At 32.2% G+C, this 72,089-nt stretch overlaps 2 protein-coding genes across 2 annotated transcripts; both read right to left on the reverse strand.

The window, feature by feature from the left end:
• Positions 1 to 2,912: 2,912 nt before the first annotated feature.
• Positions 2,913 to 21,315, reverse strand: LOC111629231 (acyl-CoA synthetase family member 2, mitochondrial-like). Its single transcript, XM_023373108.1, has 8 exons — positions 21,140 to 21,315; positions 11,665 to 11,851; positions 4,852 to 4,980; positions 4,461 to 4,514; positions 4,260 to 4,378; positions 3,272 to 3,319; positions 2,964 to 3,081; positions 2,913 to 2,918 (listed from the first exon to the last, which is right to left on the reverse strand). The coding sequence occupies exons 1-8, from the start codon at positions 21,202 to 21,204 to the stop codon at positions 2,913 to 2,915; spliced, it is 726 nt and encodes a 241-aa protein (XP_023228876.1). The 5' UTR covers positions 21,205 to 21,315.
• A 5,388-nt stretch (positions 21,316 to 26,703) lies between these two features.
• On the reverse strand, positions 26,704 to 56,711 carry LOC111629232 (acyl-CoA synthetase family member 2, mitochondrial-like). The gene is made up of 18 exons (XM_023373109.1): positions 56,638 to 56,711; positions 54,680 to 54,797; positions 53,273 to 53,368; positions 47,629 to 47,777; positions 47,471 to 47,562; positions 42,286 to 42,359; positions 42,117 to 42,209; positions 41,889 to 42,037; positions 39,508 to 39,595; positions 39,339 to 39,431; positions 39,111 to 39,259; positions 37,636 to 37,777; positions 37,235 to 37,345; positions 37,057 to 37,113; positions 36,928 to 36,998; positions 35,663 to 35,804; positions 35,264 to 35,374; positions 26,704 to 26,823 (listed from the first exon to the last, which is right to left on the reverse strand). Exons 1-18 carry the CDS (start codon positions 56,709 to 56,711, stop codon positions 26,704 to 26,706), a joined length of 1,929 nt encoding a protein of 642 aa, XP_023228877.1.
• Positions 56,712 to 72,089: the final 15,378 nt, after the last annotated feature.

Here is a 72,089-nt window from a genome sequence, read left to right on the forward strand (position 1 = left end):
ACGTACGTTATAGGGGGGTCGACTGTATTATAATATAACTGACTGTTTTCCTTTAAAATTATTTACTGTACATTCTGTTTCTACAACTCAGTTAGATCGTGAAAACGTTCCTGGAAAATTGATGTAATGCGATTTGTTCCATTTTCACATAACCTCAGGTGATGAGGAATGATAGCCGATCAGAGAAGGAGTCATATAATCACTCCAGGGAACACTGGAACGAAATCGGACGGGTAGGAAAACCCCAGGAATTTTTCAACCCAAATGGTTGGATGTGCCAGATACGACAAGCCCAGTCTTTGAACCCTGCCACCCTGTGTGGGCCTAACCGAACCCATATTAGATTAGATAGAAATGACCCTTTAGTATTTGTAGTACAGAGAGTCAAACATTTTATAGTACAGTAGACCCCCCTATATCACGGGTTCCTATAATTACGATTCCTATAAGACGGCGAAAAAATTGCGACGGTATCCGTACAAACCTGGTAAAAAAACTCCTATAATTCGGTAAAACGTTATTGGGCAGCTGAACTACTTTCCGCCGTCCAGCGCCACGCTACGGAGAATTTAGGCNAAACGACGTTATAGGAGGTACGTTATACGAAAGTTTCTACAATTTTTTCGCTACGTTATAGGAATTGTCGTTATAGGAACGTACGTTATAGGGGGGTCGACTGTATTAGTTTGGCTTAAAATCGATGAAAATTCAACGCGAAGTAGGCTAATAGCGATATACTGATATACTAATTACATAGAATATACAGTAATACCTCGACTTACGCGAACCCGGAGTTACGCGATTTTCAAATCTCGTCGATTCGTCTTATGTTTGAGCGCCACGCAACTCTTGATTACTCACTCCCCCCACACTATTGTTCAGCTTATATGTTCGGATGTATCGCGCGGAATCGACACAGTTACAATTTATTTTGTGTTATAACATTTCTGTGTTTGTTATATCTACGAAGACTTGAGAGACTCTATGTGGTGATTTCTTGTAACCGTGAACGAATCAAAAGAAGAGATGAGATTAATGAGAACATTTATTAGCTGACATACATCCGACTTGGATTTTACACAAATTGCGAAATTATACCCTGACTTACGCGGTTATCGCTAGGTCCCACCTATCACGTAAGTTCGGGGTATTACTGTACTAGTATGCTATATTAATAATGTATTTTTTCATACTTTTCGGTTATCCGTTTTTTCAGTTATCCGACCAACCCCAGTCCCCAATGGAGTTGATAATCGATGTTCTACTGTATTTTCCGTTGGTATCTACTTAGTTAATGAAACTGTGCCATTTCGTACCATCCGAGTATCGCGATATTTTAATGTTTGTTATATTATAGTATTTGATTTATATACCTTTGTAATTATAAATCAAATAATATAATATAATATAATTGAAGGGTTAGAAATACGAAAAAATCTAATAATCTTTAATTTTTGCTGTTATTTTTTGCCCGAGCAACGCCAGACTCAGGCAACAACAAGCATCAAAATGGAAGACAGTTCTAAACAGTTGGAGAACTGAAATGTGCTAGCATGATGAAAATTAAACAAAGTCAATTCGAAAGTTTAGTATTTCCTTCGATTGTTTTTGGATTTCCCCCGTGAACTAAAGTGTCAATTTTCGCACACTTTACAATTGATTGTTTTAATATATTTTTAATTTCGCGGGCCGATGCGAGGGGGGAAGGACTTTGTCGCTTCGAAGACCTTATAAACATGAATTCCTTGTTGACAGTTATGTTAACATTCGATACTCTCCGGTTTTTTAACTCCGTGGAAAATGGACGGTAAAAAGGGAAGTTTCTAAACGTATCTTTTCGTTAAAAATTTATAGAGAAAACAGTTCCTGGATTCTCATACCTGTTTTTAGACACGAATGACACAATATATATTCTAGCCATTGTACTTGTATATTTGACCCTATGCGATATTGAGAGTCATGGAAGTGACTGAGTGACAAGTAAAAAAGTCACTGACTGACTATTTAAACAGGAATCACAAATTGTCGATTTTCGGGAATCGATTTCTCCACTCCAAATGTCTAAAGTAATTACAAATATCTCATTCGAATGGTAATTTTTTTTTAAATTAAGTGTGTAAAATGTCAAGATTTCTATAAAGGAGTTGCCGAAATATAAGCAATCGACAAGTGCAGAAATCGCCGTAATAATTGTATTTTCTTCTTTATATTCATCCGGCATTGTAAACTCTCCTAGAGGAAAAACTACTGAGTGTGCAAAGCTCAAATTTCACTCTTCTCGTTATCAGTGAGTGCTGGCGAAACTTCCCGGTCGATAGATCAAAGTTTTCCCATAGAGCTAATTCAGTTTTATGGTTTAATTTTATGCTTATAAGAATAAAATTGCTTCGAAACGAATGATTTTCATTCAAATGTTACGCAGAATAACAAATGCTAACATTTATGCAAATTAAAACTTTTCATAACGAATTTTGTAAACGGTGCATCGGAAGCGCTCGGTTAGTGGCGGCAGAACTTTCAATATTCATTTCGACACTGACCGAAATGAATAATGAGTGTTCGGTTGCGCGTTCGATCTTCATATAATAATACAATTATTAACCAAAACACAATCCGAGATGTGAAAAATTACTCCGTGTAAAAACTTACGACAATTTAGACCAGAGGTCGCCAAATTTTTTTCATCGTCGACCCCCTGCAACTTTTCGAAACCTCACATCGACCCCACCAAAAAGTTTGTGTTACAAACAAAAACAAAAACTATTTTAATATATATCTTTTAATTTTATATTTTTTACATTTATTGTACAGTACTGTACTGTACAGTACATATGTTAATAATAATTTTNTTTAAAAGGACGAATTGTTTACATTACAAGGGCTTACAGATTGAAGCAATGGACATCCTAATGCTAACCCTGAAAATCATAATAATATAAAACAATACGATAAAATATACAAACCGATGTGAACATAATAGTGCAGGGATCATCAAACTGGATTATTTTCTGTCTTTGGTGAAAAATTTTTCTATTTTCACTTCCATCATTTTTTTGTATATCTTTTAACTTATACGTTCCTCTGTTAATGAGTTAAAATTAAAGAGAAAAAATTCATTAAGTTAAATTTCTTATAAAAAATATTTACTGCATAAATTATTATATAATACATTATAAGTCAGGTATTTAATAAAATAATTTTTGTGTTATCAATAAACAAATACAAAAGCGTATTTGTATGCAAATTAACAAAATAAATGAATGTTACTTACGGTAAAGGTTCACTTGTAAGTGTAATTATATTTTGAAGACTTCTCACTCTGAAATTATAGAAAGAAACAAAATGAGACATTTTTATTTAAAAAATAAACGAAATGTTGTCTATAATGCCGAATTCTCTGTAATTAATCACGAATGTACTTCATACATCAAATTTTTTTCTTTAATTGAAGAATAAATTACGTTATCAATAAACAGGAAAATAATGTTATAAACTGTAAGCAGTTATGTACAGAAACTAACAGCGCATTCAGTTTCATATGATACTGTTTCCCGCGATCGAGTGGCGAATTAAACATTTTAAACTTTAAAGAGATTTTTTGATCGTTTAAGGATGATTATTGCGTAAAAGAACAAAAAGTATTAACTTCATCCATAGTAAAAGAACAAAAATAAAAACTTCATTCATAGTTTAAAACATTGGTGATTAATTCTTCAACGGGAGCAATTTAAAGAAAAGTCGAGTTAAAATTGCAGTCTCCAGAAGGTAACAGTGAAGATTATATTATCGGCCCTAAAGCAAATTAAATTATTTTATTCATTAAACGAAGTAGATGAAAATACCCAATATACTTTTTCCCCCTCTGGACGTCCCTAAAATTGCAATCGCTTCTTAATGATTTGAAAGAGAGTTAATTCAGAAAGAAAAACGGTCCACCAGTGGCCAAGCTGTCCCATTCTATGAACACTGGGATCTCGTCAAGTTTTTGTTTGCACCTCGCCAGGACGGGCTGGCCAGGTGGAATTTACTAGGTGTTCTCCACGTCTGTAACGCCCGAATATCCTTAAAAAGACCTCCCGGAAGGCATTCTCCTAGGCAGATCGCTCAAGTGTTGCGTTGCCATAACTTAACTGAACATACAAACACAAAGAAAAACAATTGGCACAATGATTTCACGAATTCGTGAGTTTAAACGGAAGACAAATTTATGGACATCATTTCATTTTATTTAAAAAACAAGAGTAAAGTACTTTTCTTACTTTTGTGAATGTATTTGAGACGGATTGGAGTTAGGGATCTCGGGCACCGCTTCACAAATTACGTCATATAAATTTACTGATTTAAAAGTTTTAGCCATGATAATAGCCTTACATTGCACCTGAAAATATTTTATTTCTTGTTTTATAATTGATTATAATTAATTTAATATTTTGTTTGTATATTTAAAATAATATATTTACTTTGTTAAGAGTATGCTGCAATTCAGCAACTTTATATGCAGGATTTAGACACACCTATAAAGATCATTGTAAATATTCAAATTAATAATATGAAATTATATGATCATAATTATTTTGCTATAATTTCAATCATATTATTATTTGAGGTGTTAGCCTGCGGCCCTACCGCTCTGGGGACCCGTATTCAAATTCGAGCGGGTCGACCAGAGTTTTTCGGAATGAAATAGTTTGACCAGAATATGTCAACTTCTGTCCTTCACCAACCCACCTCACTGTTGTGAGCTTGGCCGTGCCACGATTGATAGGGTAGAAAGGCCTTCTTATTACCCACAGGGAGAAAACAGTTTAGAAAATCAAAATACAAAGATTAATTATGTAAATATCCAATTACTAAAATCAATCCTGCTTTAAGAACTGCAAACTTCGAGAGGATCCATTCGTAATTATTTGGAGACCAAATTGCAATTCGATCGTTTTTCTGCAAACCTAATCCAATCAAACCAGCAGCAAGTTGATCGACCTGAAAATATAAAATTAGTGTCATAAAATTCGTACGAAATTTTGTTTAAAGTACTGCTCAATATGAAATATTTACATTTGAACCTTTCCTACGCTTAAGCAAGACTTCAATTATATGCGTAGTTCGTGTAAATCATCTATAGGCTATATCAATATTATTTTTATCTTTCAATTTTAAACTATGAATTAATTGTGACATTTTGAAATGCGATCAATTAGCCTGTCCGCGTGAGGAAAACATCTGATGACAGCTATCGATAGACATATTAGTCTGTTATTGTTTAAGGAGTACACCCGCGACCAGTGGAAAAAAGCGTAGCGTGGTGCTAGGTAGCGGCTTTGCGTCTGACCAACGGTCTGGACACATGAAGCTTTCTACGTTTTTCACGCGTCTAACCCCTAAATAGGAGCCAATTATTTTTTTATAAAAGTCCTTTTTAATTTCACTTGGCATTGCTCTAACCCGTAAAGCAAACTATTGTAGTAAGTAGGCCTACAGCTTATTCCGGATCAATTAAGTCTCACTACCGAGTCGCCCACAAAGAGCCTTACCCGCCTCGGTCATCCGGCGTCATACTTATTTATCTAAATATCAGGGCTGTGGAGTCGTGTAAAAATCTACCAACTCCAACTCCGACTCCTACCAGTTGCGGACTTGTTGCCGAAAGAGACCCGGAAATTCTGATGTCATCACGTGACTTCAGAATAAAAAATTCAATAAATAGAGTTCTAATAAAGATAGAACGTAGAAACTTTTCATTCCAAAGCTAAAAGACTCCTCTAAGTAATATATAAATATGTATTCAATAATTTTTACTTTTCCGGCTGTTATATATAACAGAGGAAAAGTGTAGCGCTGAGTCAAAAAATGACTCCTCCCAAATTTTTTTGGACGCAGGATACCTTGAAATTTCGAGATATGCAAAAGATTCGAGGCTTTTCTATATGTGTGGATGTTAGACTGTGTGGGAGGCATGATTTTGTTCACCCTGTTTGAAGCCTAATAATTTTTGTAGACAGAGTGGTCAGAATCGGAGTCATATGGTTTAACACAGAAGTTAGTTATTAAGCGTCAAAGTGGTTGAACTAAATCGTGTCCCCATTTACATTGTAACATCTTAGGCGAGGACATCTTAACGGATTTTACTGTACAGTACTATTATAAAATGACAAAAAGCTTACTTTGAGGGTAGAGACGAGTTTTATTTTATTTTTTAAATTTTGAACGCTAATAACGAGTAAAATATTCATTAAGAGATATGACACATGACCACTTTTATATCTTCACCCTGTCGACCTTTAATTAAGGACCAAAATTTAATAGTATTAATGCCACTTTATACGCAAGCTACAGTGCCACATTTTGTTTTTTAAACTTTGCCCGTTCTGAGATATTGTTTAATATCTCAGAACGGCAAATAAAGAAATTAAACAAATTAGACGTTAACACGCGCGTGCGAATTTTTCCCCTTTTATTGACTTTTTTGAGGGGTTCGGCTAAATTTGCAAAAAGAAACTTGGAGGGTCAAATTCGATACGATTCCAATACTTTTCCGTTTTATATACATAACAAGTTGGTAAGTAAAGAAAAGTCGGAGTCGGCGGACTTTTTGACGAATCCGACTCCGGCTAAAACACCAAAACTCTACGACTCCGACTCCGACTCCACAGCCCTGCTAAATATATAAAATTGCTTGTCCTGACTGACTGACTAAATGACTCACTCATTCACTCACTCATTCATCATCGCCCAGAGCAAACCGCTTAACCTAAAGAGGTGAAATTTGGTAGACAGTTAGGGTACGTCATGGAAACGCACACTAAGAAGGGATTTTTCGAAATTCCTCCGCGGGGGGAGAGAGAGAGGATTAAGGCTTAACCGGAAAAACGGTTTCTACTGTACTATTTTAGATGCGATTTTTTGTTTTTATCTGCGTTTTAGTAGGGTATGCCATGAGAATGCATTTTTCGAAATTCCCCACGGGCGGGAGAGAGAGAGGATTTAGTCTTCATCGAGTACTTAGGTGTATTAAATTAATAACATTTCAGACATTGTTATAAATATTTTTATCTACTTCGATTTTAAAAATGTTCGAACCGTTTTAAATTCGAATTTGTTATTTCGTATTGGTTCGATTATAGAACGATTGTAAACGTTTCAGAAAATTGATCAAATTGAAAATAGTTCGTTTGATTTCCCGCGGGGGGAGAGGGAGAGGATTAAGCTTAACCGGAAGAATGGCTTCTACTGTACTATTTTAGATGCGATTTTTGGTTGCANGTTATAGGAAACGGTCTTTCCCGAAATGTTTGTGGCCGTTTACGTTATCGTTTTTTTTATTAATATATTTGATTATGTATATGTTAATTTAAATAGGAGGGATGGAAATGGCGGAAAATTTGTTTTGCTTAGCAGAATACGCGTATGAAAACGAAATAATACAAAATTACTTTTCGATTTCCACGACGATTTACGCTACGTTGGCGTAGCCAGCGGAGGCTACTTTAGGCAGCGTTGCGGTCGCGATCCGCACACGAATAATTGTACGTTTTCGTTAATCGGATGTCGTTAAATCGAACGTATGTAAATATACGTAAAGATCTTAATCGTAATCCGGTGCAAAATTGTCCGACGAAACTAATGGCATACGAAATTTTTAAATCCGACTGTAACCGGTCGAGTTATCGACTGTAAGTGGTACGCGCCCCCTTCCGGGAGATCTCGGAATTTTGTTTTTTACTCAGAATTTTTTTTCAAATAAATATTATACATATCGGCATCCCCGATGGAAAATAAACGCATACGCTACCATAATAATAATCATGATTATTATTAATCAGATTTCATTTGGTGTGTCGAATAACAGAAAATAATATTTATCGAATATATGATAATTAATATTATATTTTTTTCCTATATATTGTTATTTTTTATGTTAAAAAATTACGAATTGTCCGGTTTGAATGCGCGCGTCCGAATCCGCGTCCTTCGCGACGGCCCGAAGGCGTGCCGCGCGAAATTTCGGATCGACCACTCGCACTTCTCGACGATAGACGCCGCGCGCGTGCGTCTGTCGGGCGACGACTGTTTAGGAACGCGCAGCGGACGTCTGCGGGTATCGCGGGAGGCGGACGTCGCCCGCTTCCGGCCGCGACTTTCGGCGGCGCTAAACCGAAACGCCGTCGCGAGGCGGAGCGGCTGTCGGCGGTCGCCCTTCCTACGCAGCCTCGGTGAGCGTTATCGCGAGGGCCGGGTTCGCCGCCGTAGGTAAGGATCGCTGTGGCCTCGGCCGACCGGCATTTCTTTCCGAGTTTCGGGCAGAGCGAAGCACCGCTCGAAACGTTCGATTTTCGGTCGCGTCGCGGCCGGGCGTGCGTCCGTAGGTTCGGGACTATGTAGGAAGGCGCGGCGGACGTCTTCGGGAGTGGAAACGCGCGAACGTCGTCGACGTCGGGCAGTGACTTTAGACGGGCCGAAGCGGAAAGCGTTCGCGACGATCCGGCGGCTTTCGGCGCTCGCCGTACGTGCGCCGCGTCGCCGGCCTCGGTACCCGTCTCGCTTACTACCTTAAAATATATTATAGATAATTATCCGTTCGGGTACGCAGCGATGACTGCACTGTAGTTGGAATAAGTCGCTCGAATCTATCCGCCCCCTTGCGGGAGATGTCGGAATTTTGTTTTTTTTACATAAAAAATTATAAATATCGACAGGGCCGATGGAAAATAATAAACGCATGCGCTACTGTACTATGAGTTGATTGTTTCTTATTAGGATAGCAGTCTTGAGGTTAGCCATGGAACCTCTGGGTGGGTGGGTTTTCCAGTTGGAAAAGCCGGAGAGTTCATTTTTGTAGAGATAAGGCTCTTGGGCAACGATGATGTCCGATTTCCACTCCTCAGCGGTCTTAATTAGCAAGGAGGATGGGGCCTTTCCTCGCTGCAGGTTGATCTGTAGAATAGATATGGTGTTATTGGAGAGGCTATTGTTATTGCTGACATGGGTAGACATTATGTTTTGACTGTTAGTGATTGAATTGGTTGAAGAGGATGACTTCGTGTGCTGTGTTAACTGGTTATAATCCATAATTTGTTTGTTTGATGGTTTGAGTCTTCATTCTGATAGTAATCGGACAGTGAGGGTTGAAGGCATTGTGGTCAGTTGCATATCTTTCGTTGGGAGGGACGTCCTTATTTGCCTCCTTGCAGTTGATGCAGCAGGGTGCATACTCGAGTTTCTTACATTCGCCGAATCTGTGTCCTTTGGCACAGTGGCTACACCTCTGTCTACCTGGGCAGTNCCGCGGCTGTTGATTCCGCGTGGTTAGATGCCCGCTTACTGGGTGTGGACATTGTTGGCGTGATGTCCATATTCTGCTCGCATTCTAGGGTTTGGGTTACCTGTTCTGGGACTGTCTGGCGGGACTGTAGTTTTTTGTTGAGATTGCGGATCTCCACCCGTAACGCCTCTACTGTAGATTCTAAAAGAGCGATTCTGCTTGTCAATGACGGGACGTCGTTTGTCGAGTCTGGGGGACCCCGGACAGGCTTCTCCCCTCCCCGATTTGGCCGTCGGGAGGCTTCTTCGGGTTTCGTCGGCTTATGTGTAGCTGTCACTGTGGCATAGGTCACTTTCTGACATTCGGGCAATCTCTTTGCTTCTTGGTATGAACACCTGCGTGTTACGCAAAGTTTGAGTACGCGAGCCTCGCGCTGGTATGCTTCGCATTGGGGGGAATTCGCCTTGTGTGCTCCTCCGCAGCGGACACAGTCCTTCCGCTCAGCATTGCATTCATTGGGTTCATGATCCGCTCCGCATCTGATGCATAATAGTTCGTTTAATTCTCGGCAATTCTCATCGGTAGGTGTTATATAACAATTACTATGATTGTTGAAATACTGAATGGGGTTTGCTTGCAAAATCGCGAGTAACAGCTATATAACAGGAATATTGATGTTCCTGAATCGATGTTGTTCGATGATAAATAGCAGTATTTGCTACATGTGACTTTGCTGTTTGAAACCAATCATACGACGGTTAGAGGAGAAGGTGGTATTACCCCAATTACATTATAGCGAATTGTAAACAAGGTATCATAACTACACCCACATGTATTGTGCGAAAAGTACTCTTTCTAGTAACTCTTTCCGCCCTGTAGGCACTAAGAGGGCCTGTTTTTGCAAGCCCATTATGGGTACGGCCAGACCCACAATGGAGCTGCCGGATGGTGAGGAATGGGGCCTGACATATCCGAACGGTCCACCCCTTGAAATATTCCTGGGGATTTTTCTATCCGTTCGGATTCGAGCCCGTGTCTCCCAGAGCGGTAGGCTGCCACCTTGACCGCTCGGCCATCCGGCTGCCTGCGAAAAGTACTGGTAACTATTAAACTAAATGTTCCTAATTGGATTTTTCGCTAGTGTAACTATAAGTATGGTTTTTGAAGGCTTTTGTACAAAAAGTCAGAAAGTAGGCTTAGGGAAAACCGGGTGGTAATATAAACCTTACTGTATGTTTTCAAAAAATGCTTTAATGTATCCAAAAACAAATAGGAAAGTACAAAGAATGTTAAATAATTACAAAATTATTTACTTCAATGTATTTTATCGAAAAAATGCTTTTATAATAGAAAAATATGACCTCCATCAACAATATATATTCCAGCAACTCTTTTTTGATATTCTCAGGAAGAATTGGCTTTCTACCTAGTGTTTTTTTTCACAAATTGCTCCGGACGAATGTCTGCTTGCAAAGAAAGTGTTCGGAGGAGTTGGGTTCCATATTAAAAGCACCAATGGGGTCCGTATTTCACGCATCGCCATCTTGAATTAACTTACGTCTGTCAAGACCAAACTTTAAAATATGTGAACATCACACAGAACAATATGTACCCCTAAGTCTCTGGAACAGAATACATGCACCAGTGAACCTACAACTACACGATTTATATTTTAGAAATAAATTCACTTACCATTCAAAACTTTCGAATTTCGAAAAACACAAATATGCTAATTCACTACGGACAACCGTTTAACTGAAGTGAAACGGGGTTTTCCTTTGCTATGGATGTCTGCCTAGTGCAGTTCAGCCACAATCCGCTACAGTTCACCTTTATTATCAGTTTGAAATGGAGGGGTTCCACAATATCTGCAGGGTTCCATAATACCACCTTTTCCTCTACTGTTTTAGAAGTATTTTGTTGCCGATTCAAAGTTAAAAGTTGAATAAATAAGAATATTAGTAATTATTCTGTACAAAAATTATTTAGTATTAGACTGTATTCTGTTTTTGTATCTTTCTGTATTTTTGACTCTTTCCACTTTCGGGCCACTGAAAAGGGCCGTTTTTTCTAGTAAGCCTCTTGTGGATTCGGCCAGGCACACAATGGGAAGTGTCAGATATATCTGGACGAACCACCATACGAAAAATTGTTGGAGTTTTTAGATTGGTCCGTATTCGATCCACGGGACCTCCACGGCGGGAGAGTCCAGCCGTCTGTGTTATATCTTAAACATCGCTATTTGTAAAAATGAATTTTTCTCACTTCATATCATCGTATTTCTCTAAAGAGCCTTCCTCGCGCGAACAGAATGTAAATAGCTTCGTTATTAATTCTAAATCAAACAAATTTTTAACTTTTTAAAATTAAAGTAAACAAAAAGTGTATTTTAGAAATATACTTACCTCCTGTTTTAACTGTGTAAATGTCTTATTTATATTTTGAAATGGTATAGAAATGGCCACGCTGTCTCCATATTTATCAGCCGCTGTGTCTACTACATCGCCGAGAGTGGTATTAGAAAAAGTAAAATCTCCGCGAGTGTGCCAATAACTTGCCCTCGTTTGGTCAGATATTTGTCTAGAATAATTTCTGAAACATAAATTTTTATATTATTTAAATTGAAAAGTACAAACGTCTTATAAACAATTAATATCTTCATTGATTTGTTACTTAAATGTTTAAAGATTTTAATGAATCAATACTAATATTGATTAATATTTATTTCCAGTTTCAATTAATTAGAAAATAGATTTTAAAAGTTAAGTATATTAGTTATACAAGTTATATAATCATATATAAATTTTGCAAATTTTCGTTACTGGTTAATTCTTTATCAAAATTAANAGACATAATGGAATGTGTACAGTGGTTAGGCCAACCGGAGAGTGTAGTGTGATAAGTGGTAAGATGGAAAGGTGCCAGAAGGCCAAAAAACTCTGTCCTAGGAGACGTAGTGTGCCTCGGACAGAGGGGGAAATTGGTTGGCCGGTGAACTTAGAGAGACTTACCGGTTAAAGGCGGCAGAAAAAATTCCTCCAATAAAAAGGTCTTTTTTTGTGACGTCAAAGTAGACACGTGGTTTTTATTCTAACAATGGCGGCAATGAGGGTTAACCCTGCAATTGTGACGGTCTCGAAAAAGAGAAAAATAAATGAAATAGAGGAGTTTATCGAATCTGACCACATCAGTATCATGTATAAAGACACTGTATTTAAACAACGTTTATGGATAGCTTTAGGTGCTAAATTTCAAAAAAACAGGTAGGTCTAGTAGAATCGATATATAAGCCTAATACTTAGATCACATGTTCTTTATTTGAATTCGGAATACAAGTCTATTAATTTAAATTTTCTATATTATAGCAGAGAAAGTGAAGAAAAAATGAAAGGTACAAAGGAATAGATATATGAGAGAAAAAAATTAATAAAATGTAGCACTGTTAGTGGCAGTGCCGTTTCCTATTCGGTCAGAATTTTTACGTATGTATGTTTTGGCATAAAAGCCTAAAACAGAAACTAAACTGAAAGCTGATTTCTGATTCAGTTTTCTGTCACACAATTTTACGCATGTGTGTTCCTGGCGTAAGGGATACCCGGAAATTGCGGACATCTGTATTTAACGGACATTTTTAAAATCCTCAGACCCTTCAAATAAGATATGCATTATATTTATCTCTGAATAGCGGACAAACGTCTCGGTCCCGACGGTGTACTCTATTCAAAGGTTATACTATAGTTAAACATTTAAAATTTTCATTAAGATTTTTATAATGGAATTTTCTATTACATTAAAGACACATAACAGAAATGCATTTCTATTTATTGGTAATCATTAATGAATAGACCTACATAAAGAGGAACTTCGGGTGTTATGGAATAGTTGGTTTAACGAAATACTTATTTATCTCGTTTGCATAGAACCATAAAACATTTGTAATAATTTATAGAAATATAATAAAATACTGGTTCGTTCATTAATACAAAATTTAGTAGTTAAAGTCATACTTTTGATAGCTGTTTTAATTTTGTAATCCTTAAAAGTAATGTTGCTATGTTTTCATTTCCAAGATAGCATATCGGGCAATATGGAATTGCTGTATTTCGTGAAGCCAAGAAATCAAAATATTCCCTATTAGCGAAATGATTTTCCCAATTTAAAAAGCTCAACTAATGATTTTTGGTTTGAAATTTTAAAATAATTTATTTTCTAGGTATATAATAAATATTAAGCGTAAAGAACATTGAGAAGGTAAAAAATGCTGCCAAATATCCTAAACAATTTTTCCAACAAGAGTCACGCAGTGAGAATGACTCTTTTCATTCATACCAATTATCAGAACTTCACTTCTTGCCTAATATGATATTTAACGACAATGACGTTGATTGCATCTTATATTACGCGACTATTTCATATTACTGTCCATTGTGAACTTTTCAATACCTGAATAATTATGTTATAAAATATGATTATGTTTATAATTAAAGTTATGGATAAATAATGCCAACTAATTACTGTAGGTACAATACAGTACTTGTTTATATTTTAGTTTAATTTAAAAAGAATTAGCGAAACTCTGATACCAAAGAATAATAGTATTCCATAATACCCGAACATCCTCTAATTAGTTTATATTTTATAATTACACTGTTTTAAGTGACTCTTGTATCTTATAAGTGCTAAGAATGTATACACTTCAAAATTTATGCTTTTATAGAATAGTTATACAAGTTATATAATCATATATAAATTTTGCAAATTTTCGTTACTGGTTAATTCTTTATCAAAATTAATATACTTAAAACATCTGATGATTCCTATGAGTCTAATAAGCGTGCAAGTGAATAAATACACTGAAGTCTGGAAATAGATATCCGGTTTGCGCTACAGTAATAAAATATGCAATGAGTAATCAACAGTAAATGATGATCTAAACTAGATGAGTCATGAATATCTTTACAGTCACGTAAGGTTCGAATTCAGATTAAGCGATAATCTGAACCTATCAACCCGGAAGTTTCGCTATCACCTCATTGATAAAGAGGAAGGATTAAGTTTAAAATTTGAGCTTTGTAGACCAATTAGTTTTTTCTCTGGGAGCGTTTGCAATGCCGGATGAAGAAAAGAAGAAAATACAGCTATTACGGCGATTTCTGCACTCGTCGATTGTTTATATTTCTGCAATCTCTTTATAGAAAAATCTGAAATTTTGCACTGTACCTAAAAAAATGAACAATCTTTTGAACAAGATATTCTGACTGACTATAGGCATTTAAAAAGCGAAGAAATTGACCCCCGAATATCGGAACATCTGATTCCTGTATATACAGTCAGTCAGTGACTTTTTCACTTGATTCAGAATCACTGTCTGAAAAGAGAATCATTTCCTTTTTTCTAACAAGAGCTTTCAAAATAGAAAAATTTGTTTCTTTTGAAAAGGATTAGACAAGGTTATGCCTAATTGTCAACAGGGATAAATTTCTTTCTGAAGATAATGTCTCTAATTATTTTTGTAATGTCAGTGAGTTTTATGAAGAAAACACCAGTATATTCAGTAACACGCCGTCGAGCACTAACACTTCTTCCAAAGTTTCTTCAATTTTTTTTTTTTGTCATTCAAATAACAAAGAAATTTATATTGACTTCTATATAGAATTCTTTTTTGTTATTTTATGGTAGTCTGTTTATTTTTGTCAACAACTTTTGCTAGTTTATTTTTTCTGTTAACATGATTATCTTTCACCCTGATTTGGGTGAAAGATAACCATGGAACAAAATATAAAGTGTATGGCTATCATAAAATCAAATGACAGCCATACACTTTTTATTTTGTTTCTAATTATTTAAGTGTGGCCAAGTAGTTAAAATCACTGAACACTAGTCGTGGCAAAAAGTGCACGTGATCAGCCCGCAATGAAGCGCGCTGACCACATAGAGTTTTCGAGGTTTTTTTTGTGTGTCTAATGACTAAATAAAGGTCGGTTTCCCATTGAAAATTTTTCCAGGAGACATTTTCCTTTGACAGTTGCTCGTGTGCTGCATTTCCTTATATATTAATCCAATACATTTAATTTAGTCTGCCAACTAGCGGCTTTTAGTCGCAGATTATAAAAACGGGGATTTCCACAAGATTTAAAAAAGGGCATTGTACAATACGCAAGGAACTTTAAACTGTATGATTCAACGTCGAATCAGCGCTTCCACAAGGTGATGCTTGTTGCACTAGAGCAGTGATTCCCAAACTTTTTCGATTCACCGCCCCCTTTGTTCCATAAAGTTATACTCAACGCCCCCTAACCCATTTTCTCTTGTGTGAGAAGCATTGGAAATATTCTTAGGAAAACTTTTTTATGAATCTCACTTTGTGCCCTTATCGTACATTGTTCTCAACATCTGGAAACCATTAAACGCAATGTTTCCGCTTATCAATTTAACAGAGGAAAGGGAACGACTTTCAGTGACACCAATTTTACCTTTGGTCACCTTGCCTCCAGCGCCCCCTAGATTTACTCATCGCCCACAAGGGGGCGTTATTGCCCACTTTGGGAAACGCTGCACTAGGGGCTAACTTGGCCTAGAAAAGAAGGAATGAGGTTTTGGTCAGCATAGGACGAAGTTGCATTGGTCAATGGACAAATATCGTTCATTAGTTTCATTTATATTTGCAGAATAGGCTAGAAGTCACAAATTTTCTGTTGCTTGGGACCCCAATGGTATGAATATTTAGGTCTTCCTTTTTTATTTTCTATTACATTTATTCTAAAACTTTTTGTATAATATTCTCTTCACGAAAAGGAGGAAAATACCATAATAAAGTTTTGTATTATTGTATTTTCTTCTTTCGTATTCTTTTGACATATCCGAACTACGTTAGATCTTCAATTTTAGTTTAGTTGTATATTCTATCTGCATTATTTTCCTATAGTTTTGATTTGGATATTTTTGCTGATGTTTAATAATTCACTTCTATTGCTAGTAACTTTCTTATTTAACCATAGTTATGAATTGTAAAAGAAATATTTTACGAAATGACGAAGGTTTGGAAACAACATAAAATACAATATTTAATTATAATTTTAATTTAAAAATTATACAATTCTGAAAGCGTGGAGTTGTAAAGCAAACATCTACTGCAATCTTGCACAGAGATGTTTTCTTTGTAAACAATACGTGAAATGTTTAAAATTTAATTTTAAAAGTGAAATTTGTAAGTTACAAAGTGAAATTTTGTAAAATTAAAATTTTCATAAATATTGTTTTTATTTAAGCATCTAACTAAACACTGCTCTATAAACTGTGCTCATTGCACCTTTTATGCTCTTAAGTTTTGTGAGTAGTAATACGAATGCGTTTTGAGTGTCATGTGTCAAGAACTTGAATGTTCTCATTAAGCGAGTTGGTACCATGTAATATTTTCAACATCTTCGTATTTGTTATCGAAATAACTCAGCAGTCAGATCGAGGTATTTAACACTTAACCAAATCTTCTAGTTCTAGGTAGAATTCTTGGTCAGTACGTTATCAGTTATCATGTGATAGAAACTTAATATTATAGATGCATTAGTTGTGTCTAATTAGGACATTATTATCAGTGTTGAAGACGTTTTAAACACAAATAAAAGATATGATATGATAATTATCATTAATATCACAAATTAATCTATTGTTCATATTACACCGGATGACCTTTGATTAAACTTACTTATCTTTGTTTATCTTTTAATTTGTATAATGAAAAATTAAAATACCTTATTTATCATTACTTTTTAATTAATGTTTTCTTTTATTATTACAGTTTAACTTTTTTTCTTTAAACATTAATAAATTTTGTTTGCAGAAGAGAAATTTTGAAAAACATCCTTAAAATTCGCAATTCGCATGCAAGATTTTCAGATTGTATTTATGTCATGCATTATTTTTATCTGATAATCTGTTATATATAACAGAGGGAATGTAAAAAAAATACACATCTCAAGATTTTTATATTTTATACTCATACCGAGAAACGCAAAAAGTTTTTTTTCTGTGTGTATGGATGTATGGATGTTAGCGTGTGTGTATATATGTGATACGGTTTTGTTCACCCGATTTGAAGCTTAATAACTTCTGTGCCTTTGTCAAAAATTTCAGAAATTTTACTGGAAGGTTTGAATGTTAGGGTTTTTTATGTTAAATTTTGGTAATTAAAGGTCTAGGGAGTGAGGAGATAGAGGGAGTTAATTGTTCAAATCTCGAGTAGGATCAAACATAATAAAGATTTTACTCTTTATTAGCATTTACTTATTTATTTATAAAATTCATTACTCTCCTCAAAAATAAACATTTTGCCATTTTATAATACTGTAATTAATAATATGAAAAGTTTTAAAAATAAAATCCCATAACAGATAGTGCTACATACAATTTTAACTTTATTGCCGGGCAAAGTTAAAATTGTTGCTGGGTTTTTAAAAATTGTTTTCAGTCACATTAACAAATAACTACTTTATAGTTTAAATTTGATATACAAAGGAAGCTAATTATCTCAGAGATTCATAAATAGATTCTTATCATTGTATAATAATTTATCAAGGATATCTCTGTTCGATAGTATTGTGTTCAGTTTGTTTACGTGAAGAAACACTAGAAAAAATATGTGTTAGGGTCAAATGAAAGCGATTCACTTTAAAAAAGCTGAAACTGATAACAGTATCGCTTCATTTGTCTATTTAGAATTTAATATAATAATAATAATAATACATGCAGAAAATGTCACATCATGCCAGAAACTATACAACACATTACTTCTGGGTGCAAGTTCTTGGCACAGATAGATTATTTACATAGACATAATCAAGTAGCATATACATCAACAGCTTGCAAACAAACACAAATTATTAGATATCCACGAACCATACTACAAATACATTCCACAGACAGTATTGGAAAACAACACACACAAAATGTACTATGACAGAGCCATAATTACAGATAAAACAATTTACCAAAACAGACCAGACATCACACTCATTGACAAACACAATAAAATTACATACATTATAGACATAGCCATTCCAAACACTCACAATATACAAAACACATTCATTGAAAAAATTAGCAAGTACACAGAACTCGCCCAAGAAATAAGGCATTTGTGAAGGATGGAAAGTGTGCTTATTGTACCTGTCGTTCTCTCCTGTACAGATGTGATACCACACACACTACACAGAAGCTTGGAAACTACAATTGAATAGAAATACATATACAGTCGACTCCCCTATAATTACGATTCCTATAAAACTACGAAAAAATTGCTACCGGTATCCGTAAAAAATAGTAAAAGTTCCCTATAAACACCTCAAACGTCATCGGGCAGCCGAACTACTTTCCCGCCGTCCGTAGCGCCACGCTACGGAGAGATTTCTATCGTCTGGACAGTATTATATAAATTATATATAAATTAGGTACTGTACATATAATTATATATTAATTATATATAAATTAGGTACTGTATATATAATTATATATTAACTTATTGTAACTTTGTTATAATTAAATATATAATTTCCGCCGTCTAGCGTGGCGCCACGCTACGGAGATTTTTACGCTAACTATCGTCTGTCAGTATGTAAATTAGGTACCGTAAGTCTAATACAGTACTGTAATTTTATACATTTCTTGTGAAAGAAACATTTCTTATTCAACGGCGATTAAAATTATTTATATTAATGATGTCTCCGAAGTTCTACGAAGTTTTCACAGAAAAATAAGTTGTTAGAAATCGGCCGCTCTTTGCTGAGCTGTTCCGCGACGAAAACAATGTTGAGCAATGGCGATGTCGAATGGTGACACTCGGTAAGTAATTCTACAATTTTTTATTTATAGCGTAGTTTATACGGATTATTTCCAAAAAATATATACGTGTTTTGGAAATGTTGAGTCGGATTAGTCTAGAATAGATTAATTTTATGGAAGAAAACCTTTCAAACAGCCGTAGTCCGTAAACTTGATACGTGTCGGGTTGTGATTGGAAGGATTCGTAAGAAATCGGATTCCTAGAGAATGGAACGTATCTCTATCTTATAGGGGGGTTGACTGTATCACACTACAGAAGGCCATTATACTGAATACATGCCAATTGTTAGGAAATTCCTGAATACAGACACATACATTGACACACTTATTTAATTTTAGTTTTTGGTTGCTATGCCTTGACTCTGGTCCGGCATAGTACACAGCCACCGGTATCAACCGAGTATAACCCACTAAACCCAACATAATAATGACAGCTACACTCTATTTAAAAACGCCTACTTATTATATGCTGTATACGCTATAGTATTGAATAAAATTTGAAAAAGAAATTTTTTACGTCTTTTGTTATACGGATAATAGGTGGGCTTTATCCAGGCCTCAAAGTGGGGTATCTAGATAATCCGCGAAATTATAGCTTGGTTTGATGAGCTATTGCAACGCAATACATAGACGATCTCCCAAGAAGAGAGCCTCCCGATAGAACTTTCTATGGGTCCCTATGAAGATATTAGACAAGTGAATGCTCCATATAACCTGTTGGACCCACGACTAGTTTTCATTCTGCCAATGGTGGGCATACGAAAAGTATACCAAAAACAGTTAGGCAAAATTGAGCATTTAATGGGCTGATTAATTTAATTTGACAGCTTTTATTGTTACCAAATAATTAAATTCTATGTAATTTTGCTGATTTTCCTTCGACGTAGCACTTCAGTTTAGTCATTTTTGTGACGTTATTCGTAAGTTTACAGTTAAAATTTATTTTTATGAAAATAATATTTAATTGATAAATTTAGATATGAAGTCCACTATAACATTAGGTATTTATCGAATTCTATTGATTTTTTTATTTATTATTTACAAGTAAATTTATCTAATCTAGTTTTAAAATTTTGCTAAGACAAAATTTATCTTGTTAAAATATACAGTCAAACTTCGGGTTTCGAACTTAATTCGTTACTAAAAGTTGTTCGAAAATGGATTTGTTCTAAAACCGAAACAAATTTTCCCATAAGAAACAATATAAAAATGTAAAACAATGTAAATTAACGCGGTTTTATTCATTAATTCGACTTAAATTTCATTATGGGTATACCGAAAAACGAAAATAGTATCTTTCCCGCATGCACGATGAAATACAATTTAAATGGCAACATCATCGATGAAATGTATCGTGACGCGAGACGATCTCTGGCCCCTAACTTCTGGGTAGTGTTGTCGTTGATTGGTCGAGCCGTCGACTTTCTTTAACATAGGAAGTTTCTTTAACATAGAATGGCAGGCTCTGCCGAGTAGCTTGTTCGGCAATCGAGTTATCCTACGGCAACTGGGGCAAAACTGAGTTCAAAAAATTGTTCGTAAATCGAATCATTCGAAAAGCGAGGCGTTCGAAACCCAAGATTTGACTGTATTCTATAAAATTCTATAAATTGTTTCAAATGCTTCCGGGAAAAAGTTCTGTGCCTATTTAAGTTTTAGAAAAGTGAAAAATCCTGAAAAACACCACGTGGTCAGCCCGTTGTAAGACGCGAACACACGGACTTCAGTGGTATTATCCGCTTTATCACTGATGGGTTAAACAGGGCTCAGTTTCCCCTAAAAGACCTCACGGAAGACATTTCCTCTCGGCAGATTGTCCATGTGTCGCATTACCGTATAAGAATAAACCAAACCAAACCCGTCACATGTTTATGCTTTATCTTGTAATAAATATGAGAAACTATTAAATTTAAAAACTTAAAAAAATATTTTCTTTCTTAATTTATATATATACTCATTTTATAGCAATGTAATTGAATTGCCTTATTATTGATATTTCCTATTAGTAGTATTATCTTGAAAATTATTTCTTATTTACTAGCTTACCTGAAATAATTATGATTTCTTACATTATATTTTAATTTTAGAATTTGTCTGGAGCAATGCCACATTATCTATTTTACAAGTTGACTAATTTTTTAATATAGAAATTTGAATACGAAACGTATCAAAGAAGAAGATAATAATGAAAAAGTTAGTTCACACAGTGATTTTTTGATCCATTTAATCAATAACAACGGAGAAAACTTAGTTGTTAGAAATCTTATCGGTGAAACCACATGATTTTTTTTCACATTAATCAGCACAATTATTTCCAGATTATAGTTTAAATATCAAAGTTTAAACTATAATCTGATGTTAGAATATGTTAAAACAATTCTTTGCTTTATCAATTATAAGTCTAGTGTACAAATACAACAACGTTCTGAATTTACAGAGCATTTTTCTTCTCTGTCATAAAATGGTGGTCGGTCAAATTTTGACTCCCTTTGGACGGTTTGACTCTTCATGAATCCAAAAATGTAAAATATAAGTTCAAATGTGTGTTGTCAATTTTCTGAATAACAAATTCAGAACAAACTGTGGAAAACACACAAACTTGAAAAAGTGATGAGCAAAAATAAGCCTACAACTTTCGGAAAATCCCTGTTTTCCTTGATTATTATTATAACTATTATTATTAGGTGGGTTTAGGGAGTTATACACGGTTGACACCGGTGGCTGCGTACTATGCCAGCCACCGGTACTATTAAGGCATAGTAACCAAAACAAGACAAAAATTAAATAAATGTGTCAATGTCTGTATTCAGGAATTTCCTAAATATATGACAGGTATTCAATATAGTGGCCTTCTGTAGTGTGATGTATGTGTTTCTATTCAACTGTAATGTTCCCAGGCTTTTGTGTAGTGTGTGTGGTATCACACCTGTACAGGAGAGAACGACAGGTACATTAAGCACCCTTTCAATCCTCCACAGATGCCTTATTTCCTGAGCGAGTTTTGTGTACTTGCTGATTTTTTCAGTGAATGTTTTTTGTATATTGTGAGTGTTTGGAATGATATGACTATAATGTATGTGATTTTATTATATTTGTCAATGAGTGTGATGTCTGGTCTGTTGTGGTGAATTGTTTTATCTGTGATTATGGCTCTGTTGTAGTATATTTTGTGCGTGCTGTTTTCCAATACTGTCTGTGGGATGTATTTGTAGTATGGTTCGTGGATGTCTAGTAATTTGTGTTTGTTTGCAAGCTGTTGATGTATTTGCTACTTGATTATGTCTATGTGGATAATCTATCCGTGCCAAGAGCTTGCAACCATATCTTATATAATTTCTGGCATGATGTCACATTTTCTGCATGTGTCATTTGTGAGTGTTGTATCTTTGAGTATGTGTTTTCTGTGGTTTTTAATATTTATGAACTGATCCTGTATGGCTATCATGAACCGTTCCCTCTTCCCAAAGAGGCATCCCCGAGCTAACCAGCTATTAGACAAAGTTTTCTTAACAAAGTCCTGGACCAAGTCGTCGGGATGCCTACGACTTGATGCCATGGAGTGAGTGCCTTTTGAACCCACGATTGCTTAATGGTGTCTAGCAGTGGCGTGCCGTCGTTGGAAGCGTTAGATGCGTCGCTTCCCTTGTATTTTCTAAAAAAGTAAATACATATTAATTTTAATTATATGAAAATAATCGCACAATATTTTATTATAACCGCATTATATATATTATTACAAATTTCTATACGACACGTGAAAAAAAAATAAGATTCCTATTGTATATTCGAATATTAGTGGCGGAGTGGAAGCGCTGTATCGTCAGCATCCAAAAAGCCAGATTCGCGCACGCGCTTTACAGAGCACCAACCTCACCCGGTTTAGCCGGTGGAAGCCTAGGACCTCGGGTGGATCTACACGTATACCGCATCCAATTCTATCCAGGACCGGTTCTGGGCTGTTAGCCGCCTGCCTGCTAGATATTTGGCTACCCTCGTCTGATTACGTGAATCAGGAGTAGATTTATAACGTACCAGTAAATTCTTATCGTTTGGGTTATGTTTTTATGATAGTTCTGTATAGTTGACAGAAGTTTAAAAAATCCATTAAAATATTTCATATTTTTATTCCGCTCTCCCATCTTATATTACTTACGGATTTCAATGTTAAACCAGTGATATTGCGATTTCGTATGTCCCATCTTTAAGGAGATTAAGGGGATGTAGAAAAAAACGTGTACAATTCTTGTACAATGTTAAAAAATTAACTGTTAGCGTCATTTACAACTAAATTTAATGAATGAGAGATATGCACGAAGTACACAAAAATCTCTAGAATTTATTTTCCTTAAATTTACGATTTATGTATCTGTTGTCATAAAAATTTGTCTTTTCACTTTTTTCCCGAGACTACAAATATTCGAGTACAAAGTAACCATTTTCGACTTATTTCTACTTAAGAAGTAGTTAAATAATTAAGCGATTAGTGAATTAGGGCCATAAATAAAACCCTACCGAAAGAGCCGGAATATTACTTAAAAGCTTAACCGAACCAATCTCTAGCCGAGTACAGTGGGGAATGATTTCTTCGTAATATTACATGTAATAAAGACAGAAAATTTTCCAGTTCAAAAAGAGTGACCGAAAAGTTGTAAATTTTGGAAATTTCCATGGACACCTGGTCCTAAAATGAATCAGTTAGAAAACAAATGACAATTAAGTTTAACATATTTAGATTTTTACAGCTATAGTGAGAAACGTTTAAAATTTACAACCCTGTTGCGTCCTTTCAGATATACTAATGATGCGACAAAAGAGGCATTTGACATTAACCGGTATCGGCAACCTCGTGATTTGGCAGCCCGCGTGTATGCACGCTCTGCAACCGTCTTCGATTCTATCCGTTAGCCACTATTTGACTAAGTGCATTGTTTTAAGATTTAAAAAGTAAAGAATATTTTATATTTTTATGTACGTTTCTTTACAAAGCTATATTTAATTATAATTTTCCTTAAAAGTATATTCATACAATTGAAGAATATTTTGTACCAGGTATGCATATCCACCACACATTTTATTTCACCAGTAAGTTTTTATAATTTTATTTTTAATTTTAACCTTTATATCGTGGCTAGCGATTCGGAATGTAATTGCGATATTGAAAATTTATTTTAAAAAAGTTTTGGCTCGGGATCATATAATGAAAAAGAAAACATTATTAAAAGAGAAAGGCCTAAGTTAAATATAAACGCTTCAATAAAATCTTTGTTCGACATTTTCACGATAAAATGGCTCTGTAAATGCATAAAAATGCAAAAATTGTTTTGTTGGCTTGCCTACTATTTTCAAATGAAATTAGTGTGTGGAATAAGAATGGCTTTGACAATTTAGCTGGCAAAAGACACGAAAAATCGTCTATTTTTTCGTATTTGAAGCAATTTGAAAATCGAAGCGGAATAGAATTTAACATTAGTAAATAATATAAAATAAATATTGAAAATTATAACGAGATAGTTACGGCGTACATATATTTAAATTAATAAATATTATATGTTTTTATCAAAGCAAAAATAGGCATTTAGCAGGCATAGGGAATCTATTGAATCTAATAACAGAGGTAATTATATTGAACTTGTTTATTTATTAATTACGTCAGATAAATAATCTATTAAAAATACATTTAAAGAATTAACTGATTGCCCCTGGAAGTCGGCTTCTTACAGAAACACAGCTTCCCATTCATCAAATGTCACGGCACGCCACTGGTGTCTAGGCTTTTTATATGTCGTGTCGTGTTCATATGTTGTCAGTGTAAATTTAATGGCGTGTTATTTGAGTCTGCTAGAGTTACTGCTCTATGTAACTGTGATGTTTCTTGTTTTTTGTAGAAAAACTCTCGCAGTGTCTTTATTTGTTTGTAGTGAAGGTTTACTATGTCAATCAGGCCACGTCCACCATCTTTATCAGCCACGTCCACCATCTTTACATGGACGTGGCTACTGACGTGGACGTGAAAGGATTCATCTTTCTATGAAAGATTTAGGTTGCTGATGTTTATGCTGAGTAAGTGTTGTTCTTGTTTTCATTTGGAGTTGCTCGAGATCTTTGTGAGTCCAATGTACAGGGTGTCCACCATGAACTTGACACGTTTGAAACTGTTGTAAAAAATCTATCGCTCAGGAAGGATGTAAAGTAATGCGCATTTTATGAAGAAAACTCAAAAAGTTTTATTTAAAAAAATCAGTGAACCTCTACATGAGCTCCTTTTGTTGCACGTGGAACATCGAGTCTATACTCCATTTCCTGCCAGATTCTTTGAAGCATCTCAGGCGTGACAGCAGCAACAGCATCGTGAATGAGCACACGAAGATGTTGAAGGTCACAAATTTTGACACCGGTGTAAACCTTGTCATTGACAAATCTCCAAAAGAAAAAGTCTAAGTCCAATCCAACAATCGGAAAACTGTGCCTGGAATGCTACCGCCGTGTAATTTTAACACAGTTCTCTTCGTCAAGAAGTGTTGTTTCCATAACTTGAGTGTGTTCCTCGAGGGTGGCACCTTGCCAAACACGCGACGAAAGTTCTGTTGCACTTGAATTTTTTTTAGAGTACCACCACACAGCTTGCGCCCGTTCCTGTGGAAAATCCATTTTGCGTTTGACTACTGCCACGCCACCTACAGTTACTTTGGCAGGTTTTCAAAATTACCTATACAGCTTCCACAGTTTTTCCGCCTAATGGAATGCACAACATCTGATTCCTGTCTTGCACTTCGATATGGCAGTCGAAACAAATGTGTCAGGTTCATGGTGGACACCCTGTATAACTCCAAAAGAATAAGTGAGTACTGGGACGACATATGTTTTGCATTTAACTGTATTCTGAGAATAGCGTTTAACCTACTTTGGTATTTTTTAATTAATCTTTGTTTTATTTGTTCTGTGTTGGAATCCTAAATACTTATAGAACTCGCCCTATTCCATGGATTCAATAACGTCTCCATTTCCAAGTCCAAAATCTTTCTTCAGGATTCCTTTTTCTATGTGAAGTGTTGTTTTGCATTTGTCTAAACCAAACTCCATTTGTATGTCCTTGGTGTGTTTGAATGTGTGATTTGTAGGAGTTGATAAAGTTGTTTTTGTGATGCATAAATTTTTATGTCATCCATGAACATGAGATGTGACAGCGTAAACTGTGTTGTTTTTTCATATCTGTTAGTATTTTGAGAAGCTAGATCTATAAGATGGATGCTGGGATTGTAGGTGTATGCGATCCTGAACGTCATAGTAGAATTTTTGAAGGACTGTAAGTTGTGCAGTCCATGAGCGGGTGAAATGTATGAAGGGTGAATTTTCCTTTGCTACTCATCACGAATTGCACCAACTATCGGCTTGTCATGCGTCTTCCAAAAATCAGTAGCAAGTCTTAATTTTACGATGGCCTCTGTTGCAATCCATTTATAATAAAGTAGTGAAGTAATTATTTTCATGAATATTGACATTGAAATTTGCAATTAAAAATAAAATTATAAAATATACTGTTTATTCAATTTATATTTTCTTGATTATAATAAGTTTTATAATACAATTGATATATACAGTATACTGTATATTTATAATTTCAATATCTTAATACACTCTTTTTGTAAAATATATTTTTGAATTTTTCCACTTTCTGTTTTTGGATATTCTTCAAAGAATAATACATATCTTGGTATTTTAAAATAACTAATCTGAAAAATAGAAAAATATATTTAATACATTTTAGTCTTTTAATAAAATAATTCAAATATTTAATTAATTTAATGAATAAATGAGTTTCTCTCTTAGCGAAAACTAGAAGGAGGATTTAGAAGATGATAGTAGGGAGATTTAATCGAGTCCCTTCATGTACAGTACAAGGTGAATCAATCCTATTCATCACTTGCAGACAGAAACAGTGAACGAAACTTAATTAAATTTGATTTCCACACGTTTTAGACTATGAAAGAATAGTTCCAAAAATCACCGCTAGGAATGTTATGTGGCGCTACAGATAACTAGAGAGGCAGTAGTGAAAACATTTCCTTTGACAGCTTGAAGCCAATCAAGATCATCCTCAGAGCGTTCAGCCATATTGTACGGGAAAAGAAGTTTTACCAACTAAAGGAAAAATGTCCCAAATATAGTTCTCCTTATCTTTTTCATATTTAAATATAATTTGGTGTTTTAGCCAAATAAAAATATGTTTTATACTAGTACTTATGAAACCGTGTCGGTAATTGTTGTGGAACTCGAACACCAACTACAAAGTATATTCACTCGAACACGAGGCAAATCTCATCATTAATTTTTATTTAATTGATACGTCGAATGTATAGAAGTGTTTTTAAAAACGGTTTTAAATTTACAAAGATCTCTGATTTGAAGGTATGTTTTATACAGCATAACCTTTTATTTATATATTGTAATTTGTAACCAGTATACATTTGTGTTTTAGTTGACTGAGGAGGGGCAAGAATAGCTCGAAACGTGTACAAACATTAAGTACACGTATCAAGTAAATAAAAATTAATGATAAGATTTGCCTTGCTTTTGAGTGAATATACTTTGTAGTTGGTGTTCGAGTTCCACAACAATTACCGACACAGTTTCATAAGTACTAGTATAAAACATATTTTTATTTGGCTAAAACACCAAATTATATTTAAATATGAAAAAGATAAGGAGAACTATATTTGGGACATTTTTCCTTTAGTTGGTAAAACTTCTTTTCCCGTACAATATGGCTGAACGCTCTGAGGATGATCTTGATTGGCTTCAAGCTGTCAAAGGAAATGTTTTCACTACTGCCTCTCTAGTTATCTGTAGCGCCACATAACATTCCTAGCGGTGATTTTTGGAACTATTCTTTCATAGTCTAAAACGTGTGGAAATCAAATTTAATTAAGTTTCGTTCACTGTTTCTGTCTGCAAGTGATGAATAGGATTGATTCACCTTGTACTGTACATGAAGGGACTCGATTAAATCTCCCTACTATCATCTTCTAAATCCTCCTTCTAGTTTTCGCTAAGAGAGAAACTCATTTATTCATTAAATTAATTAAATATTTGAATTATTTTATTAAAAGACTAAAATGTATTAAATATATTTTTCTATTTTTCAGATTAGTTATTTTAAAATACCAAGATATGTATTATTCTTTGAAGAATATCCAAAAACAGAAAGTGGAAAAATTCAAAAATATATTTTACAAAAAGAGTGTATTAAGATATTGAAATTATAAATATACAGTATACTGTATATATCAATTTTATTATAAAACTTATTATAATCAAGAAAATATAAATTGAATAAACAGTATATTTTATAATTTTATTTTTAATTGCAAATTTCAATGTCAATATTCATGAAAATAATTACTTCACTACTTTATTATAAATGGATTGCAACAGAGGCCATCGTAAAATTAAGACTTGCTACTGATTTTTGGAAGACGCATGACAAGCCGATAGTTGGTGCAATTCGTGATGAGTAGCAAAGGAAAATTCACCCTTCATACATTTCACCCGCTCATGGACTGCACAACTTACAGTCCTTCAAAAATTCTACTATGACGTTCAGGATCGCATACACCTACAATCCCAGCATCCATCTTATAGATCTAGCTTCTCAAAATACTAACAGACNATGCATGCAAAGTCTCAGCCCGATCGGTTTAAAATTGACAAAGTTTCATACAAACTTTCATCCCCTATTTTATCCCCTTGGGGGTAGAATTGATCAAAATCCTTTCTTAGCGGATGCCTACGTCATAACATCTACCTGCATGCCAAATTTCAGCCCGATCCGTCCAGTGGTTTGGGCTGTGCGTTGGTAGATCACTAAGTCAGTCACCTTTGAGTTATATATATTTAGATTGCAAGAAAAATCATTAAAAAATATGTTTTTCGAAGTTTTGTGTTCTAAATTTCATTTTCCTGTGCTTTATTGCGATGTAGATAGGAAATTAAAGAGAAAAAAAGTATTTACTAAAGGATCATTTTACATGTTGCCTTTGTTTTAATTGCTTACTACAGAGCATTATTATGTTGGGATTAGTGGGCTATACTTGGTTGACACCGGTTGCTGTGTATTATGCCGAACCAGAGTCAAGACATAGCAACCAAAACAAGACAAAAATAAATGTGTATGTCTGTATTCAGGAATTTCCTAACAATATGACAGGTATTATATATAGTGACCTTCTGTAGTGTGATGTATGTGTGATTTTTAGTATTTATGACCTGATCCTGTATGGCAATAATGAATCCTTCCGTCTCCCCAAAGAGGCATCTCCGATCTAACCAGCTGTTTGATGCACTTTTGTCAACAAAATCCCAGGCCAGGTTATAGGAATGCCTGCCATGGCGTGCCTTTAGAGCCCACGATTGCTTAATGTTATTGTTATTAAAAACATTTTGTAGTACTCTCTTTTCTCTCTTAAAGTTTTCATTACATCGACCATAGCTTGTTTACCCCACTTTTTGTTTTTAACTATCTGAAACAAATATTAATAATAAAATATTAATTGATAGGCTTAAAATCCGAATTTAAGATAAAATCTTCCAATCTTCCACTGCTGTAAAAGTGTGTTAGTTTCAATATAGAGGAAAGAAAGTATGGCAGGACTTATATACTTTTTATTTGTTTTCATGAATTTATTGCAGAGTCAATCTAGAGGTTAGGTTACATTAGATATAGATGTTAACACCACAAGTAGTAAACACAAAACTCGAATTTGTCAACGAATAGAGATTTTTATATATTTCAAACAGCTGAATGGGACTAATCGTAATGTCACCTGTTTACCTGATAAACTATCTTAGTTACTTGGTTAATATTGAAGGTATTATAAAAGGTTCATAAATATTACTCAAATCAGACTTTTTGTTGGAAAATGTTATAACTTGTTTAATCTGTCTTATTGAGCATTAAATTCTATCTATACGGGTCATATACAGTAGATCGACAATAGTAAATGTAGACCTAACACACAAAAATAACAACAACAAAAATTAAAGGCTATTCAAAATAAAACTTGTATAACATGTTATTAAAAAAGTCAAAGCTCATAAAAATTTAAAAATTGAGGCCTTTTTTGCAAAAACAGCATATGTCAGAATACTGTTGAGAAAATTCATAAAAACCGTTTCTATTAATTAAATTGCATCGCATTGCATCTTTTGTTCTCATCGCCAAAACAGTGGGTTATTTTGAAGTTTTTGTTGTATTGTCGAAATATAGCCTTTGACAGGACCCAAGAAAAATTAAAATTTTGGTAACTGACATAGGCCTATGCTGTTCTTTCCCAGAAACTTTATTTCTGCAGTTCTTTTTGCACTTTTTGAACGTGTCATCTCTGTCTTCGCAGCCACTGCCTTTCTCTTCAAAGTCCACATATTGTTTATCACCTATAACACTTGACAGACTTTCGTAGAACTTCTTTTCTCCGCCTTCTGTAAGAAAACTGACAACTTCAAGCAGTTCACAAGTCCGGTATATGTATTGGATCTTTTTATGCTTCTGGCAGTGTCAACTCGCTAATTCTTTTGGGGAAAGAATGGGAGTAGTGAGAAAATTTAAATAATGGAGAAATAGTGGATGTAAAGTGTAGCTGTAAATGCTGCCAAGAAAAAATGTAAAACGAGAAAAAATTCGTGTGATATATAGTGTTACCACCCGTCAGGTTTTCACCCAGACAGTCCGGGAATCGACTCACTGTCCGGGTGAACTATTAATTTTGTCCGGGAATGTCGTGCGCAACCTGTCGACCTTTTTTTTATTTTTGCTTGTACGATTCGTATTCATACACATCTCCAATATCCGATAGAGCTAAGTCATTTAGGTTACTTACGTTACTCCTACCCAAGTCTCCCTAGTCCCTAACTGTAACTGATTTAGAACTGGCATGCACTGCACGTTATTCTTCGCATTGCAAAATGACATTACTCATGCCTCAGGAATTTCTGTTCGAACAAACCTCACCTGCCGTCCGGGTCAGCGATTCTAAAAAGGTGGCAACACTAGTGATATAACAGGCAAAGTTCTGTAATTTTAAAGTGATTCAGCTTTCATATGGAATAATTTCAAATCCGAATATTTTCAAATCTGCATGGAATATTTTCAAATCTTAAATTCACTTTTGCTAATGAGTTTTAATTGAGGCTTTTTTTTTGCAAAAACAACATATGCCAAAATTGGGCAAAAATGGGTTTTTCATTGCATCTGGTAACCCTAATGATGGATGTCTTGCCCATGAAATGTTATGAAACAACAGGAAATGCCAACAGAGATATTTTATGTGAAAGATTTAGAATGTTTTACAAAAAAACACGTCAGCAGACATCAAGATTTATTCACAAAAACAACAGATGTCCCCAACAGTTACTGTTTTGGTGAGAAAGATTGGCTTACAAGATGACCAACCACATTGAAATGTATTCTGGATTGAAGTAACCTCAACATCATATTGGTGGGTGTTCGTGGCCAAGAAAGAAGAGGAAAGAAAATGTTATTTCATAGGACAAAGTTCATGGAATTAGCCACACAAACCACAAAAAGAAAGAAATGGGAATTCTAATTGCGGGTACGTAAGCAACACCCATTTATCGAGTAAAAGTTCAATCTCAAACAGTAAGGATTATAAAAGTCACTGATGATGTGATTAAGAAGCTGTCAATTTCGCAACACACATTCTAGACCATACAATAACATTCTGATTGGATGCACCAGGAAATTGATCAATGAGAATACTATTAAGTTATTTCATTTTCATCAGGGATCTCTAAGGCAGCTTGAACATAAAGTAAAGTGCATATGTTCAAATCAAATATCAAATCGTCTATTTACAAACGCATAAAAATAAAATTAATAACAATATATTACAAAGACACACAGTACAATTTCATCGACTTTTATTCTATTGTCAGTTACTCTTCCATTATATCCAGTTTAAACAAATTAACTCAGAACGCAATATTTTGATAAATGCACACAAATTTTCGTTCTTCCTCGCAAGTGTGGTGACCACCAGACACGCGCTTGTACTAGCTTCAGGGATTGACTAGGTTTTTCCTTTCCAGTTATTAATAGTTCCATAAGGAAGAGTTAACGTTAATTGATTTCAACCATGAACACATTCTCTGACACTAACAGTCTGATACTGAAAATACCGATACCTCTAGCAGCAGTATGTTTCATTACAGCAATGATTTACTCAACTAATTTTCAATCAGTATAATTTCATAAAAATCCCTGTCTATAGTCAATTGTGTCTATTCCTGAATAGGTTAATTACGGTTGACTACAAGCGTTATTGTAAATCTAACTAACTTGGACTTTACATACCACCAGTAACTGTGATTTCTGAAACTATTCTCCCCCTGTGGTCTGAATATATAAAAAATTTAACGAAGTCTTGCCCATTGGCTCTCTCTGCAGAAGGTGTTGAGTAGAGTAATTGCAATTTGAATCTAAAAGTATGTTATTGAAAATAAATAATGTAATTTACCTTTTCTTTACAGAACTCTTTTACGTCCTCTCCGGTTAGTTTATGCCCTTGTTTCAACTGAATGCAAGCACAAAGTTCTTCTCCTAATCTCGAATCTGGGACACCTATCACCTAGAAAAATACGTTACATTAAGCTAGGCGCTAAGATGCAATTTTTAGTGGACCGACTGATTGATCGGCCGATAGTCATTGCGCGCTCACTATAACCAAACAGTCGACTAACCGAACTAACTCATATTTTAACTCATCATAGATTTTGCAGTCTTTTTCATAAATGGCAGATTTACTTTGTATTACATGAATGAACCTTTCAGTTCAGTCATCGTCAGTTTCAATTATTATAAAAAGTTCGCAAACATATACGTTATTAAATCATATATTCAGAATGCATATATACTTACATATACTTCTGATATTGCCGGATGAGAAAGAAGGAAGTTTTCAATTTCTTGAGGATATATATTTTCACCTCCACGAATAACCATATCTTTAATTCTTCCAGTAATAATAACGCATCCGTTCTCGTCTAAAACTCCCACGTCTCTAGGTAATAGACAATAGTTTATTATTTGTTTAATTTAAAATATTAATAATCTATCATTTATTATAGTGTGGGTGCATTGGTGTGATTCAATGGATTCTTAATTGCGAGATCAATACACAAAGATTATATATACTCGATATCAAATGTATGGGTCGATCTAACATCAAAGCAGGCGATAGTTTAGACCAGGGATGAGCAACACGCGGCCCGCGGGCCGCTTGCGGCCGGTTAAACATGTTTATGCGGCCCGCCAAGCATTTTTAAAATTGAATTTATTTTATCGACTTTCTCCCATCAATATATTGTTATAAAATTAATTATAATAAAATGGTAGTACATACTAAACCGAAACAATTTTTTGTGACGAGTTACNTGGGAAGTTTCGACATTCTCAAAGTCCCGGGACTTCGAGACTTTTCAGAATATAATTAGAAGCCAGTTCATTTTTGGCGCGATGTATCAATAAAACAGCAATTTTAGTAAAAATCAAAATTTATTGATCATAAAATCAAATCCTGCAATTTATAACGTTAATTAAAGTCTAAACAGTTCGAATGTTTAATTTTTATAATCATAGATTCATTTTTTTGGCAGTAAAATCTTAAAATTATAAAACCAACTTAGTAATCATACTAATCATTAATAATCATCACCTAGTTTCTATTCATTAGTCATATAAATAATATAATGAACTAGCAATTAGACATCTTTTCTGATTTAATAAAATAGGCATTTAAAAACATCAGAGCATTTACAGTTTGTCCGATAATCTGTTTCTGATTTTTGTAATAATGCCTCCGGACAAGAAGAACACACTCTCGTTTTCAACAGATGTCGGTTTTATTGTGTTTAAAGCTTTATAAAGTAGTTTCAAACTTTCAGTGCGTTTTCCGGTTTCTTCAAATAACTGGAACCCCTCTTTTAATGCTGCTCTTGATCTTTTTGCAAGAATTTCGGATACATTTTCTTCGATTTTTTGATTGCCTGTTTGATGAGTCGTTTCAAAGTCCATTTGACTTTGAAACGACTCATCGGGTTCGTTGTGTACTGTAGAGCTACTGGTACTGGATTCGGCGTCCATTATTTCCAAATCTGGCGTTTGGATACGAGGGATATTTTCAAAAAGTCTGTAATGCAGATCTTCCGCAATGGCAATAAGTGCAGCTTTATTCAAATTCGAAGTAAAAAAATCTGTATTTTGCGACTGTGAGCTGTGGTGGCCAGTGTGCAAATATTTTAACAAACATTTAACAGAGTAAGGTTAAAAGTCACGCGGCCTTGTAAATTACCCTCCGTTGTTTATTTGTAAACAGGAAGGAGAACAAAGGAAGCGTCACTCGGCTAACCTTTTGAAAATAAAATTTCGAAAATACAATTTTAATTTGCGTGTCTCGAGTCTTGACCCAAATGTCCCGGGACCCGAGACAATTAAATTTAGAAAAAGTCCCGGGACTTCGAGACACAAGACGCAAACCCTAACACAGTACAATTTCATTGACTTTTATTCTATTGTCAGTTACTCTTCCATTATATCCAGTTTAAACAAATTAACTCACAACGCAATATTTTGATAAATGCACACAAATTTTCGTTCTTCCCCGCAAGTATGGTGACCACCAGACACGCGCTTGTACTAGCTTCAGGGATTGACTAGGTTTTTCCTTTCCTGTTATTAATAGTTCCATAAGGAAGAGTTAACGTTAATTGATTTCAACCATGAACACATTCTCTGACACTAACAGTCTGATACTGAAAATACCGATACCTCTAGCAGCAGTATGTTTCATTACAGCAATGATTTACTCAACTGATTTTCAATCATTATAATTTCATTAAAATCCCTGTCTATAGTCAATTGTGTCTATTCCTGAATAGGTTAATTACGGTTGACTACAAGCGTTATTGTAAATCTAACTAACTTGGACTTTACATACCACCGGTAACTGTGATTTCTGAAACTATTCTCCCCCTGTGGTCTGAATATATAAAAAATTTAACGAAGTCTTGCCCATTGGCTCTCTCTGCAGAAGGTGTTGAGTAGAGTAATTGCAATTTGAATCTAAAAGTATGTTATTGAAAATAAATAATGTAATTTACCTTTTCTTTACAGAACTCTTTTACGTCCTCTCCGGTTAGTTTATGCCCTTGTTTCAACTGAATGCAAGCACAAAGTTCTTCTCCTAATCTTGAATCTGGGACACCTATCACCTAGAAAAATACGTTACATTAAGCTAGGCGCTAACATGCAATTTTTAGTGGACCGACTGATTGATCGGCCGATAGTCATTGCGCGCTCACTATAACCAAACAGTCGACTAACCGAACTAACTCATATTTTAACTCATCATAGTTTTTGCAGTCTTTTTCATAAATGGCAGATTTACTTTGTATTACATGAATGAACCTTTCAGTTCAGTCATCGTCAGTTTCAATTATTAAAAAGTTCGCAAACATATACGTTATTAAATCATATATTCAGAATGCATATATACTTACATATACTTCTGATATTGCCGGATGAGAAAGAAGGAAGTTTTCAATTTCTTGAGGATATATATTTTCACCTCCACGAATAACCATATCTTTAATTCTTCCAGTAATAATAAGGCATCCGTTCTCGTCTAAAACTCCCACGTCTCTAGGTAATAGACAATAGTTTATTATTTGTTTAATTTAAAATACCAATAATCTATCATTTACTATGGTGTGGGTGCATTGGTGTGATTTAATGGATTCTTAATTGCGAGATCAATACGCAAAGATTATATATACTCGATATCAAATGTATGGGTCGATCTAACATCAAAGCAGGCGATAGTTTAGACCAGGGATGAGCAACACGCGGCCCGCGGGCCGCTTGCGGCCGGTTAAACATGTTTATGCGGCCCGCCAAGCATTTTTAAAATTGAATTTATTTTATCGACAACAGATGTCCCCAACAGTTACTGTTTTGGTGAGAAAGATTGGCTTACAAGATGACCAACCACATTGAAATGTATTCTGGATTGAAGTAACCTCAACATCATATTGGTGGGTGTTCGTGGCCAAGAAAGAAGAGGAAAGAAAATGTTATTTCATAGGACAAAGTTCATGGAATTAGCCACACAAACCACAAAAAGAAAGAAATGGGAATTCTAATTGCGGGTACGTAAGCAACACCCATTTATCGAGTAAAAGTTCAATCTCAAACAGTAAGGATTATAAAAGTCACTGATGATGTGATTAAGAAGCTGTCAATTTCGCAACACACATTCTAGACCATACAATAACATTCTGATTGGATGCACCAGGAAATTGATCAATGAGAATACTATTAAGTTATTTCGTTTTCATCATGGATCTCTAAGGCAGCTTGAACATAAAGTAAAGTGCATATGTTCAAATCAAATATCAAATCGTCTATTTACAAACGCATAAAAATAAAATTAATAACAATATATTACAAAGACACACAGTACAATTTCATCGACTTTTATTCTATTGTCAGTTACTCTTCCATTATATCCAGTTTAAACAAATTAACTCAGAACGCAATATTTTGATAAATGCACACAAATTTTCGTTCTTCCTCGCAAGTGTGGTGACCACCAGACACGCGCTTGTACTAGCTTCAGGGATTGACTAGGTTTTTCCTTTCCAGTTATTAATAGTTCCATAAGGAAGAGTTAACGTTAATTGATTTCAACCATGAACACATTCTCTGACACTAACAGTCTGATACTGAAAATACCGATACCTCTAGCAGCAGTATGTTTCATTACAGCAATGATTTACTCAACTGATTTTCAATCATTATAATTTCATTAAAATCCCTGTCTATAGTCAATTGTGTCTATTCCTGAATAGGTTAATTACGGTTGACTACAAGCGTTATTGTAAATCTAACTAACTTGGACTTTACATACCACCGGTAACTGTGATTTCTGAAAGTATTCTCCCCCTGTGGTCTGAATATATAAAAAATTTAACGAAGTCTTGCCCATTGGCTCTCTCTGCAGAAGGTGTTGAGTAGAGTAATTGCAATTTGAATCTAAAAGTATGTTATTGAAAATAAATAATGTAATTTACCTTTTCTTTACAGAACTCTTTTACGTCCTCTCCGGTTAGTTTATGCCCTTGTTTCAACTGAATGCAAGCACAAAGTTCTTCTCCTAATCTCGAATCTGGGACACCTATCACCTAGAAAAATACGTTACATTAAGCTAGGCGCTAAGATGCAATTTTTAGTGGACCGACTGATTGATCGGCCGATAGTCATTGCGCGCTCACTATAACCAAACAGTCGACTAACCGAACTAACTCATATTTTAACTCATCATAGATTTTGCAGTCTTTTTCATAAATGGCAGATTTACTTTGTATTACATGAATGAACCTTTCAGTTCAGTCATCGTCAGTTTCAATTATTATAAAAAGTTCGCAAACATATACGTTATTAAATCATATATTCAGAATGCATATATACTTACATATACTTCTGATATTGCCGGATGAGAAAGAAGGAAGTTTTCAATTTCTTGAGGATATATATTTTCACCTCCACGAATAACCATATCTTTAATTCTTCCAGTAATAATAACGCATCCGTTCTCGTCTAAAACTCCCACGTCTCTAGGTAATAGACAATAGTTTATTATTTGTTTAATTTAAAATATTAATAATCTATCATTTATTATAGTGTGGGTGCATTGGTGTGATTCAATGGATTCTTAATTGCGAGATCAATACACAAAGATTATATATACTCGATATCAAATGTATGGGTCGATCTAACATCAAAGCAGGCGATAGTTTAGACCAGTGTTTCTTAACTATTTGGATTAACGACACGCTTTGAATTTAATAAGCTTCCTGCGACACATCATAATTTTTAAAATAAAAATGTTTAAAATTGCGACAATCATAATACATTTTTATGTATGTTTTTGTTTATTACGAAAGAAATAATCGTACCGAATATAATAGAACAAACTATGGTTTAAAAAAGTTATTTATTTAACAAAAATTATTAAAAAGGATCCTAATTCTAATGTGATAGTTTTGTTCGGGTTGTTCACATAATTTCTTTATTCGGGAACTTATTCGTTAGTTGACAAAGAAAATTTAAAATGAATAACTGTTAATTTTTTTAAAAATTGATAATACGGAAGTTAAACTTACCAAAACAAAACCTCACAATTTTACAAATATATTATAAAAATAAAAATACTATTTGAATTAATACGTAAAACTATTGTGGGTCTTAAAGCTGGTACGCCATAACATTTATAGAAGCTCCAAAGAGTCGGTAGGCCCGCACACATTTTTTAGGGTGTATGCCGATGCCGCAGATTTTGCAACAATTTACATTTCAGCGAATACCTCATTCGCTGAAATGTAAATTCATTCTCCCTTCGATCAGCTAGCGGTAAAGAGATGAAAGATAAATGAAATTTTAAAAACAGAGCTTATTCAAAATTCTAAAATATATTTAATATTTCGCGATTCGCTCAGGCACTCTCGCGACACACAAGTGTGTCGCGGCACACGGGTTGGAAAACACTGGCCCAGATGGAGGGTAGAGATTGATATACAGATTCGAACTAGCATAAAAAGTTGTAAGGCCCACTCAATATAGAAATCGAATCCGGATCACTCTATTTCAAGACTATTTTTATGCAGATGAGTTCTATAGTTTTTATTTTATCAATTTTTCCCTCCGCCCACCAGTAGTCAAGTGCACAAAACTGCTCGGAGTGAGTTGCGTTCAAGCCTCATTAACGGGTTGGAGTTTTCCGTTTTTCTTCGCATGTCTAATACCTAAATAGGGGTAAGTTTCTCATAGAAAGATCTCCTGGGATACACTCCTTTTGTCAGATCGCTCGTGTGTTGCGTTGTCTTGTTCCATTAATCAAATTTAAAAGTAAAAGTTAATTTTAATAGATATTGTTAAAAGAAGACTTACCCAGTGTGATACCATCTTGCGTTATCAAACGTTTCAGCAGTTTTCTCTTTTTCATCCCAATAACCAGAACATACGAAAGGAGAACGACATAGAATTTCACCTTTTGTATTTATAGGGACTATTCTCCCATCTGTGTCAACAATTTTTATCTACAGAAATAATACTCTAATTGTGATTAGCATTTAATTATAATTTCTTAACAATAATAATAAATTTTTCAAATAATACTTCTGTGTATTCAAAAATTCTTCCTGCACTTGGAAATTTCATTTTGCTGTCTATGGAAACCATGCCAGATATTTCTGTGCTACCATATACATTCTGACAAATAAATTTCTGTTAAAAATTAATTTTATAATTTTTACTCATTTTTCTTATATTATTCAACATCACTTACGTAAATCTTTACTTTACACTTGTCCCTTAAAACATTTATCAAATTTTCATGAACTGGAGCGGCTCCAACTATAACTATTATTAAAGTTTTAAAAATTTATTTTATATAGATTATATCTGTTTACAAAAAAATTATCTTTTTAATAGTGACAGAAATAATATTTTTAAAATTCTACCACTAGAAATCTTATAGTTTTCATATAGTACTTTAAATAATTGCAAAAACAGCATATGTCAAAATACATACTGAGAAAATTGATAAAAAACATTTCTATTAAATTGCATTGCACATAGACATCTTTTGCTCCCACCTGCTAAAACATTCAGTTATTCTGAAGTTTTCGGTGTATTCAGGGCGTTTGAAAGGACGCAAGAAAAATTTAAGTTTTGGTAACTGACATATGCTGTTCTTCTCAGGAACTTTATTTCTGCAGTTCTTTTTACATGAAAAAGTTTGCATATATCATTTTCAAGTGCTCGCAGTCATTGCTGTTGTCTTCCTTTTCAATGTCCACTTATTTATCACTTGCTACACTTGACAGACTTTCGTAGAATTTCTTATTCTCCGCCTTCTGTGGGAAAGCTGACAGCTTCAGGCAGTTTACACAAATTTCTTATCCAGTGTAGATGTTGGATCTTTGTAGGCTTGTGGCAGTCAATTCATTGATTCAATTACTTATGCTTCTAATCAGAATATTTTTGTATGGCACAGAATATATATCACGAATTTGAATAGCCTCTTTATATAAACTTATTTCTAACAAGCAGCAACAAACTTCACACTAATTTGTTATAATTAAACAAGTAAATTTCATATTAATAAAGTAAATGGAACCATTATGATCATTATTTTATAGATGTTTGTATCGTTTAAAAAATCTATGATAGTTCGCGGGATTCAAAATTGTGAGTTTAGTGGTCCGTGAGGTCAGAAAGATTAGCGACCAATGTAATAGAGAAATCAAAAATAATTTTATATAAAAAGCTATAATTACCTCTTTATTATTAGATCCAATGTATTCCATGTGCTCTCTAAATGCCAATTCTCGCTTTAATAAAATATTCTTTACTCTATAAATCATAACCACTTAGTCAAATAGCTCTCTACGAGTGGAATCAGAGACAGTCCTGCTAGGTGTGCGGTGCGTGCTTGCACGCGGGCTGCCAAATTTGTTAAACTTAATAGTCATTTTTTCTCTAACTAATTCGTTTTAGGTCCAGATGTCCACGGAAATTTCCAAAATTTACAAATTTTCGGTCACTCTCATTCAACTGGAAAAATTTTCTGTCTTTATTATCTAATATTACGAAGAAATCGGTTTCCAATGTACTCGGCTAGAGATTGGTTCGGTTAAGCTTTTAAGTAATATTCCGGCTCTTTTGTCAGGGTTTATTTATGTCCTCAATACCCTAATCGCTTAATTATTTAATTACTAGCTAAACCGGGTGAGGTTGGTGCTTCGTAAAGCGCATGGGCGAATCTGGATGTTTGGAGGCTGACAATATAGCGCTTCCACTCCGCCACTAATATTCGAATATACAATAGCAATCTTATCTTTTTTTCACGTGTAGTATAGAAATTTGTAATAAGATACATAATGCGGTTATAATAAAATAGTGTGCCATTATATTCATATAATTAAAATTAATATGTATTTATTTTTTAGAAAACACAAGGAAAGCGGCGCATCCACCGCTTCTAATGACGGCACGCCACTGACATTTATAAAAGCTCCAAAGAGTCGGTAGGCCCGCACACATTTTTTAGGGTGTATGCCGATGCCGCAAATTTTGCAACAATTTACATTTCAGCGAATACCTCATTCTCCCTTCGATCGGCCAGCGGTAAAGAGATGAAAGATAAATGAAATTTTAAAAACAGAGCTTATTCAAAATTCTAAAATATATTTAATATTTCGCGATTCGCTCAGGCACTCTCGCGACACACAAGTGTGTCGCGGCACACGGGTTGGAAAACACTGGCCCAGATGGAGGGTAGAGATTGATATACAGATTCGAACTAGCATAAAAAGTTGTAAGGCCCACTCAATATAGAAATCGAATCCGGATCACTCTATTTCAAGACTATTTTTATGCAGATGAGTTCTATAGTTTTTATTTTATCAATTTTTCCCTCCGCCCACCAGTAGTCAAGTGCACAAAACTGCTCGGAGTGAGTTGCGTTCAAGCCTCATTAACGGGTTGGAGTTTTCCGTTTTTCTTCGCATGTCTAATACCTAAATAGGGGTAAGTTTCTCATAGAAAGATCTCCTGGGATACACTCCTTTTGTCAGATCGCTCGTGTGTTGCGTTGTCTTGTTCCATTAATCAAATTTAAAAGTAAAAGTTAATTTTAATAGATATTGTTAAAAGAAGACTTACCCAGTGTGATACCATCTTGCGTTATCAAACGTTTCAGCAGTTTTCTCTTTTTCATCCCAATAACCAGAACATACGAAAGGAGAACGACATAGAATTTCACCTTTTGTATTTATAGGGACTATTCTCCCATCTGTGTCAACAATTTTTATCTACAGAAATAATACTCTAATTGTGATTAGCATTTAATTATAATTTCTTAACAATAATAATAAATTTTTCAAATAATACTTCTGTGTATTCAAAAATTCTTCCTGCACTTGGAAATTTCATTTTGCTGTCTATGGAAACCATGCCAGATATTTCTGTGCTACCATATACATTCTGACAAATAAATTTCTGTTAAAAATTAATTTTATAATTTTTACTCATTTTTCTTATATTATTCAACATCACTTACGTAAATCTTTACTTTACACTTGTCCCTTAAAACATTTATCAAATTTTCATGAACTGGAGCGGCTCCAACTATAACTATTATTAAAGTTTTAAAAATTTATTTTATATAGATTATATCTGTTTACAAAAAAATTATCTTTTTAATAGTGACAGAAATAATATTTTTAAAATTCTACCACTAGAAATCTTATAGTTTTCATATAGTACTTTAAATAATTGCAAAAACAGCATATGTCAAAATACATACTGAGAAAATTGATAAAAAACATTTCTATTAAATTGCATTGCACATAGACATCTTTTGCTCCCACCTGCTAAAACATTCAGTTATTCTGAAGTTTTCGGTGTATTCAGGGCGTTTGAAAGGACGCAAGAAAAATTTAAGTTTTGGTAACTGACATATGCTGTTCTTCTCAGGAACTTTATTTCTGCAGTTCTTTTTACATGAAAAAGTTTGCATATATCATTTTCAAGTGCTCGCAGTCATTGCTGTTGTCTTCCTTTTCAATGTCCACTTATTTATCACTTGCTACACTTGACAGACTTTCGTAGAATTTCTTATTCTCCGCCTTCTGTGGGAAAGCTGACAGCTTCAGGCAGTTTACACAAATTTCTTATCCAGTGTAGATGTTGGATCTTTGTAGGCTTGTGGCAGTCAATTCATTGATTCAATTACTTATGCTTCTAATCAGAATATTTTTGTATGGCACAGAATATATATCACGAATTTGAATAGCCTCTTTATATAAACTTATTTCTAACAAGCAGCAACAAACTTCACACTAATTTGTTATAATTAAACAAGTAAATTTCATATTAATAAAGTAAATGGAACCATTATGATCATTATTTTATAGATGTTTGTATCGTTTAAAAAATCTATGATAGTTCGCGGGATTCAAAATTGTGAGTTTAGTGGTCCGTGAGGTCAGAAAGATTAGCGACCAATGTAATAGAGAAATCAAAAATAATTTTATATAAAAAGCTGTTATTTCTATGTTTCAATATCTTCTTGTAATGTTATTCTATTTAATATTTTCTTTAATTTCACATGATGCTGGAACACATGTAAATCGACGGAAATTAAAAAATAGCCTACATTTTTTCCAGAGCTATCCTGAATGCATCCATAAAGTTTCGCAAAAATCGGTTTTGCCTTTCTCACCTCTTGATACTCGAATAAACGGATAGACAATTGAATTCAATTATAGACTATACTGATGTACTTATACTTATGACGGCATGCAGATGTCGAGACCTTAGTACCTCTTCTGTAATAACTTCACCAACAGTAAAGAATAAAAGTGAAATGTTTTCTTTAATTAAGTAGAGAGAATAATGGCATACCTCCATGTTGGAGGTAAAATTAAATTGAATGCAATGTAATTAAATAACCCAATAAAATTTTCAGTTTAAAAATCATAATTTAAAAAATTATTATAAAAAATCGCAGTTTAAAAATAATGATTTTTCAACTGAGATTTTTTAAAATTTAAATGTCATATTTAATTAAAATATCTTAGAATTGTGTATTACAAATATGTGAAATTAAAAACAGTGATATCTTTCTCATTATTGAGTAGATTTTCATCAAAGTTCTAGTTTCAAAATACAGTCGCAGACTAGTAGTTTAAGTTTCAATTGAGAATACCATTATGGTGATGATGTATTTTAACTGAAGAACTGAAAAATAAAAGTTTTATTAAATATTTGACATAGAATATTTTAAATATCTTTACTTTTTTTTAAACGTTCAGAAATTTACTCAAAGTACCTCTACTCGACTCATGTAGCAGATCGGCCATTTTGAAGGTATCCACGTGACCTAAAGTAGCGTCCTAAATGCCGTAGCGTAGCGTAGTGGGGGAGGCAGGGGCGGCCCGCCCCGGGCGGCACTTTTTAGGGGGCGGCAAAATTTCACAATAAATAATAATAATATCTTGTAAGAATTTCAACCATTTTCTTTCATATTTTCGTCCACCTACGACTCGGACCGATTGAAATGAGCACGGAATAGTGTTACCATCCATCCGAATAGTCCGGGAATCAACTCGCCGTCCGGGGATATCGTGCGCGACCTGTTAGCCCTTTTTTTATTTATTTTTTATTTTTTCNTAATAAATTTTTCAAATAATACTTCTGTGTATTCAAAAATTCTTCCTGCACTTGGAAATTTCATTTTGCTGTCTATGGAAACCATGCCAGATATTTCTGTGCTACCATATACATTCTGACAAATAAATTTCTGTTAAAAATTAATTTTATAATTTTTACTCATTTTTCTTATATTATTCAACATCACTTACGTAAATCTTTACTTTACACTTGTCCCTTAAAGCATTTATCAAATTTTCATGAACTGGAGCGGCTCCAACTATAACTATTATTAAAGTTTTAAAAATTTATTTTATCTAGATTATATCTGTTTACAAAAAAATTATCTTTTTAATAGTGACAGAAATAATATTTTTAAAATTCTACCACTAGAAATCTTATAGTTTTCATATAGTACTTTAAATAATTGCAAAAACAGCATATGTCAAAATACATACTGAGAAAATTGATAAAAAACATTTCTATTAAATTGCATTGCACATAGACATCTTTTGCTCCCACCTGCTAAAACATTCAGTTATTCTGAAGTTTTCGGTGTATTCAGGGCGTTTGAAAGGACGCAAGAAAAATTTAAGTTTTGGTAACTGACATATGCTGTTCTTCTCAGGAACTTTATTTCTGCAGTTCTTTTTACATGAAAAAGTTTGCATATATCATTTTCAAGTGCTCGCAGTCATTGCTGTTGTCTTCCTTTTCAATGTCCACTTATTTATCACTTGCTACACTTGACAGACTTTCGTAGAATTTCTTATTCTCCGCCTTCTGTGGGAAAGCTGACAGCTTCAGGCAGTTTACACAAATTTCTTATCCAGTGTAGATGTTGGATCTTTGTAGGCTTGTGGCAGTCAATTCATTGATTCAATTACTTATGCTTCTAATCAGAATATTTTTGTATGGCACAGAATATATATCACGAATTTGAATAGCCTCTTTATATAAACTTATTTCTAACAAGCAGCAACAAACTTCACACTAATTTGTTATAATTAAACAAGTAAATTTCATATTAATAAAGTAAATGGAACCTTTATGATCATTATTTTATAGATGTTTGTATCGTTTAAAAAATCTATGATAGTTCGCGGGATTCAAAATTGTGAGTTTAGTGGTCCGTGAGGTCAGAAAGATTAGCGACCAATGTAATAGAGAAATCAAAAATAATTTTATATAAAAAGCTGTTATTTCTATGTTTCAATATCTTCTTGTAATGTTATTCTATTTAATATTTTCTTTAATTTCACATGATGCTGGAACACATGTAAATCGACGGAAATTAAAAAATAGCCTACATTTTTTCCAGAGCTATCCTGAATGCATCCATAAAGTTTCGCAAAAATCGGTTTTGCCTTTCTCACCTCTTGATACTCGAATAAACGGATAGACAATTGAATTCAATTATAGACTATACTGATGTACTTATACTTATGACGGCATGCAGATGTCGAGACCTTAGTACCTCTTCTGTAATAACTTCACCAACAGTAAAGAATAAAAGTGAAATGTTTTCTTTAATTAAGTAGAGAGAATAATGGCATACCTCCATGTTGGAGGTAAAATTAAATTGAATGCAATGTAATTAAATAACCCAATAAAATTTTCAGTTTAAAAATCATAATTTAAAAAATTATTATAAAAAATCGCAGTTTAAAAATAATGATTTTTCAACTGAGATTTTTTAAAATTTAAATGTCATATTTAATTAAAATATCTTAGAATTGTGTATTACAAATATGTGAAATTAAAAACAGTGATATCTTTCTCATTATTGAGTAGATTTTCATCAAAGTTCTAGTTTCAAAATACAGTCGCAGACTAGTAGTTTAAGTTTCAATTGAGAATACCATTATGGCGATGATGTATTTTAACTGAAGAACTGAAAAATAAAAGTTTTATTAAATATTTGACATAGAATATTTTAAATATCTTTACTTTTTCTTAAACGTTCAGAAATTTACTCAAAGTACCTCTACTCGACTCATGTAGCAGATCGGCCATTTTGAAGGTATCCACGTGACCTAAAGTAGCGTCCTAAATGCCGTAGCGTAGCGTAGTGGGGGAGGCAGGGGCGGCCCGCCCCGGGCGGCACTTTTTAGGGGGCGGCAAAATTTCACAATAAATAATAATAATATCTTGTAAGAATTTCAACCATTTTCTTTCATATTTTCGTCCACCTACGACTCGGACCGATTGAAATGAGCACGGAATAGTGTTACCATCCATCCGAATAGTCCGGGAATCAACTCGCCGTCCGGGGATATCGTGCGCGACCTGTTAGCCCTTTTTTTATTTTTTTTTTATTTTTTCTTTTTTGCTTGTACGATTTATTCGTATATATATACACCTCCAATATCCAATACAGCTAGGTCACTTGCGTTACTCCTATCCAAGTCTCCCTAGTCGCTAACTGTAACTGATTTAGAACCAGATGCACTGCACATTATTCTTCGCATTGCAAAATGACATACGCATGCGTCAGGAACTTCTATTCGAACAAACCTCACCTGCCGTACGGGTCAGCGATTTTAATAAGGTGGCAACACTAGCACGGAATTTTTCATTACTTATTCTGTGACGAAACTGAATTTTAGTCTTTTAAATTGAGATACCTATATAAGGGGGGCGAAATTTTCCTCCGCCTCGGGCGGCTGACACCCACGCTACGCCACTGCTTAAATGGCTAATTTACTTCTCCATAGAAAAGAATCGCTGCCATTACTCTCTCTACTAACAGGAACTCAAGCCGTGTAATACTGTAAACTCCACCCAATCGGATGACATAAAGATCGGATCTGATGCAGATGATCAATTATCTAGAACAGACCAGAGCTTGAAAAATTTATGGGGTTTTTATCGCCCAGATATGATCCGGGTTTTCAGAACGATAGGCTGACTCCATAACTGTCTAAGCATCCAAGTGGCTCAAATTTAAATTATATAATTATTTTTCAAAAAATACACTCTCATTTAATTTAAAAATTAGAAAAACAAAAACTAGCGTAATTCGTCAAAAAGTTCACGAATTTTACTTAAATGAGATGCAATAATCTATATTACACATTAAAACATATTACCTTCTTTCCAACTGTTAAGATCATAATTCCCTTTAGAGATGTGGATTAGCATATCGACAAACATAGTTGGTGTTCCATATACCATTGTGCACCTAATGAAAACGTTTACAAATTTAAATGACGTAAGACCAAATCAATTCTTTTAATATTTTAATTACCTTTCTTCCTCTATGCTTTTAAGCGAAGATGGAGCATGAAAATGTCCTGATGGATAAACAGCTGTGCCATTACATAACAATGTTAACAGTGTTCCTCCCGATAAACCAAATATGTGGAAAAGTGGAACTTGAACGCAAATTATGGGTTTCTGAGAAAATGTAATAAATCATGACTTAATTAACTGTATTAATTACTAAAAGTATTAAAATTCAAAACGTCAAACAATTTTTATACATAGTACTTAATTGCTTATTGTTCTCTCTTTTAGTTGGTTCTTTGGAATTAATCTTACATACAAGAACGATGGAAAAAGTAAAATAAATAATATTATAAAGTGTTCCTGTATGATGTTCTTCGTAGCAATTTTGTGCTTAATTCCAAATAACACAATTTTTATACAAATAATTCTGAGAATTCTTAAATATTTGAATGCCAGTAGTGGAGTAGAAAAAATCGCGGGTTCGTGTCTCACTAATGGGCCATGTAACGTTTTCCGGATTTTCTTTACATGTCTAATACGTAAATAGGAGCCATTTTTTGTAGAAAGTCCTCTCGGAAGTCACTCAGTTTGCAAATCTTTAATTAGAGAATTTTCTCTAAAACTAAATTTAAGAAAATTGTTCAGATATCTGAAGTAAACCTGAGGTCAAGACTAAAACAAAATTTAAATTAATAAGCGAAACTGGAAAAAATAAGTTATTATTAGTTGATTAATTGTTAACGCGTAAATCTGTTTAAGATTATATGATCTCAGCTTTTATTTTTATGAAAAACCTGACACAATGGAAAAACCAATGTAAATGAGGAATAAACAAGACAATGGAGAGAGAAGCAAGCAGAGACCAAAACAAAAACACGGAAATTTTAATAATTTAGTTTTTACATAAAAAACTCTATTTCTTTTGTTTTATTGGTTTTATTTATATGGTTTTATGAAGATTTATGATTATCTCAGGCTTCATCTCATTATCTCATTATGGAGATGTGCTTATCGTAATACTCGTACTACACTGGAATGATGCTAAAACAAGAAAAACCAGCATGAATTTAATAAACGTATTTTAAAAGAAAAGCTATTTTGTTCCATACAGCCAAACAGAGTATTCATAAAAGATTATCGAAGTTTTATGCTTTTGTTTGTTTCTCAAACACAAATAAGTGTCACAAATTACAACACTTTGCGTTTTACCATCTTTATTCAGTTGATAGGCGTATTGTTACAGGTTTCGGGCTAGTTCTGCCCCTCATCAGTCAACTAAAGTAATAAAAGAAGCATACATAAAATATAACATCATACAGAAAGGATTTTTTTTTATAAAAAAGAACATTTGTAGATAAATAAATTATTTCTTTATTTCTTATATTTTTTTAAAAATACAAGTATACAGTGGAACCTCGGTATACGTCTACTTTAGAATACGTCCAATTCGGAATACGTCCTGTTTGGACGAAACAAATTTTACTCGGTATACGACTTTTGTTCGGTATACGACTTAATTCAATTATAAGCGCCATCTATGAACAAGTAGCACTATCGGTGTACTAGACCAGATTAGACGTTCGCGATGCCACGGTTTATAACTTTGTTAAATTTCTTCTGATTTTAATTTGTAAGTAACATTTTATTATTTTTATTAATCATGAATTGCAAAAAGGCAACAGAAAAATAAAAAAATGACAATGGAACTGAAAAAAGAGATTGTTGAGAAATATGAAGGTGGCACGCGTGTTCGAGATTTAACTGTTGCATTCTGTATTCCGAGAACGACGATATCGACAATCGTGAAAAATAAAGACATTATAAAATCTGCTAACGTTGCGAATGGGGTTAAATCAATTTCTAAACAGAGATCGAAGACATTAGATCGTGTCGAGAAATTACTTTTGCTTTGGATAACTGAAAAACAGTGCGCTGGCGACAGCGTATCGAAAGAAATTATTTGCGAGAAAGCTAAAAGGATACATGCTGATCTCATGAAAAATCAAGCAGGAACTAGCGAGGAAAGCGAGGTGTTTAAAGCCAGCCATTTTTTTACATGAGAACAGATTAATCATTTTTACATTACTTCTTATGGAAATGGTTGGTTTGGTATACGTCCTATTCGGTATAAGTCCAAACACTAGGAACGGATTAAGGTCGTATACCGAGGTTCCACTGTACTTGTTTTTTAAAAAAAATATTAAAAATGCTGTACTACATGTACAGTATATGGGTAAACAATTTTCAAGTCTGTTGACATCCAAAGGTATGTTTCATGAAATAATTTATTTATCTACAAATGTTCTTTTTTATAAAAAAAAACTTTCTATATGATGTTATATTTTATGTATGCTCTTTTTTATTACTTTAGTTGACTGATGAGGGGCAGAACTAGCCCGAAACTTGTAACAATACGCGTATCAACTGAATAAAGATGGTAAAACGCCAAATGTTGTAATTTGTGACACTTATTTGTGTTTGAGAAACGAAGAAATTATACGACACGGGTTTCAAATTATAAGAAAAGTTTTATTGTTGTATACATTTCTTTTAGATTTGATATGAACTAACAAAGTTTGCATGAAATAAAAGAGCAACTCAAAAAGCTTTTACCTAAGACATCACGTGTGCCCACATCTAAATGTCAGCACCCTTCACAACGTAACACATTCTGGTTAGCACGTCTAAAAATTGTTGCATAAAAATTACAAATTACAAGCCATTAGTTACAAGCCAAGAGTTTTAATACTAACGAGTAAGTACCAAATACACGTACTTGTTGCTTCTTACTGATTATAAGTTACAACTACAAGTGTTTTATGCTGATGTGATAGATTCAACGACCATAACAATCATAGGTCTTAACTCAGGCAGGTTAACAGGTAGCAATGACACGTACAGGTGACTGACCCTATCACACGCTTTTGATGGCTGTTTAATTTGTTGAAAAAACAAATGATTCTTTCAAATCAGGGTTTCTGACACCACCTAGTCAATTACGCGGCCTAGGACGCGAATGGGATTTTATGGCTAATTTTCGGATTTTAGATCCGCGGATAAGCCGATGGAGTTAGGCAAAACACAGTCAATTAATTTAATTGACCAAAATTAATTTATTAACAAAATTTAAAATAAAATCATAAGACGAAAAATACGCAAACCATAGATATATGGTTTGCGTATTTTGCTGGAATAAAGACATATCAACTATATCTTAGAGTTCCTTTTTGTAAAAGGAATCAAAATCTGATCTATTAGGTTAAAATTAACATTTTCTGTTTGAGAGAGAGTTTACATAAGTACATAACTTATTACCTCGGTATTTCATTTTTCTCGGCTTGAGATTTTAGGATCAACTGTTTCCTTAATTGTCGATCTAAAGATCAAATTTGACAGAAGGCGGAAAAATGGAGTAGCGGGAACAAGGATATGAAGTCATTTCTTTGCACAACTCCTTTGAGTCTTCCGCGCTTCTTCTATCGGAGTTGACCTTATTTATTTAATTTCAATTGTCCAATTATTGGGGACATTTTGGATCACCTGAAGAGAAAAGCAACAAAGATCTTCTATGTTGAATTGGTATCAAATTTAACATCTCTTTTCAGGCACTTCCTTTAAAATAAAAGAAAGTCCCGCTGTGATTCACAACACAAAAAATAGTCTTTTAGTTAAATTACAGTTGACCCCTCCTATAACGTGGGNTACATTTATGATGAAATTGTTCTTTAATGATGCATCCTTGTGCTATAATACAGTGTTAAACTTTTATTTTTTCACTGCCATTCCACATCCAGAATTTGTTTACTGTTGAATGCCAGCTTTAAAAGTGTAATATTTTTGGAGCAGAGTATAGGTTATACGTTACAGTTCTTTTATAGCTCTGAAAGCAGTGTAGAATAATGCTTATCTAAAATATTTTATAAAAAGTGAATAAAAATATTCAATTTATGAAAGATTTTATAGCTTTTATGAGGTGTAAAATAAAAGAATATTGAGAGAAATTAATTATTATTATTTTTTTTACGAATAACAATTTTAATTTCACAATTTGTTACAACTTATGAATAAATTGTATAATTAATGCAGATATTTTATAATTATTACCAAAACACAAACAAATTATTTAAAGTATATACTTGCAATAATAACTTTAAATTCAAAAGATAAAACTTTTGAATTATATACTTTCAAAAGTTATTATTAAAAGTATTCAATAATACTTTCAATAAAAGTTTTAAAAATTTTTAATGAAAGTTTTTTAATAAAAATCTTTTATTTTTTTATTAAAAAGAATTACAAAATAGAATTATTAAAAATATAATATTAGAAGTATTTTATAAGACTATTCATTTTGCTGCTTGCTTACATCACTTTAATTGTTTAAGTTTAATCTCACAATACATGAAACGTTGTACACAAACAGTTATTTATTTATTTATTTAATATTATTTACAGTAGGAAATGTCTATGCAATGGATTTATTCTCACATTAAAAATAAAACAAATATTGAATTAAAAGAAACGGCAAAATAATTAAAACTTTACAAAAAAGGTAAAAAGTAGTGTACAATAAATTACACATTAGAAAAAATGGCAAGACTTAAGAATTATGCAATAATCATGAATAAGCATTTATAAAAAAATAAAAATCAATGTGGAGAAAATACTCAAAATCACCAATATTTTGGGAAATGAGGTAGAAAGATCTTTCCTGTATTGATAATGTAAAACAAGTATATAGGTTGATGTTAAATTTCAAATGTTGAGGGAGGAAACTCTCAGACGAAGCCAATCTGACTGCATATAGCCATTGTAGTATTTTACCATTTACACTTTTATGTTATGTCGATTTTTTCAGATTATTAATTATTAAAAAATTTGCACTTTAAAGAAATTTTATTTAAAAATCTTTAATACTCATTTTTCAACATAATATTTATACATAACTTTTCTGTTATCAAATTGTTAGGTTATAAGTTTGAAATTTGAATGATGTTTTAAGATACTTATACTTGTAAAGTTTCTTATTTCTAAATATTTACAAACATTTTCAACATTTTCTTAATTATAAGATTATATTAATTCTGACAACTTTTTAATTCTTATTTGTACTGTATTTCTTTTGGTTTCCTTAAAAAATATTAACCCACTGATTAGTTTATTAATTTACAATAAAATATAACAGTTAATATATTGCATCCAAATCAAATTGTCATCAAAAGATTTTCATTAACAATGAACTGAAATGTTGAGGTTGGTCTATTTCATGAATTATATCAAAATAAAAATATTGTTTGCTTGTTTAATTTGAACTCACAATGATCTGATGATGAAATGAAGTCCCATTAAATTTGACTCCTATACTTTATATGACATTTTTTGCAATTTCCTTTGATTCTCCACGAAGTCAGTAAACTTACAACAAAATTATAAATTTATCGATTCAGTAATATCAGTATTAAGTATAAAATCTTCGTTGGATTGTGTTTACATGGGCGATCTGCGAAGGGGGATGCCACCAGGGAGGTCTTTTATGGGAAACTGGTTCTCGGTTTAGGTGTCACACACGAACCCTCACCAATCACCAATTTGAAAAACAAGTTTCTGTTACTTTTATTTTTATCTTAATTTTTTATTTAATTTGAGCCATAAATAAAGTTTACCTTTTCAAAAAATCCAAGAACTTTACAAGACATTATACCTTGATTTAACATCTGAAAATGTGTTAGAACGGCTCCTTTCGGCAAACCCGTCGTTCCCTAGTAAATATAAAGAATAAATTAATTGAAATAACGAAAATTAATAATAAATTAATTCTAATGTTATCTTATTGGTGATTGTAATTATTTTATAACAAAATTGATTCAAATTAATGTTCACTTTTACTGGAGATAGTCTCAACCCTTTCAGGCAGAGTAGCTTGGAAGAAAGGGATGAAAAGTACATCTTGTTTGACTCAAAGGGGTACTTTGAGTCAAACAAGACTCAAAGTACCCCTTACTACTCTTTCTTTGCGCTGAGCAGCCTCAAAGAAATGGCATAGTCTATCACTTGAAGATGAAATAAAGTTACTGTATTGGTAAAAATACAGTAATTTAATTTAGTTTTTGCACCAAATTACGCATAAATTGTACAGTACATAGGCAGGCCACTAACGATTTGTAAATTCCATAGACACAAAATGTAAGCCTATTTACCACTTACAAAGAATCGTTCAAAAATTATATCAGCAGAAATTTGCCATATTTGATCTTCTTTCCCATAATCCCAGTCAACAAAAATCAAGGTATCTCTTTCCCCTAATTGTCATCAGGTCAGATGTTTAAACCATTCGCAAACACACGCGGATTATTTTCAATCGATTTTGTAAGAAATAAATGATGAGTGCAATCATACGTCATCGAAGACTTACTCCTTCATAGTCAGCAATGGTCAAATACAACAGAATCCAGAATCCCTTCCCTATAAACTGCTGACGTGTTATTTGAATCGTCCGTAAGTGATGTGTCAAATATGTTCGCTGGCCGTATTTCGCCTAGAACCGTATTTTGGACACTACTACAATAAATATATAATGCCATGTAGAAACGTTAAAGTCGTAAAAGAAATATGGCTACTAGTTTAGTAATAACAACAATTCTTATAATTTTTTGAGTTTTATCACAATTCGGGATGTTTTCTTACATGAATATTTATAGAATTATAAATATTTCTAATTCTGTTGTGATATGTGGCGTCTTCTTTTCCGTCAAATTGTTTTAATAATATGACGTTTCGATGACGTTCGCAGACAATCCCTCTCATTAGCATGTATCGTGCGCAGAAACAAAGAAGTTGAGCAGTGTAGAACTCTGTTTTCAGCCCTATTTTGGTCGTAAAAATAATTTGCTTTTTCTGCCACAAAGTGCATTTTTATATTTAGAAAACGTTCAGTGTGTTTAACTCTGTATTTATTATTGTAAGTCTAATATTTTGAAAACAATTAAGTTTAAGTTTATAAGAAAACTAAAAAGCTCTACGAATTTAATTAATGTTTTAAAGTTGTTTTAATTTGTTATAACGATACATACTGACGTAAATAAAATGCAGCCAGGATCATCCATCTGTACACTTTTCATCCTCTCATTCAACAGTTTCTTATTATCTGTCCCATTATTTTTCTTTATATCCTTAAAAGAATAGGTTCCTCTATATAAAAATAAGTAAATAAAAATTAAGTCATCTATATTTCTTTTTTTATAAAAAAATGACAGATTAGTTAAACTGGAGAACCCTGTGTNCCAGAATACGGCCCCAGGTCTATGTATTTCCATCTTTGGGCAAAGAAGACTTTATCGAAGAAGACAAAGCAAAGAAGTCGAGTCAAAAGTATATTTCTATTCTACATGTATTTATAGGGTAAAATATTACATGATTCTTAACGGATTCTTTACATATAGCTAATTACTTGGGAGAGCTCCTAGCCTACTCATCCGTTCCATCTTGCCTTTATCTCTGCTCATTCTTTATTTAAGTAGCGCGCTCTGATCTTTTATTGGTTAGGATGTCCTATTTAAATAAGAGCGCCAATCGTTTCACACATATTGCAAGATGTGTTGCGAGAGCATTACAGTTTGACTTGAGTATGTGATCTAACCTTCAAACAGATAAGTTACTTGATTTGTACAGTACATAAGCATTACGTGGTCAGGACTACATGTGAGTCCATTCCGTAGATATGGGTCTGTGGAATAGATTCCCAAATTTAGCTTGTGATAATAAAAAAATTCCTTGATCTTTTCTTTCAGGTTTTTCTCATCTATAAGTCTGTGAAATTTGACCAGAATCATTTCTGAAAAACCCTGAATATAGGACTAAATGGGTTATAGTGTTAGTCCTTTAAAGAGTCAATAGAAAACAGCACATAATTTGCTTTCATATTTCGTTGTATCTTTATATTAGTTTTTCAAAACCGCAATGCAGCGTAATAATCAACACTTGGCATAACTCATTCATTTATTTCAGTTTTTGTTGTTTCACAACAAAAACTTGAATAAATGAATGAGTTATATCAAGTGTTGATTATTACTCTGCATTGCGGTTTTGAAAAACTAATAATAAGCACATAATTTACAGTATTTTAATATAGGATTGAACTTTTTTTTGTTTTTGGTTTCGATTATGCTATTTATAACATTATTCCTAGATTCGAAGTCAATGGAGCGATGTAAAAACTAAACATGAATATTTCAACAATTCTTGAATCTATACGTAAGAGTGTTCGTAAGTTAATCATAAAAACAAGCTTTCTTCAAGTTGACATTACCGCACGTAAATAATCGAGAGTTATAATTCGCCTATTTTTAAATAAAATAGAACATATTGTAAAAAATAATAAAATAAATATTGTAACGAAAGCAAACAATTCTTCATATCATTTTACACACTATTAATTAATGAAATGTGTTTTACAAAGCATGTTAATTAAACAGACGTTGAATGAAACAAAAAAATACTGTAAATATATTTTTTTTTTCAAACGCCAGTTCTGACAGTAAATTAATGCGAAAACATTATAAATTTGTCTATCTATTATTTCTGAAGCTAACTTATTTTCCTACATAAATGCAGACGCCGTAGAATAACTCCTCACGTACATTTTCTCGATAAATATCTTTATGCTTTTACCAAAACTTTATAGAATGTATCTACCAATACAACATACCCCAGTCAATATTTATAAAAGAAAAACTTACATGTATATCTCAAAAATTTAATGCAACACCTTTAACAAAACAAAATGCGAACAAAGTCTACAGTTACATTTAAAATACAATTCATAAAACATTAGAATAACATCTAGACGTTTTAAAAACTGCCAGAAATGTCAAGGAAGGTACTGTGCATTTCGAATGTAGCAGGAACTGATGAAATCATCACAGAATCATAGCTACTGTAAAACATTGTTTTTCGTGCATTTATGTACTATATTTTGTATTTAACTCTTGTACAATGAACTATAAAAAGTTGGTTTGGTTTAATGGAATACAGCAATTCAACAGATGGACAATATGCTAAAGGGATGCCTCCCGGCAGGACTTTCAGCAGGAAACAGGCCCCCATTTAGATCTTACACATGTAGAAAACCCGAAAATCCCTACGTGGCCAGCCACTAGTCAGGCTCGAACCCATCACCAATGTTCTAGTGGTATCCTTTGACTACTAGTGGGCGAGAAAGCTGATCATAGTTGCATGCGTATTGAAGATGCCAGTTACCACACTATTTACTATAATAAAAAATTTGAAAAAAAATGTAGCTTATCTTATCTCATTCTTAACAAGTTATAAAAATTCCCGAGTTAATAAAGAGAATAACTTATATATATATATATATATATATTTTATACATTACACTGGTATATATTAATATTTGAAATCTATAGCATTTTCGTGTTATAAACGAAGTCAACAACAGAGTTTTATAGCGAGAAAATATCTTGGTTGAAATATCTGCGGAAAAATAAATCAATTGAAATGACAAAAATAACTATATTTTATTTTAAATCATTCGAATCACGTATTATTCGGACAACAACAGCTTGTTATATGAATAATATAATCGATTTTTGAAAGTTCTATCCACTGGAAGAAAAAAAGAACAATTCAATATATAAAATAAACATCAATTTCCGAAATTTTGCCTTATATCTATCTCACCATTTCCGAAAATAGAACAAAAACAGTCTATCGACAGAAATTGGATCGATATAAAATATTACATTACGAAACAATAACTTATGCTTTTCATTCAAAAAATAAAATATTTTTAAATGAAATTTAAAATAGATACTTTTAATTCAACATATTAGTATCGTAATTAAAATTGTGTTTCATAATACTTATTGATATGGATTAAAATATCGATTCATCTATTTTAAATTGTTTACAAATTAATACTTATTATGTAAAGTGTCATTAAAGTATTAATAAAATAATTAGATTAGTAACTGACTTCGTAAGCTCTAATTAGACTGTTAGCAACGGGTAAAATTTTACTTCAATAAAATATTTCTTATTATTTACATCGTACGGATTCCAACAGCAGAGAAGAAAGAACAATATGTAAATTTATAAATTATGTATACAAATATTACATGTATAAACTGTCAGTTTTTCTATTATAACTATATTTCCTAAATAAAAGTAAAAAAGCTATACAGGAATGTAAAAGAAATTAAATTTTATTGATTTGAAATACAGTATTGAATCTGTCTTATAACAGACTTCATAAACAACAATATTGTGTATAATAATTTATCATATAACATTTTGTAAAAATATACGAAGTTTAGAAATATGATTGTGTTATAATTTATATAATGCAAAAATCATACTTCTTAAACAAATTTAAATTATTATATTTTTATATCTATAAAAATAACTTCAGTCTCATCAATCGAAGAATTTTTTAACTCTATAATGTCAATCATAGAGTAGACATGAGTTATTTCATCTACAGGATTTTATATATTATTTATTTGTTAAAAATGATATTTATACGTAAACATGTCCAATTTTTAGGTATAAATATTTCATTAATGAAATATTTAATGAAATATTTATACGTAAAAATTGGACATGTTTACTATTTTTAAAATGTAAATTATTACTACTTTAAATTTAAAATATATTGTTTAATTTAAAAGTTTAAAAATTGGTTAATAATTACTTCAATTGCTCTTTAATTCTTAAGTAATTAAGAATACAGTCAAATTTTTTATTTCTATCGTAATATCGATATTTCCCATTTTTTTTAGGTAATTCTCTATTAAAACCTAAAATTGACATTTATGTTTAAACTTAACTTTATTATTAATTTTTAGTGTATTATTCAAATTAATATTAATAAGAAAAAATATTTTCATTTAATAAAATGTTTGATAATTTGCATTTTCATTCTATTAATATTTTCAAAATATTATATAATTAACCAAAATTTAGTTTTAAAAAGTGTCGAAATATCAATCTTAAGATCAGAGAAGAAACAAAACAATATAACTGATGATATTTTAAAAACTATTATAATATACGTATTTATTTAAAATTGAAGGATAATTTTAAAGCAAAATAAATTAATCTTCCTACATTTGAATAAACAATAAATTTAGAAATATATAAACGGAGTTTTAAAATATATGATTACACACAGAAATAATAACTTCAGAAGCAAATGTCAAGGTTTGAATTAAAAAAAAAATCAAATCGAAAGAAGAAATTGAAAGTTACAATCTTCAGCACACCCATTAAGAGAATAAATGGTTTTCTTTACGCTTCATACTATTGTTAAGCTCCAAAAGAAACAACCTACTACAGAATTCGGAGGATAATTATCGAGAGTTTCTCTATTCCAATGATAATTCCGAAGTACTTTCGTGCAGAAAAACTATGAAAAATTATACTTTCAAACAAGTGTATCATGCTTTATAGTTCAAATTTGTCGATGCGTGGTGAATATATACAAGTTGCGTGGTGAATATATTATAGTTGGCTATATACAAATATATATTTATATACTGTATTGACAGAAAGAAAAAGCTATCATATGATTTAGTTCTTAATATATATTTTAAATCATATATTCTATTTTACTTTATTATTAAATTATGGATTTTACTTTTTTTATTTCACATTCATTTCAAAAACTTTTTCATTGTTACAGTTGTTTAAAATGGAGAAATAAATTAGCATACAAAGTTAAATTGTTTATTTATTCCATTAAATGAATTTAAAATAAAAATTTAATTTTCTTCAATTTTTCCGAACATTTTTACAATTTTTAGAAATATCGATATAAATTAACAAATCTTAACAAAATTGACATTATAGAGAATTTAAATTTATAAATACGATCGAACTTACAATAACGACTACTTCTAAACAGCGGCTACTTTTTTAGGAACTTTTTTAAATCAAAAATACATAAAAATAACCTCCAAACAACGGTCATTTTTTTCCAATTTTTAATCAAACCTCTAAATAAAGGCTGTCCGAGGCCGTTGTTCAGAGTTTTGATAATATTCGTCTTAAACATAATACTGAATCAAATATTTTAAATAAATCTTTCACTAATAACAATACAAAAAAAACCACTTATGGTATCGTTTTTGCACGCACGTACAGTAAAATGGATATTTATATATACTCCATACGTATAGTATTTAGGCTAAATGTACAGAATATATTTACATAGTGTATGTTATGATGGAAAAAATAACCCAAATTTTGCAAATTAAAAAGTAGTATCTTGAACAGAGCAGACTAACATACAGCTATTTTATTTATTTTAACTGTGTTTTTATAGGAAGACTAAAAACAACAGATTCGTTTGCAAACTTAATTTCCTTTATATATTTTAAACGAAATATATATAAAGAGTTTTGTTGTGTAACCATTCTTCGAAATAGTAAAAGTTAAAATAATTATAAAACTTTTACTTTTAGATGACATGATGCCATCTAAAAGTTAAATGCCTGTTGTGCCATAAAAGTTTTCTTTATTACTATAAAATTTATTCTTCCGTAACATGTTAGGTAATGATGTAGATTGTCGAAAAAGGGTAGTAATGAATTGAAATATCTGAATCGTGAAATAAGAATGCTGATACATTTAAGTAAATCTATTATAAATTTTTAAGTTTAAATAAAAAAATTTATATATTGGTATGAGTAAAAAAATTTACGTTTCTATCAAAAAATAGGTTTATTTAACATTTAAATTCAGATTATTCATGATGGATAAATATTCAATAAAAACTTGTTTAATTTTCATACCATGAATTACAGAAAATCGTTTCGTTTTAAATGTAAAATTTGAAAATCATAATATATAATGGTATTAAAATAATTAATGAATTAATTAATATTTTTATCATTTGTTTAATTGATAAGTGATGTTCTAATTTAACATATTTAATAAGTAAAAGCACAGTGTTTTCAAATATTTACATTTTGTTGTGTTTATATACCGAGTTATTTATAAAAATTGTTAACTTCGAAATACTGAATATTAGTATTTCAGTTTTGCTGAATATAAATAACAATCTTCCTCAGTTTTTAACGTTAATTAAGGCTCTACATTTATGAGGTAAGATTAAAGAGTATTTAATTATTTTATTGATAGAATCACAAGATCAAGAGGAATTCTACACAGAATAAATTTTATTGTTTGATCTTAGAGTTCATCTGCTTAATTAGAGTTCAATTAATCATTTGTTCTTTTGCAACTTTTTAGAAAGCTCTTTTGCTATCATCACAGTCTCAAAATTGTCTCACATGCACTATGAGACTATTGTAGAGTACTGTACGTACTGTACACTCTATCGCCCAACATGACAATTCTTACTCTAAAGGTTATTTGGGTGGGCGAAGCAGACAGAGAAAGAAAATCTGCTTGCATTATAAGTTATGGACCTGGCATATTAGGCAGTCGAGCGGACGGATATAAGGGGTTGTACAGGAGGAAATTGCTTTCGTATTCTCAAAGAAGTAATAACTTATTTCTGTCCGCTCGCTTAGAACAGACTAGGACATAAACCCGGGTGCTCATCTGTCAAAACCTCCTGGCACCCCATTCATTACAAGAAATTTTTTTGTGATGGGAAGAATTTATGCCATTTCTTTTACTATAATTAATTTTTCTAGTGCAAAGTTACGAAGAATTATTCGTAATTTTGCACTAGAAAAAACAGTGAGGAGAAAATTAGAAGATGCTGAAATAATTCACAGCATCCTCTTCTAATAATAGGAAGCTCACTACCAACAATTTTTCAAGGTCTTTAGTCGTACTATATAAACGCCTCATCGAAATACTTTTCTTTTTTTATTTTAAATTCTGCTCAATTCGCCAATATAACGCCACCAAAGGGTGTTCCATTTTCCTCTTTTCTGAGAAGTATAAAATTATCCAAAAGAATTTTACAATCAAAGTTCTATAAAAGAGCAAGCAAAATTAAGAGCAAAGTTATGTGATATACTATATTGCTAAAAAGCAAATATTTTTGAATTTAAATAACAACCTTTTTGTTTTTTTTCCAATAATCAAAAATATTTAGCTTTTACATACATTCATGTTTATATATATTGATACATACATGAATAAGAAATTGTTAGTTTATTTGATACAATGACATGGAATAACATATATACTCGTATCTTTGTTTTTGGTGATATTATTTGAACAAGAATATATGTTTCACATTACAAATGTAAATCCGTCTCTGTAATCCAAAAAAACGCACTTTGGTAGACGTATCTCACAGCAGTTTCTGGTTAGCAAATTATTTTTTATTTTCCATTGAACTACAAATATATTTCGGGTTGGTATAATGTACTCCAACCCCTCCTCAGTACTAGTTCAAATAAACAAGAAATATTAAAACATGACCATGTTATACCATAGAAACAAACTAAATCATAAAAAAACACATTTCCACATTATGTAAATTACAAAAAATTCTTTTTTGTTTTCGAAATAGGAATTGGGAGGGCAAACCTTCCTCATCCTTAACCTGTATTTAAACATAAAATTGTGCATACCGTATTAATATACATGTAAAATTAAACAACCATAACTTCCAACAAACAAACTTCCAACATACAAACTTCCATAATACTCACAATCATTTAAAAATTTTTTTACACATGGGTATATAACAGACGTAGTAAAAAATTGTTAACATAGTAAAAATTGACATACGTATGTAAAAGTTTTTTTGATACGCAGACAATATTATTAAAAATATACCAGTATCAGAATTACTATGGAAGATTTTTTACAAATAATTATACCATGTTTTAACTTGTTTTAGAGCCATCTATTAATTCGTACCAGCTGTAATCAATTTACATACCATCTGAGTTATTTATTAAATTATTTTTTTGTTTCCTTATTTCTAAATGCTCTTTAAATTTTCTTTTATAAAGATCTTTTTCAAAATGCAAAATTTTTATATTATTACGGTTAATTTTACAATTATTGTTATTTGTATGATTATACCATGGAGAATTATTGTACTTCAATCTGATGGCCGCTTCATGTTCTTTTATTCTAACCTCTAACATGCACCCTATTTCACCCAAGTACATATATGGATTTTGACAATCACATTCCAACCTGTATACAACACCTGCTTTTTTCAGGCAATCCATATTATTAATACTACTTTTATTAATATATCTGTGTATATTCTGTGAAATTTTATTGATCAAAGATGGGGCCAAGCAAATGTTATAATTTTTAAGGCTATTACTACAAAAATCAAAAATATTTTTAATATATGGAAATCTTTTGTATGTTTTTTTCATTTTTAAACTTCGTATTATATCTGTTTTTTAAGTAACATGTTTTCCATTTAGTAAGAATAAACTTTGGGTTATCATTCATTAAAAATTTTATTTGTAAATCTTTTTATTATGATCATCAGTTATACGTGTATATATATTTATTAATTCCATAAGATAAGAATTCTTTTTTATATCATCTGGGATATAAAAATGATAATTTATAGTTTTACAATTACAATTATACAATTATTGCAATTATAGTTTTACATTACAATATTTTTATATGTTATAAAATCAAATTTATCAGGGTTATTTCATATAGTTATATCGAGGTAATCTTCGACCAATAAAATTTCACAGAATATACACAGATATATTGATAAAAGTAGTATTAATAATATGGATTGCCTGAAAAAAGCAGGTGTTGTATACAGGTTGGAATGTGATTGTCAAAATCCATATATGTACTTAAGTGAAATAGGGTGCATGTTAGAGGTTAGAATAAAAGAACATGAAGCGGCCATCAGATTGAAGTACAATAATTCTCCATGGTATGATCATACAAATAACAATAATTGTAAAATTAACCGTAATAATATAAAAATTTTGCATTTTGAAAAAGATCTTTATAAAAGAAAATTTAAAGAGCATTTAGAAATAAGGAAACAAAAAAATAATTTAANTAAAAAATGTTCTCTGAAATCTGTGAGACACATAGGAAAGAAATCGTGCTATCACAACTCCACATAAGGGAAAGTATAGATTCAGAAGACAGAAACTTATATTTTGTTCATTTGTATTTAATTAAAATTAGCGATGGACAGATGAACAGAAGTCAGTGGGAATTTATAGGTCTACAATTTTTTCAAATTGCAGCTCAATAAGAAAATAAGCTTATTTTGGTAATATGATAAAGTCGAAAATAAGTTTCAGATACTGCTGCAAATAATAAACGTGTATTTAAAAACAAGAGGAAAGCTATAGTAACATTATAATAAAATTAACTAAATTTAGTTTTATGGGATTAATGAAGGGAAAGAAATCACACTTAGATACTAACCACATTCTGTCTAAGATGAACGCATTGAGTTCTTTTCTTATTGAAAGTTTATTTCCTAAGATTTGATAAATATTCTATAACACTGAGTGGGAAATTAGATTTACCTTCCGAAATTAAGATCGTTTTATTCCATTATCCATTCGTTTATCTCTGTGAGGCCCATTGCATTAAGAAGGTCGTGATTGAAGCCCATTGACATTGTTACATTGTTTTATTAAAAATTGAACTTCTTTCTATGTAAAATATTTACAATTTATGCAGACAACACTAACAAATGATAAACATGTTTAAATTAAAAACTTATTTTTTCACCTACTTCCATAAATGCGTAAAAAATATCTTTTCAGGGCAGTTGTACAAGCAGTAGAATGCAAGAGAAAAGTGATAACACTACGTCTTGTGAATGGTGGAAAATATGAGACACGGAAAAAAAATTGTCAGACGAGTTACGGGTTTTGCAGGTTTTACTGTATAACTTAATTAAATTTACATAATAAACCTTCTAATAAAATATCTATCGCAAGAAATTATAACTTAATATAAATATTAAAAAGTTAAGTTAAATGTAAATAAATTCAAATTGATCAGCTATAAAACTCAATGCTACACAAAATTGATATTATTTGAATAAAATTATTCTTCTAAGGATAAAGAAAAATCTAAAATCCAAATAATATGCTGTCTAGAAAACAGGACAGTAAAAACCTTAAATTCAATAATTCTAAAACATTTCTCTAGCACAAAATTTAATAATTTTGTCTTGTAAAAGTTTCTCTATTGTACAATAAAAGATTTCTTTATAATTATAACATTTATTCTTCCATGTTAGGTAATGATGTGGACTGTAAATAAAGTTTAGTAATTAATTAAGATCTCTGAATCGTGAAATAAGAGTGCTGATTCATTTAAGTAAATCCATTAAAAGTTTTGACGTTCAGGTAAAAAATGTAACCTAAGGATAGAAAATTTTCTGTTTTTATTAAAAATCCCTTGGCAATTCTATGCAGATTATTCAAGCCACGAAAATTTTTTCGTAAAGATATTGTTTGTACAATACATGGTGTAAAATATGTGAATAATAAAACAAATAACAATGAATAATTTTATGAAAATTTACATAATTATAACTATTTCCTGTTTTAAATGTTTTTACTATCGATTCGTTTAATTGAATTAATATTATTTAATTTTTAAAAAAAGTTATTTACTTGAAAATATTTTCAATATTTTTTACGCGTAAGTTTTATTTCGTGTCTTCACACATCGCTATTTTAGATGTATTTTTTGATAGCATAAGTCTTTTAATTTATAAGAATACTGAGGGCCAGATGTATATAATGCATTACTTTGACAATTTAAAATCTCACTCTTTATCTAATGTAATTTATTCAATTTCGAACTATCTATTTTTTCAGAAATTTCATGAATAACATATTTATTATTCTAGCATCTAAAACGCTTGTGGCTAACTAAAAACATTTTCTCTGCATCTTTCAATAGTTACGGTGGTGACGGCCTCGCTTTTCAGCATAGCCCGGAAAGTAGAAGGAGGAAAGAGAGGGAAGGGGAGGAGAGGGGAGGGAAAGGAACGAAGGAAGGAGGAAAGGAAGGAAGAAAAGTGGTTAGGGGATCACATGGGGCTGATGGGACCGTAAATACGAACCCCAAACAATCTTAAGCAGTGCTGCTAATCAGATAACTAGCAATACGACCAACGAGTATAAACAAAATATACAGAAGTACATGACAATTTACAGAACCATACATATGGTTTAATACACATGGAGTTAAGCCCAAAAATGTGTATAGTGAAGAACAGTATGCAACAGAACGATCCCGAGAATTAGTGAATCCTATTGTAGTTGATGCCAAAGAAACCGCTGAACAAAGTAACCAGTTAACCAAATAGCAGTGGTACCATTGACTACAACACTGGGGAGACCCCTGGGCGCACTGTTAGCTGAGAATATTAATCTTGTATACAAAGTCCGCAAGGGTATCATAAATGTCTTTATTTTTTAGGAACAAGTCTGGAGAACATGGCCACACTTCGAGAAGGTACTGGGGAACATGTGAGAACAGTATTGAATAATTATGTATCACAATCGAACGTTTTTAAGTATCATAATAATATCTTTCTCTTGAATTTGGATGTTCATCGTTAACTTCGATCATGTTCAAACATATCATGTGACAAAATAAGGAACGATCCGAACGATTTAAACTCGACAGAATTCGTATTTTTTCAAATTTCGTTTTTGGTGTTCAATCCAGCTGNCGCGTAAGTCGGGGTATAATTTCGCAATTTGTGTAAAACCCAAGTCGGATGTATGTAAGCTAATAAATGTTCTCGTTAATCTTATCTCGTCTTTTGATTCGTTCACGGTTAGAAGAAATCACCACATAGAGTCTCTCGAGTCTCCGTAGATATAACAAACACAGAAATAAATAACACAAAATAAATTGTGGCTATGTGTCGATTCCGCGCGACACGTCTGAACATGTAAGCCGAACAATAGTGTGGAGGGATTGAGTAATCGAGAGTTGCTTAGCACTCAAACAAAAGACGAATCGACGAAATTTGAAAATCGCATAACTCCGGGTTCGCGTAAGTCGGGGTAGCGTAAGTCGAGGTATTACTGTATAGTTAATAATTATTTCCATTCAAAAATTTTCTCCTGAAAGGTGTTAATAAATATATTAAAATATATAATTTGTAAAAGGGCCAGAATACAGCCAGAGTCGTGTGTCTAACACATCTACTTGACAAATAAAGTTTGTTTTTTATATTATTTATTTTACAATTACTACAAATTTTTAACATCAGTACTCTTATATAAATTTAAATGTGAATAAAAGATATCTTTTAAATATCAGTTCCATATTAATTATTGATAGTCAAGCTTAAATACGAATATAGTAGAATCTCGCTAGTCTGGCTTTACTGGCAAAGAATGTTATCAGATTAAATAGGTAAATGTCTACAATAAAACTCCTTTATTGTTGAAAAACAATAAAGGAGTTTTATAACCTGTAGAGCTGTGAGAAAGTCTACCGAAAATTTGTTCGGATTGAAGAGACATTTACCTATTTAACACATAATACAGCTACCATTAGAAAATTCAACAATGTTATCAGAATTAACGGATTACTGGGAGTTTATAGACCTAAAAGCAGTAAATAAAGGTACCTGTTGTCCTTCGGTGCTGATTTTTTGGGAGTCAGGCTGGAAAATGTTAAGGTTTACTGAAGCAATAATGTACACAAAAATGAAACTCGAGTAACAGTTAAAAAGTATGCCGAGTTAGCAAGAGTATGACATAAATAATAAAATCATTTAAAATATTTGTTAGTATTTGTACCTGCTTCTCTCAAATATAGAACAGTAACAAACTAACAGTAGTATTTTAATTTTACAATATATTTATTACAGTCTTCCATTAACATGTATACAAGCAAATTATTTCTGACTGACTTATATTTGGATTAAATAAGAATAAAAATAAGTTTATGAAAGTATAAATTTAAAAGGGTTGTTATTTTAAAGGGAAAGGTAGATCTACTTATTCTGATTAAACAAAACTTTTTTAATGTATTTGCAAATGAAAGAACACATGGCCATATAGAATATTAAATATTTGTATTCATACATAGAAAGCTTGTTATAGGATGTAATATCAATATGCATTAAAATATCATATTACAGTAAAGAATTTTAAGAAATTGAAAGTCTGGTTATCGATGTTTTATATGATGAAACTGTTTATTAAATATTAATTGATTATTATAGGAACTTCAATAGCTAATTAATAATTCATAATAAATAATGATCAATTGTAGAAAATGTTAAACATTTTCATCTACTTGTGTATATCATGAACGTTTCAATTATATTGCGAAAAAAGAATATTTCGTGTTCTAATGAATGCTTTATCAGAAGAGTAATTAGTAATTATTCAGCCAAATAACGTTCATACGAGTATATTGGTATAAACTTCTTTCAAAAGCTCTTTTAACTAATCATAATATAAGAATAATGAATTCTTAAAATTCAAATAATTATTTTTATATTATAATTTATTGGTGTCATTTTGCTTGAACTAAATTTAACCAAAATTTATCACCAATCATAGCTTGTTATATTTAGTAAATATTATATTATTATTTTATGGAATAACGTCCATGACTGGTGTCGGTGATCCAATTAATTTGAAAAGATTTATTTCACCATGCTACATTTTAAAGGTAATTTTAAAGACTTGGGAGAAGCGTTATATTCAATTAACTGACGAGTGAGATATATTTAGCCCATCATTTCCCCCCAAATTTTGGTTACTATTATCAATTTTAATTTTAATCATCTTATTTTAATTTTAAGCCAATAATGTATTCTCTTTAAATAAAAAGTTAAAAATTTTATTGTATTTTAAGCTACATATATATTTTATATCTCTTTTTGTTTTCTCTTCTTCATGAAACAATTGTTAGTTATTAGACAAGAGGCCCTTTGCACCCACATCTCGAAGATACGTGTATGAATGCGACACCGGGATTGTTTATGTTTATCAAGCAAAGTTGTAAAGGAATTTCGCCTATTTTTCTAATTTTAGGGACCCCCTTCTAAATTTTTGCAATACCTATTGAAAATAATTAAGAGAAACAAATTAAAATAAAAAATTATTAATTGTTATAAATCTCAAAACATCTAGAAGAAAAGACAAAGGGGATGACCGTCGTTTCCCCCTTGTTTAATAGTGTTGGGTCACAGATGTTACTCTATCCATTTCATGTGGACACAGAATTCATAATAGACAAAAGAGAAGCAGGACTAAAGAATAACCAATCATGTTTATCCTTCATTACCTCAACTTCCTCCGAAATCAAATGATTGGTCAGAAAAAAAAAATAGAACAAGAAGCAATGACGTAAAACACGGAGAAAGAGAGAGGAAGAAAAAGCAGAAAGTGAGAGAAAAAGGAAGAGATAAGAGGAGAGTGACGTAACATTCAGAAAGAAAGTTAACCTTGAGAAAAGAGGGACAACATAACAGTAGCGAATCGCGCCCAAGGAGACTTTAAATCTGGAGGAAATAGAGTTAGCAAAAAGATGAAGATAAGGAAGGAAAAGGATAAAGCTCAAAAGGAACCGAAAAGAAGACAAAAGATCTTTGAAGAGAATACATCTCATTTCTTGGTTTGATCTGAGTCGCAAAGTTTTTGATACCTCCCGTTGGGTACCTCCGATTTACTAATATGGAAATAGACTAACTTCCGAGGATAGACTTGTATTTAATATTAATTTAAAACTTAATTCTAATGTTATGTTTAGTTTTCTTCGTAATAAATTTTCTTTTTCATTCTTAAGTTGGTTTAATGGATATTGCATTCATCTTCCTGAGAGGCTCATTCCTGGACGTCTGAGTGACTCCTTACGTATCTCACTTTCCTAGAGTTTAAATCGGAAGTGTGTCCGATAACACACGTCTGGTGGCAGGGTCCTACCTAAAACTTCCCAGGACTCGATTTTTAACGGCCCAAGCCACACAGACGTTTATAATTTTATTGTAGATTCTAATTTGTATTATGCTGATAAAGGAAATTTTAATTAACAAAACAGTTTAAAAACTGGTTTTCGGAATATTAACGGTTTAAAGAAAAACTCTTTCCTACTGAATAATTTCTAAATAATATCTATTTAATTTTTAGAATAATTGAAACTTGGTTGCTTCAAGAGAGAAAAGAAGTTATTAACGAATTTAAAATAAATTCTCAGTTTATTTTTCGTCTGCTAATAAAATACAGCTAACAATAAGAGTTGAGTTATTGGTGGATTACTTTTATTAATTCACAATTTACTTAATCAATAATGACAATATATGTATATTAATAATCATTTTATAACGATTGGCATTATAAAAGAAAATCTAGTAGTATGACAGCATTCAAATTCATAACAATTCAGCACATTATTAATGGATAATCGTTTTAATAACAGAGCATTTACTAAATTAAATTAAAATATTATAATGTTAAGACACCGAATATGAATCGAATTCAAAATCTGTAATTATTTCTGAAAATAAGAGAAGTAATGACGAATTTTTTTACTTGATTTTAGAATGTTTAAAAACAGAAATGCAGTTGGGATTCAAGAATCGTTAGGATAATGAGATGAGATATCGACTTTCAATTACAGATAACCAACTTTTTGCAAGTTTTATGCTTTTTTCAAGCAGAGATTAAATTATATTTTCATCTTTATTTTTAAGCGATGAATTACTTTAATCAGTTTGTTTTGAAATTTGTCGATAGAAATTAATTAGAATCAATTATCAGATAAATAGTTTTTAATCTCTGCATTTCATTAGATACTTCTGCTTTCTATTCGTATTTTCTTTTCCAAAACAGAACTATATTAGTAATTTAAAAATTCGCCAGATATTGTGAAACATATGGTAAGTTTAACCGAATAACAAGCCGGAATTGCTAGTGCTTTTCTGCCTGCAGTTCTTCAGTTTCAGATTGCTTCCGCCTAAATCAGTAGATCTCCGTCCTGTCTTATCATTTTCTGTTTCTTTACCCATTTTATCTCTATTTCTTTTAAATTGTACAGCAGTACGGACAAACAAGATCAAGAAATCTATCACGATATGTGGAGTTTTATTTATATAGGGTAAATTAGGGTTAGATAGTGAACCAAGTTAAACGATAAAAACATATAATTACTGTAGAAACTGAAATATAAAGCCTGGTATAGATATATGGTTAGTTGAAAGCCATAATCACAATGTGTGCTGTTTACACGCAATTGCTGTATAAAAAAAGTGAATAAATTGATTGTTTCTGTTTCTGACTTGAAGAATGTTTTACACGTTTATTGCAATCTAGAAAATTTTAAGATTAGCAGAAGACTTTTGTTTTTGCATATATTTTATAAGTATGAATATTGAGTCTAATGTATAATCGGTAAAAAAGTAACAGAGAAGGCTCTTGTAGAGGACTCACCCATATACCATTCATCAACTAACCCGCACATCTAAGGTGGTATGATTTTGCTGTGGTTTTATCAGATAATTATATTTTGTTTTTTTCGAATTTGTTTGAGCTTTCTAGATCCAGTAGTGCTTTTTCTATGAACGTCTGCAGTGTTGGAAAAAATAAAGAAAAAAAAAATACAGCTATTTTTGAGATTTTTGCATAATTTTATGGGCGGTACCCCAGAAGATAATAATATAATATTTACTAATTAAATATTATATTATTATCTTCTGGGGTACCGCCCATAAAATTATGCAAAAATCTCAAAAATAGCTGTATTTTTTTTCTTTATTTTTTTCCAACACTGCAGACGTTCACAGAAAAAGCAAAGAAATAACAAGTTCTGATTGGTGGTAAATTTTGGTTAAATTTAGTTCAAGAAAAATGATACTAACAAGTTATAAAATAAAAATAGTTATTTGAATTTTAAGAAATCATTATTCTTATATTTTAATTAGTTAAAAGAGCTCTTGAAAGAAGTATATCAAACATCTGAAGTGTGAAAAATTTCTCCAAGTAAAAACTTAAACAATTTAGACGACAGTCAAAAATTTTTAAGGCGTTTTCCATTGGTAACGTTAAGCTTGACAATTTTTTTGGAAAGCACTATTATTTTACTCGCTATTCTGTTTTAGGTATGATTTTAAAAAACACCGGTTAAGACAACTTTTAAAATAAAATTTATTTTTACGCTCACAGCTTCCAGATCTTTTTTCCACCATTTTTTAAAACCCTGGTTTACCTCATGCTTGTTTGGCAAATACAAATGACAAAAAATTGCTCACTGATCCATTCATTAAAAGAAATGAATAAATTAGGGTTTAACATGTCCGTCAGCTCGACAATAATCCCATTGAAATTCATCTTATAGGCTGTTTTAGATATTTCAGGCTTGGCTTAAGATGTTTTAATTAAAGTAATTAAATAACGATTAATGGGTTTGATCTTGACAACTAGAATTGCTGAAAATTTGAATTTATAGATGTGGATTTCATATCCTATGTATTTTCTCTTATAATACGTATAAACAAAAGTTTGATTTATGATATTCCAGTTATAAATG

This window comes from Centruroides sculpturatus, unplaced genomic scaffold (genome assembly GCF_000671375.1).
Source record: "Centruroides sculpturatus isolate CEXI.00-Female unplaced genomic scaffold, Cexi_2.0 scaffold429, whole genome shotgun sequence".
NCBI lineage: Eukaryota > Metazoa > Arthropoda > Arachnida > Scorpiones > Buthidae > Centruroides > Centruroides sculpturatus.

What these genes read in the sequence shown, in the direction of transcription:
- LOC111629231 (XM_023373108.1), bottom strand. Translation starts at nt 21,204, where the DNA reads ATGTGGCATTGCTCCAGACAAATTCTAAAATTAAAATATAATGTAAGA. An exon ending in AGAAATCATAATTATTTCAG is followed by an intron (nt 11,852 to 21,139) that starts GTAAGCTAGTAA and finishes TTTATGTTTCAG; the next exon opens with AAATTATTCTAGACAAATAT. An exon ending in TTAAAGCAGGATTGATTTTA is followed by an intron (nt 4,515 to 4,851) that starts GTAATTGGATAT and finishes TGATCTTTATAG; the next exon opens with GTGTGTCTAAATCCTGCATA.
- LOC111629232 (XM_023373109.1), bottom strand. Translation starts at nt 56,711, where the DNA reads ATGGGGGCCTGTTTCCTGCTGAAAGTCCTGCCGGGAGGCATCCCTTTA. An exon ending in TTCTTGGATTTTTTGAAAAG is followed by an intron (nt 47,778 to 53,272) that starts GTAAACTTTATT and finishes ACATTTTCTCAG; the next exon opens with AAACCCATAATTTGCGTTCA. An exon ending in CGGCAATATCAGAAGTATAT is followed by an intron (nt 35,375 to 35,662) that starts GTAAGTATATAT and finishes GTATTTTTCTAG; the next exon opens with GTGATAGGTGTCCCAGATTC.